A 64,650-nucleotide genomic window follows, 5' to 3' on the forward strand; every position below is an offset into this window, starting at 1 on the left:
GTTCCCTCTGGCTTCCCACAGTGGGGCCTGGGAGGGTTCCCCTGGCCTTAAAAGGGGCCCAAGCCCCATCTCATCCTGGCACGCCCTACTCCACTGCCCTGGCAGCAGCAGGTGTCGCCAATGGAGGGGGGTGCTGGCCCCCAGGATTCCCCCAGCCAAACTGTCTTTGTCACCACGTGGGGCTCACACTTTTCATCCTTCCCCACCTTCCCTAGTCCCTGCCCTAGGTTGGACAGCCCCCTTCAGCTACAGGAAGGCAGGAGGGGTGAGTCCCCTACTCCCTCTTCACTGTGGCCGCAGCACCCTTGCCCTCCGCCTGGGATCTGAGTACATATGATGGAGATGCAGTCACTTATTGTCCAGGTGAGGCCCGTGAGGCCCACGAGCCCTGTGGCCGCCGCCCGAGGTGGGCTGGGGCTGCTCGCCTAACCCTACTTTGCTTCCGCCACTCAGCCATTTCCCCCTCCTCAGATGGGGCACCAATAACAAGGAGCTCACCCTGCCCGCTCCCAACCCCCTCCTGCTCCTCCCTGCCCCTCAAGGTTCCGGTTCTATTTTTCCTCTGTTCACAAACTACCTCTGGACAGTTGTGTTGTTTTTTGTTCAATGTTCCATTCTTCGACATCCATCATTGCTGCTGCTACCAGTGCCAAATGTTCATCCTCATTGCCTCCCGTTCTACCCACGATCCCCTCCCCCAAGATACTCTTTGTGGGGAAGAGGGGCTGGGGCATGGCAGACTGGGTGACCGACTATCCCAGTCCCAGGGAAGATGGGGCCCTGCCCCTAGGATGCTGCAGCAGAGTGAGCAAGGGGGCCCGAATCAACTATAAAGGGTGTAGGGGCCACCTCCTCCCCCTGTTCTGTTGGGGAGGGGTAGCCATGATTTGTCCCAGCCTGGGGCTCCCCCTCTGGTTTCCTATTTGCAGTTACTTGAATTAAAAAAAAAATCCTTCTCTGAAAAAAAAAAGAAAATAGTTCAGCCATCTCTCTACAGGGAATTGGATAACTAAATTATGGTCCGTCCATAAAATTAAATGTGGTTCAGTTCTATCTATCCTGTCATGGTAAGATATCTTAGGATACGTTATTGAGTTTTAAATAATATTGAAGATGACCGGGCGAGGTAGCTCACACTGTAATCCCAGCACTTTGGAAAGCCGAGGCAGGTGGATCACGAGGTCAAGAGTTCGAGACCAGCCTGGCTAACATAGTGAAACCCCATCTGTACTAAAAATACAAAAAATTAGCTGGATACAGTGGTGGGCACCAGTAATCCCAGCTATTCGGGAGGCTGAGGCAGAAGAAACTCTTGGACCTGGGAGGTGGAGGTTGCAGTGAGCCGAGATCAAGCCACTGTACTCTAGCCTGGGTGACAGGCTCTGTCTCAAAAAAAAAAGTTGAAGATAGTATTACAGTATGATCTCAATACAATGTTTATTTCACTGTATGTACTCCTGGGAAAACTAGGAGCATGTACAGCAAACTTAAAAATGAATATCTTGGGGCAGGAGAGAGTACAAGACTTGTGCATTCAAAGTAGTATATATCTGTAATTCAGTAAGATATGTGTTCTCTTAATAACCAGGAGGAAAAAAAACTACTTAAAAAAAACGATTGGCCGGACGCGGTGGCTCACGCCTGTAATTCCAGCACCTTGGGAGGCCGAGGCGGGCGGATCACTTGAGGCCAGGAGTTTGAGACCATCCTGGACAACATGGTGAAACCCTGTCTCTTATAAAAATTCAAAAATTAGCTGGGTGTGGTGGCGCATGCCTGTAATCCCAGCTACTCGGGAGGCTGAGGCATGAGAATCGCTTCAACCCAGGAGGTGGAGGTTGCAGTGAGCTGAGATTGAGCCACTGCACTCCAGCCTAGGTGATAGAGACTCTATCTCAAAAAAAAAAAAAGTTGAAGACAGTATTATAGTATGATCTCAATACAATGTTTATTTCATTGTATATACTCCTGGAAAAACTAGGAGCATGTACAGCAAACTTAACAATGAATATCTTGGGGCAGAAGAGAGTACAAGACTTGTACATTCAGAGTAGAATATATCTATAATTCAGTAAGATATGTGTTCTCTTAAGAACCAGGAGGAAAAAAACTACTTAAAAAAAAAAGATTGGCCAGACGCGGTGGCTCACGCCTGTAATCCCAGCACCTTGGGAGGCCAAGGCGGGCAGATCATGAGGTCAGGAGATCGAGACCATCCTGGCTAACATCGTGAAACCCTGTCTCTAATAAAAATACAAAAATTAGCTGGGTGTGGTGGCTCATGCCTGTAATCTCAGCTACTTGGGAGGCTGAGGCAGGAGAATTGCTTGAACCCAGGAGGTGGAGGTTGCAGTGAGCCAAGATTGCACCACTGCACTCCAACCTGGCAAAGAGCAAGACACCGTCACCAAAAAAAAAAAAAAAAAAAGATTGATAGAAAATCAAATCTTGGCCAGGCACAGTAATCCCAGCACTTTGGGAGGCTAAGGCAGGTGGATCACTTGAGGTCAGGAATTCGAAACCAGCCTGGACAACATGTTGAAACTCCATCTTTACTAAAAATAGAAAAATTAGCCAGGCATGGTGGTGCACACCTATAATTCCAGCTACTCGGGGGGCTGAGACAGAAGAATCACTTGTACCCAGAATGTGGAGGTTACAATGAGCCAAGATTGCGCCACTGCACTCTGGCCTGGGCGACAGAGGGAGACTCCGTCTCAAAAAAAAAAAAAAGAAAAGAAAATCAAATCTTTTATAAAATCACATTAGCCCAAAACAGTGTGAGGACGATGGTCATCTTGTTCTTCTTCCTTAAGCATCCTGTTTACATTCATCATTGCCATATGCCACTAATTACTGTCATATGTGTGGAAAGATTACAGTACATGGAAATACATGAACAAGATCTATGTGAATTGTTTGATTTGACATTTTTCTTTTTCCCAAAAGTATTAGTACTGAAGTCCTTCATAAAAAGTTTGGCGCTATGTCCAGAAAGGGATGTAATACTATTCCACCGAAAGCCATTTGGTTTGTTTCCTCCTTCATTTTTGTTTATAGATGTTTGGAAGACCATGCCATTAGGAGAGTGTAATTTTAGGGCCACATCTGCTCTGTGTTGATATTGAGATAAATCATCCATCATGATTTTCCACTTTGCTTCAACTTTGCAGCTCCAATTTATAGGTGATCTGGCAGTGTGCTAAGAACTTTACAGTTTTAAATCCTATTTAACCTTTGCAAAAAAAAAAAAAAAAATACTTGTTGTGGGCCAGGTGCTGTGGCTCACGTCTGTAATCCTAGCACTTTAGGAAGCTGAGGTGGGCAGATCACTTGAGGTCAGGAGTTTGAGACCAGCCTGGCCAATATGGTGAAACCCTGTTTCTACTAAAAATACAAAAATTAGAGCTGGGTGCTGTGGCTTACGCTTGTAATCCAGCACTTTGGGAGGCCGAGGAGGGCAGATCACCTGAGGTCAGGAGTTCAAGACCAGCCTAGCCAACATGGTGAAACCCTGTCTCTACTAAAAATAGAAAAATTAGCTGGGCGTTGTGGCAGGTGCCTGTAATCCCAGCTACTCGAGAGGCTGAGGCAGGAGAATCACTTGTACCCGGGAGGTGGAGCTTGCAGTGAGCTGAGATTGCGCCACTGTACTCCAGCCTGGGTAACAGCGAGACTCCATCTCAAAAAAAAAAAAAAAGCCCAGGTACGGTGGCTCATGCCTATAATCCCCGCACTTTGGGAGGAGGGTGGATCACCTGAGGCCAGGATTTCGAGACCAGCCTGGCCAACATGGTGAAACCCCGACTCTACCAAAAATACAACAAATTAACTGGGCATGCTGGTGGGTTCCTGTAATCCCAGCTATTTGGGAGGCTGAGGCAGAAGAATGGCTTGAATCTGGGATGCAGAGGTTGCAGTGAGCTGTTATCACACCACTGCACTCCAGCCTGAGCAACAGAGGAAGTCTCTGTCTCAAAAACAAAAAAACAAAAAAAAACTTTTGTGGCAGATGCAAGATTATCCCCTTTTCCAGATGAAGAAGGTAAGGTTACAGAAATTAACGTTTTGAAACTCACACACCTGGAAGTTGGCTAAATTGGTAATTAAACCTAAATCTGTCAGAATCCAGAGCTGGCCCACACAGCCAAAAGGTGGTTACTTTGAAACAACCCATTTGTTGCATGAATGGGTTAATTTTCAGTAACCCATTCATGCAACAATATGAGTAGATTGCTCTGTTGGGTGCACTATGCCAGCTATTGAAAGGATGCACAAGAGATGTCATTGTGGTCTCTGCTCTCTAGGACCATAATGGTCTGATGGAAAATGTGTGTAACAAGATAGATATGAAGAAATACTGCAAGGTTCACATGACTGCCCAGTTCGGTAGAAGCTCAGAGAAAAAGAGGCTTTGTTGAAGTCAGTTGGAGAAGATTTAGCAAAGGTGGCTCTCAAACCAACTGAGCTCTGAAGTGAGCCAAACTGGGCAGACTAGATCCAAAAATGGTATACTGGTCCCAGGTAAATGACATGGTCAAGCCTGGCATGAAGGCAACCTTAGGGTGTAGAATATGATTGGGAGGATGCTGCCCCAGCAGGAGGGAGTGCCCCACATTTTTTTGTCTTGAAAGCTAAGACTGGGGGAATGCCTCACATTTTTGAGAGCCAGGGTCAGACTAGGACTTGAAACTTTATCCTGTCAACAGGGCAAAGGACATCACAGATTCTCCACATTAGCACTATTCTGCTTTTCCCACCATTCTGAGAACCACTTGCCTGAACAATCGTCACTTTTTTTCTTTCTGAGCTTTTTCACAGTTTCTGTACTCAAGTCTTGTGGGCTTTTAAAAAAACAGCCTTGTTGGCTGGGCGTGGTGGCTCACGCCTGTAATCCCAGCACTTTAGGAGGTTCGAGGTGGGTGGATCAACTGAGGTCAGGAGTTCGAGACCAGCCTGGACAACATGTTGAAACCCCGTCTCTACTAAAAATACAAAATTAGCCGGGCGTGGTGGCGCATGCCTGTAATTCCAACTACTCAGGAGGCTGAGGCAGGAGAATCACTTGAACCCGGGAGGTGGAGGTTGCATTGAGCCAAGATCACACCATTGCACTCCAGCCTGGGCAACAAGAGCAAAACTCCATCTCAAAATAAAAAATAATAATAAAATAAAAACAGCCTTGTGAAAAATAATTCACATACAATTCACTCATATAAAATGTTCAATGGTGTTTAGCATTTTACACTATTTTCATGTGTAACATAAACTTTGCCATTTTAACTATTTTAAGTGTACAATTCAGTGGCATTAATTCCATTCAAAATGTTGTACAACCATCACCACTATCTATTTTGAAAACTTTTTTATCACCCCAATAGAAACTCTGTCCCCATTAAACCACTCCCCCGCTTCCATTCAGCCCCTGTAAACTCTAATCTACTTTCTGTCTGTATGCATTCACCTATCCTGGACATTTCATATAAATGGAATCATGTGAGCTGGGCACAGTGGCTCATGCCTGTAATCCCACCACCTTGGGAAGCTGAGGCAGGCAGATCACTTGAGGTCAGGAGTTTGAGATCAGCCTGGCCAACATGGCAAAGCCCCATCTCTAAGAAAAATACAAAAATTATCTGGGCAGGGTGGTGGGCAGCTGTAATCTCAGCTACTTGAGAGGCTGAGGCAGGAGAATCACTTGAACCCAGGAGGCGGAGGTTGCAGTGAGTAAGCTGAGATTGTGCCACTGCACTCCAGCCTGGGTGACAGACGGAGACCTCCGTCTCAAAAAAAAAAAAAAAGGGAATCTTACGATATTTGTCCTTTTTGTGTTTGGCTTCTTTCACTTAATGTAATGTTTTTGAGATTCAGTCATATTCATCCATGTTGTAGCACGTATCAGAACTCAGAACTTCATTTTTTTTTTTTTAGACAGTCTCATGCTGTCACTCAGACTGGAGTGCAGTGGTGCAATCTCGGCTCACTGCAACTTCCGCCTCTTGGGTTCAAGCGATTCTCATGCCTCAGCCACCTGAGTAGTTGGAATTACAGGCACCCACCACCACACCTGGCTAATTGTTGTATTTTTAGTAGAGATGGAGTTTCACCATGTTGACCAGGCTGGTCTTGAACTCCTGACCTCAGGTGATCTCTCTGCCTCAGTCTCCCAAAGTGCTGGGATTAGAGGTGTGAGCCACCATGTCCAGCCCTTCATTCTATTTTATAGCTGAATAATATTCCCTTGTAGGGACAGACCACATTTTGCTTCTCCATCTGTTCATGGACACTTGGGTTGTTTCCATCTTCTGTGAAGAATGCTGCAATGAACATGGTTATACAAGCTGAGTTCCTGCTTTCAGAGTGCTTTTAAAAAGTCACCCATTTGCTATTTTATCACAAATCCCCTTGAGATTTATCCCTAAACCATTATTTAAGTCTTTTTACTTGTCTGACTATCTCATAAATAAAAATGACCATCTGGACATCTCAGAATCCTCTTTACTGAAAAGAGGGAAAATCGGTTGGGATGCTGGTGGTATATATTCCCTCCAGTTGTTCAGGGAAATTCTTTGTCCTGAAGTTATTTTTCCACTGAAAGGAAACCTATCACTGCCAGGAGACACTTAAGGGATGTTAAGTAATGTTTCCCTTAGAGCAATTTATAAGTGTTATGTTTTTCCCCTTGTACAAAAGGCAGATCTAAGAAAAATGTCTAATGCAGCTGGGAAAGATTTTCATTCTTAGGAGGCTGCTGGACATTTAGAGATGAACTTAAGTGGAGCAGAACATTTATATTTATAAATTGTTCCTCCAATGTATTTGACCCAACACTCCACAGTATCCACGTCATTCTGCATCTGTTACGCAGCTGACCTAATGATTCACAGCCAATTACCATCCCAGGACTTCCGTTTCCTCACATAAAATGAAAATAACCTTTAACATGCCCTCCAGCTCCAAAATTATCCTTTCTGAATATGATTCCATGAGGAAGAGGAGGCCTAGTCTCCTTGGATATATCTCCTGTGTGTCCCAAGTTGGTTTAACACCATACATGCCCTTTGAATATTATTAAAATCAGTATGATCTGGCCAAGCATGGTGGGTCATGCGTGTAATCCCAGCACTTTGGGAGGCCAAGGCGGGTGGATCACTTTGCTGCGGGATAATTAAGGAATTAGACAGACTGAGAGGTTGAGGAGGAATTATTTAATTATTTAGGTGCACTGACCAAGTCAGATTAACATCCAAAGGACTGGGCCCTGAACAAGGAATCAAGTTACCTTTCAAGCATTTCGTGGGGCAGGGGGAGATCTGTGCAGGCGGAAGCATATTACAGAAGCGAGAAACAAAGACAGTTATTTAATTGAGACATTCATTACATTATTTCGTACTTTTTAAGGAACAACATGTTTTACAACTTGAGATTATCTGTCTAGTGACCTTGTAGCTGCACAGCTAGAGAAACAGGGTCTTCACAATGCCTGGGAAAGGGAGAGATAAGGCTCACTAGCCACAGAAAGACAGGCAGTTAATTTTAAAGGACTCCAGTTCTTTCTCTTCCTCAAGGGGAATTGGGTTTTCTTATATACAACTGAGTTTTTGTTTAAACATTTTTTGATTTATTTTAATTCCTGTTTCAGCTTGAGCTCAGTTCAAGACCAGCCTGGCAACATGGCAAAACCCCTGTCTCTACCAAAAAAAATTAGCCGGGCGTGGTGGCAGGTACCTGACCTGTATTCCCAGCTTCTTGGAAGGTTGAGCTGGGATTACCTCTTGAGCCCAGAAGGTAGAGGTTGCAGTGAGCTGTGATTGCACCACTGCACTCCAGCCTGGGTGATAGAGCCAGACCTTGTCTCAAAATAAAACAAAATAAAATCAGTATGATCTGAATTACATCATATTAATGGGACCTAACCGTAGAACCTACCCTCTCTTTGATAAATTGATTTTCAAGATGAATATTTTGAAATTTCCAGATTAGTTGGGCATGGTACTGCACACCTGTAGTCCCAAGTACTCAGGAGGCAGAGGTGGAAGGATTGCCTGAGCCCAGGAGGTCAAGGCTACAGTGAACTATGATTTCGCCACTGCACTCCAGCCTGGGTGACAGAGAGAGACACAACTCTAAATAAATAAATAAAATTTGGGCACAGTGGCTCACACCTGTAATCCAGCACTTTGTGAGGCCAAGGCAGGAGGACAGCTTGATCCCAGGAGTTTAAGACCAGCCTAGGCAATATAGCAAGACCCCATCTCTACACACACACTCAATTTTTTTAATTAGCTTGGTGTGTTGGTGCATGCCTATAGTCCCAGCTACTTGGGAGGCTGAGGTGGAGGGATCACTTAAGCCTGGGAAGTTGAGGCTACAGTGAGGTGTGATTGTGCCACTGCACTCCAGCCTGGGCAACAGAGGGAGACCCTGTCTCAAATAAATAAATAAATAAATAAATAAATAAATAAATAAATAAATAATTTCCAGAGGAGGTAGGTCCCCTTTTGCCTCTAATTTTTTCTCTATAAATATTTTTGCTTCATATATTCTTTGTGTAAGTTTATCAGTTTCACAGGTGTGATTTAGCTCCATTTCTTTGTAGGAATTATCAACTTTTCTTTTCTTTTTTTTTTTTTTTTGAGTCTCACTCTGCCACCCAGGCTGGAGTGCAGTGGTGTAATCTCAGCTCATTGCAACCTCTGCCTCCCGGGTTCAAGCGATTCTTCTGCTTCAGCCTCCTGAGTAGCTGGGACTACAGGTATGCGCCACCACGCCCAACTAATTTTTGTAATTTTAGTAGAGATGAAGTTTCACCATATTGGCCAGGCTGGTCTTGAACTCCTGACCTAGTGATCCGCCCACCTTGGCCTCCCAAAGTGCTGGGATTACAGACCCGAGCCACTGTGCCCAGTCTCAAATTTTCTTCTACCAGTTAGCCAGTGATACATTCTCCTTCATTCCCATCAGTATATAAAAATGATATTTCTCTGATCAGAAAACAAAAATCCTCTCTTCTTTTTTTTCTTTTCCTTTTTTTTTTTTTTTTTTTTTTGAGACGGAGTCTCGCTCTGTCGCCCAGGCTGGAGTGCAGTGGCGCGCTCTCGGCTCACTGCAAGCTCCGCCTCCCGGGTTCACGCCATTCTCCTGCCTCAGCCTCTCCGAGTAGCTGGGACTACAGGCGCCTGCCACCACGCCCAGCTAATTTTTTGTATTTTTAGTAGAGACGGGGTTTCACCGTGTTAGCCAAGATGGTCTCGATTTCCTGACCTCGTGATCCGCCCGCCTCAGCCTCCCAAAGTGCTGGGATTACAGGCTTGAGCCACCGCGGCCGGCCTCTTTTCCTTTTAATTACATTTATTTTAATGCTGAATTTACTCCCGTGCCATAAGTTTTTGTTTCTTCAGTTTCTTCCGGGATATCTTTTTCTTCTGGGCAACCTCCTCTTCTGGTTTAGGAACAATCTGTTCCTTTTCCGTAAGGATCATCTCAGCGTGGCAGGGAGAGCTCACGTATGGGTTAATCCGACCATGAGCTCTGTAGGTCCGGCAGCGCATCTTAGGTGCTTTGTTCACTTGGATATGCTCAATGACCAGAGAATCTACATCTAAACCCTTAAGTTCAGCATTACTCTCTGCGTTTTTAAGCATGTGCAGCAAAAATTCAGCACTCTTTTTGGGCCACCGACCTTGTGTCCAGCCCCACTGCTTGGCCTGCACACACCTGCCAACTCCACCATTGTGACGTCGGAATGGTACACACTGTTTCTGTAAAGTGACATCTTCCAAATACTTCGTGGCTTTTCGTATATGCATACCCTTGATAGCCTGAGCAGTTTCACGAGTGTTCTTAAAGTGAACACGAAGATTGGAACCTCTTGATTTGCATGATTTTGTGGGGTTCTCCCGGTCAAGTGAATAGCGAACCATTTTCACAGATTACCTCAGGCTGCTTAGGGAAAGAGAAAGAGCCAAAAATCCTCTCTTTCATCCACCTGCTGCCAACCATGTCCTCCTTCGCTTTACAACAGGGCTTCTCCACATTGACACTTTGACATTTTGGACTGGTTACTTAAATATATGAATTAAAAAAAATTTTTTTTTTCTTTTTGACAGAATCTCCCTCTATCACCCTGGCTGGAGTGCCATGGCGTAATCTCGGCTCACTGAAACCTCCACCTCCGGGTTCAAGTGATTCTCCTGCCTCAGCTTCCCAAGTAGCTGGGATTACAGGTGTGAGCCACCATGCCTGGCATGAATATAAATTTCTCCTCCACTTTGCTGTGGGGGGCTGTCCTATACATTAAAGAATGTTTAGCAGCATCCCTACTATCTATCTACCCGATGCCAGAAGCAACACCCACCCCACCTCAGATGTCTCCAGACATTGCCAAATGTCCCCTAGGAATACAGTCACCACCCTGCCTCCATCCCAGTTGAGAACCACTTCTCTGCAGCAAAACTCCTCAAAAGAATTGGCGGGGCACAGTGGCTCACGCCTGTAATCCCAGCACTTTGGGAGGCCAAGGCAGGCGGATCACCAGGTCAAGAGTTCGAGACCAGCCTGGCCAGCATGGTGAAACCCCGTCTTTACTAAAAATACAAAAATTAGCCAGCCGGGCGGGTGGCGCATGCCTGTAATCCCAGCTACTTGGGAGGCTGAGGCAGGAGAATCACTTGAACCCAGGAGGTGGAGGTTGCAGTGAGCCAAGATCGTGCCACTGCACTCCAGCCTGGGCGAAAGGGCGAGATCTCGTCTCAAAAAAAAAAAAAAAGAATTATTGGCTGGGCAAGGTGGCTTACACCTGTAATCCCAGCACTGTGGGAGGCCAAGGCAGGCAGATTACCTGAGGTCAAGTGTTCAATACTAGCCTGGCCAACATGGTAAAACCCCTTCTGTACTAAAATACACAAAAATTAGCGGGGGCATGGTGGACCATGCCTGTAATCCAGCTACTGGGGAGACTGAGGCAGAAGAATCACTTGAACTTGGGAGGCAGAGGTTGCAGTGAGCCGAGATCATGCTGTTGAACTCTAGCCTGGGCGACAGAGCAAGACTCCGTCTCAAAATAAAAGAATTATCTATCTGCATTGTCTCACATTTGTCTCCTTCTCTTTACCAAAGCGCCACTGAAAATGTTCTTGTTGAGATCATCAATGACTTTCATGTTGCTAAATGCTATGGCTATTTCTCCATAAGATGCAAAAAATTAGCCAGGCATGGTGGCGGGCACCTGTAGTCCCAGCTACTCAGGAGGCTGAGGCAGGAGAATGGCGTGAACCCGGGAGGCGGAACTTGCAGTGAGCTGAGATCATGCCACTGCACTCCAGCCTGGGCAACAGAGGGAAACTCTGTCTCAAAAAAAAAAAAAAAGAAAAAAGAAAAGAAAAAAAGAAAAGAAAAAAGTATAATAGCAAACGTTTACATAGTGCTTCTGGAACAGGAATTAAAAGAAATTAAAGAATGTGTAAGCAAAAACTCAGTTGTATGTAAGAAAACCCAATTCCCCCTGAGGAAGAGAAAAAGGTGGACTCCTTTAAAAATTAACTGCCTGTTTTTCTGTTTGTGGCTAGTGAGCCTTATCTCTCCCTTTCCCAGGCATTGTGAAGACCCTGTTTCTCTAGCTGTGTGGCTGCAACGTCAGTAGATAGATAAACTCAAGTCATAAAACATGTTTTTCCTTGAAAAGTAAGAAATGATGTAATGCATGTCTCAACTGAATAACTGTCTTTGTTTCTCACTTCTGTAATATGCTTCCCCCTGAACAGATCTCCCCCTGCCCCATGAAATGCTTAAAAGGTAACTTGACTCTTTGTTAGGGGCTCAGTCCTTTGGATGTTAATCCGACTGGGTCAGTGCACCTAAATAATTAAATAATAAGTATCCTCCTCAACCCCTTGGTCTGATTCCTAAATTAGTCCGCTACACTGCAAGGGACCCAGAGATCACCTCCAGCCCCTCTTTTAACTCTTAGTGGGTTTTTGAGCTGGATCGAAAACGAACTGACACCAGGCAGATTAACAAGAGAAAAGTGTACAAACTTTGTTTCACATGTACGGGGGGGTCTACACAAAAGACTGAAGTCTGAAGAAGTGGCCAAATAAGATGCTTTATATGTTTTAGACAAAGAACAATATATTTGAGAAGAAATGACAGGACAAAGAAAATCTGGCTGGGGCAGTAAATTTTTCCGGGGAGTCACTAGGAGATAAATGGGGGGAGTGCTAAACTGGTGAAAGTAAAGGTAACTTTGTTAAGTATGTTTATGGAGGTCCATTGTAGCCTTTAGTTTTAAGTCTCTGGAGATAAGGGCTATTTTCTTGCCCTTATATGGAGAGGGTACCTTTTCCAGATAAATCCTCATCACTTGTTACATGCAGGAAAACAGTGGTCAGCTCATTGTTTCTGAAACTTTACTTTCTCTATTTTTTTTTCTTCGGTGATGGAATCTCACTCTGTTACCCAGATTGGAGTGCAGTGACACAATCTCGGCTCACTGCAACCTCCGCCTCCCAGGTTAAAGTGATTCTCATGCCTCGGTCTCCTGAGTAGCATGCACCACCAAGCCCAGCTAATTTTTGTATTTTTAGTACAGACAGGGTTTTACCATGTTGGCCAGGCTGGTCTTGAACTCCTGGGCTCAAGTGATCAGCTTGCCTCGGCTTCCCAAAGTGCTTGAATTACAGGCGTGAGCCACTGCGCCCAGCCTTTCTAATGCTTTTTAACTCGATAATTGATATATCGATTTGGCATATTTGGAGTTTTGGGATTTTTGTTTTATTTATTTATTTATTTTTGAGACAGAGTCTCTCTTTGTCACCCAGGCTGGAGTGCAGTGGTAGGATCATAGCTTACTGCAGCCTCCACTTCCTGGGCTCAAGTGATTCCCCTGCTTCAGCCTCCCTGGTAGCTGGGACTATAGATGAGCACCACCATGTCCGGCTAATTTTTGTGTTTTTTTGTACAGACATGGTCTTGCCATATTGCCTAGGCAGGTCTTGAACTCCTGAGCTCAAGTGATCTGCCTGCCTCGGCCTCCCAAAGTACTGGGATTACAACCACCATGCCCAGCCCAATTTGACATATTTTGGGATGGCACATCCTTCACTCCCTCAGTGCTCACAGTGTGCTAGGTGTTGTCCTAAGTGTCTTAGATATGGTGGTACACCTAGCTGGTTCAACCTCCAGAGCAGCTCTTGAGACGGCCTCCGTCGCCAGATGGTGCAGTGGTGGATCTCTCACTGCAATCCACCTCCAGTTCCAGCCTTTTCCTGCCTCAGCCTCTCCAGTAGTGGGCTACAGACACCCACCACCAGCCTGGTAATTTTTTGTTTTTTAGTAGAGTGGGTTTCTACAAAAAATACAAAAATTACCGGTGTGGTGGCAACCTGTAATCATCAGAGGTGAGGCAGAAGATCATCCAACCTGGGTGATAGACAAATCCATCTCAAAAATAAAATAAAGTAATATATATAAAGTAATATATATATAAAGTAATATATATATAATTATATTTTTCAGTGACGCAATCTCGGCTCACTGCAAGCTCCGCCTCCCTGGTTCATGCCATTCTCCTGCCTCAGCCTCCCAAGTAGCTGGGACTACTGGCGCCCGCCACCATGCCTGGCTAATTTTTTGTATTTGTAGTAGAGAACGGGGTTTCACCGTGTTAGCCAGAATGGTCTCGATCTCCTGACCTCGTGATCTGCCCTCCTCGGCCTCCCAATGTGCTGGGATTACGGGCATGAGCAACCACGCCCGGCACGCCCAGCTAATTTTTGTATTTTTAGTAGAGACGGCGTTTCACCCACCGTGTTGGCCACGATGGTCTCCATCTGCTGACTTCGTGATCTGCCTGCCTCAGCCTCCCAAAGTGCTGGGATTACAGGCGTGAGTCACCACACCCGGTCCTATTTTTTTTTTTTTCCAGATGGGGTCTCCCTGTGTTGCTTAGACTGGCTCAAACTCCTGGGCTCAGGGATCCTCCTGCCTCAGCCTCCTGAGCCACCATACATGGCCTATTTTATTATTTTTATTATATTATACATAATATTATTACAGTTTATGTTGTATATATTATAATATATTTTATATATTATATTGCCTGCCTGGGCAATATGGCAAGAGCAATATAATATATATAAATATAAATAATATATTATATAATATTATAATTATTTATTTATTTATTTATCTGAGACAGAATCTTGCTCTGTTGCCCAGGCTGGAGTGCAGTGGCACAATCTTGGCTCACTGCAACTTCCACCTCCCGGGTTCAGGCAATTCTCCTGCCTCAGCCTCCCAAGTAGCTGGGATTACAGTTGTCTGTCACCACACCCAGCTAATTTTTGTATTTTTAGTAGAGACAGGGCTTTACCATGTTGGCCAGACTCGTCTTGAACTCCTGACATCAGGTGATCCACATGTCTCAGCCTCCCAAAGTGCTGGGATTACAGGCATGAGCCACTGCACCTGGCCTGTTGTTGTTTGTTTTTTTTTTTTTTTGAGATGGAGTCTTGCTCTGTTGCCCAGGCTGGAGTGCGCAGTGGTGCAACCTACCCCTCTCTAACCTATGCCCTGGGGTGGATCACTTCTACCATGCTGCCCTTAATAAGCTTCCCACCATGAATTAATTTAATCTTTACAACAATCCCATTAAATAAGTGCTGTTATATCTCCCCCATTTCACAGAAGGGGTGACTAAGGTTCTGGAAAATTAAGTGACTTTAAAATTAAGATAATAAATGGCAAAAATGAGATTTAAACCCAGGCAGTCTAGTGCCTATTTCTATGCTTTTAATGTCTCCCCAGTGCCATTTATGGAGGACAATGTAAAGAATACCTGTATCAGCCGGGTGCAGTGGCACGCGGATCACGAGGTCAGATCGAGACCATCCTGGCTAATACAGTGAAACCCCGTCTCTACTAAAAATACAAAAAATCACCTGGGCGTGGTGGCCCTCACCTGTAGTCTCAGCTACTTGGAAGGCTGAGGCAGGAGAATTGCTTGAACCTGGGAGGCGGAGGTTGCCGTGAACCAAGATGGCACCACTGCACTCCAGCCTGGGTGACAGAGTGAGACTCTGTCTCCAAAAAAAAAAAAAAAGAATACCTGTATCTTCATCATTTAACTTTTTTAGCTCTTACATTTTGCCACAGTTGAAGCTCCCATAGATCCTTTTCCCATCTCATTCCCCATTCTTGTTTCCTAGATGTAACCTTCAATTTGATTTTGGTGGGCATCTTCTCTGTGAACTTTTAAATACTTTTCCTAAATATGTATGTATACAAAAACAATGTATAATATCCTGTACATTTTCAAACTTTATTTAAATGATATCATAGAGTGATACAATTCTACAACTTGCTTTAGTCGTTCAATATACCTTTTTACATTTATCCATGTTAACATTAATTCATGTGTTAGAGTTCACTTATGTTTTAAATGTTGCATAGCATTTCCTTGCATAAATGTAGCAAAATGTATCCATTCTTCTGATAGTGTATAAACAATATGTTTCAAGGCTTTGGTTTTCTATACATAGAAAGTTCTTGTTATTTTCATTTTGGCCAATGTTTAAAAATTGGAATACTTGTCCAGGCACAGTGGCTCACGCCTGTAATCCCAGCATTTTCGGAGGCGGAGGCGGGTGGATCACCTTGAGGTCAGGAGTTTGAGACCAGCCTGGCCAACATGGTGAAACCCGGTCTCTACCAAAAATACAAAAATTAGCTGGATGTGGTGGCACATGCCTGTAGTCCCAGCTACTTGGGAGGAGGCTGCGGCAGAAGAATCGCTTGAACCCAGGAGGCAGAGGTTGCAGTGAGCCAAGATCGTGCCACTGCACTCCAGCCTGGGTGACAGAGTGAAACTGTTTCAAAAAAAAAAAAAAAGGGATACTTCAAATTTTAAAATCCAGATTTATAACTATGAATTCTTTTGAAAAGTCAAATGATACAGAAAATTCCCAGCTGCCTGGGACTAATATATTGAAATTAAGTTGCAACTGCCCCTGTAGATAGGGCATACTCCAGTTTGTTACAACTTTCCTGCTCCTCCCAATGTGCTGAGTGGTGATGTCAATTGCCATTTATCAAGATGACAATGTTATATATTGTTTTTGGATATATACATATTTAGAAAAAGTATTTAAGGCTAGGCGTGGTGCCTCAGGGCTGTAATCCCAGCACTTTGGGAGGCTGAGGTGGGCGGATCACCTGATGTTGGGAATTCAATTTCCCTGTCATTCCAATTCCAGTTCTTTTCCTCTCTAGTAGAGACAAAGGAGACACATTTTATCCATGGACCCAAAACTCTGGCACCGGTCACGGACTCGGGAAGACAGTCTTCCCTTGGTGTTTAATCACTGTGGGGATGCCTGCCTGATTATTCACCCACACTTCATTGGTGTCCGATCACTGCAGGGATGCCTGCCTTGGTCATTCACCCATATTCCCTTGGTGGCAGGGATTCCTGCTTTGGCTGCTCACCCACACTGCAGCCCAGGGCTGCTCACCACCCCCTTCTCCATGTCTCTACCTTTCTCTTTAAACTCACCTCCTTCACTATGGGCAAACTTCCGCCCTCCATTCCCGCATATTCTCCTTTAGCCTGTGTTCTTAAAAACTTAAACTCTCTTCAACTCTCACCTGACCTAAAACCTAAGCATCTTATTTTCTTCTGCAACACCACTTGGCCCCAATACAAACTTTATAATGGTTCTAAATAGCCAGAAAATGGCACTTTTGATTTCTCCATTTTACAAGACCTGGATGATTTTTGTCGAAAAATGGGCAAATGGTCTGAGATGCCTGACGTCCAGGCATTCTTTTACACATCGGTCCCTCCCTAGTCTCTGTTCCCAATGTGACTTGTCCCAAATCCTCCTTCTTTCCCTCTCGCCTGTCCCTTCAGTCCCAACCCAAAGCGTTGCTGAGTCTTTTGAATCTTCCTTTTCTACAGACCCATCTGACCTCTCCTCCCCAGGCTGCTCCTCACTAGGCCGAGCCAGGTCCCAATTCTTCCTCAGCCTCCGCTCCCCCACCCTATAATCCTTTTATCACCTCCCCTCCTCACACCCGGTCCGGCTTGCAGTTTTGTTCCACAACTAGCCCTCCCCAACCTGCCCAACAATTTCCTCTTAAAAAGGTGGCTGTGGCTAAAGGCATAGTCAAGGTTAGTGCTCCTTTTTCTTTATCCGACCTTTCCCAAATCAGTTAGCGTTTAGGCTTTTTTTCATCAAATATAAAAATCCAGTCCAGTCCATGGCCCATTTGGCAACAACCCTTAGACGCTTTACCGTCCTAGACCCAGAAGGGCCAGAAGGGCCAGAAGGCTGTCTTATTCTCAATATACATTTTATTACCCAACCCACTCCTGACATTAAAAAAAAGCTCCAGAAATTAGATTTTGGCCCTCAAACCCCACAACAGGACTTAATTAACCTCACCTTCAAGGTGTACAATAATAGAGGCAGCCAAGTAGCAACGTATTTCTGAGTTGCAATTCCTTGCCTCCACTGTGAGACAAACCCCAGCCACATCACCAGTACACAAGAACTTCCAAACGCCTGAACCGCAGAGGCCAGGCATTCCTCCAGGACTGCCTGTCATGCGCATCCATGTGAAGAGACCACCAAACAGGCTTTGTGTGAGCAACAAGTCTGTTTATTTCACCTGGGTGCAGGCAGGTTGAGTCCAAAAAGAGAGTCAGCTAAGGGTGGTGGGATTATCATTAGTTCTTATAGGTTTGGGATAGGCGTACAAAGTACATTCTTTTTTTTTTTTTTTTTTTTGAGACGGAGTCTTGCTCTTTCGCCCAGGCTGGAGTGCAGTGGCGCAATCTCGGCTCACTGCAAGCTCCGCCTCCCGGGTTCACGCCATTCTCCTGCCTCAGCCTCTCCGAGTAGCTGGGACTACAGGCGCCCGCCACCACGCCCGGCTAAGTTTTTGTATTTTTTTTAGTAGAGACGGGGTTTCACCGTGGTCTCGATCTCCTGACCTTGTGATCCGCCCGCCTCGGCCTCCCAAAGTGCTGGGATTACAAGCGTGAGCCACCGCGCCCGGCCTCAAAGTACATTCTTAAGGGAGGGGGAGAATATTACAAAGTATCTTCTTAAGGGCAGGGTAGACTATATCCAATCAGTTAGATTGGAAGGAACAAATCACAATGGTGTATTTTCATCAGTTAAGTCTATTTTCATCTCTTTTGTGGATCTTCAGTTGATTCAGGCCATCTGGATGTATACGTGCGGGCCACATGGGATATGATGGCTTAGCTTGGGCTCAGAGACCTGACACCGCCTACCCCAGGATCTTGCTTCAAGTGCTGGAAATCTGGCCATTGGGCCAAGGAATGCCCGCAGCCTGGGATTCCTCCTAAGCCATGTCCCATCTGTGCGGGACCCCACTGGAAATTGGACTGTCCAACCCAGCAGCCACTCCCAGAGCCCCTGGAACTCTGGCCCAAGGCTCTCTGACTGACTCCTTCCCAGATCTTCTCTGCTTAGTGGCTGAAGACTGACACTGCCCGATCACCTCGGAAGCCTACAGGACCATCACAGACGCTTTGGGTAACTCTTACAGTGGAGGGTAAGTCCGTCCCCTTCTTAATCAATACGGAGGCTACTCACTCCACATTACCTTCTTTTCAAGGGCCTGTTTCCCTTGCATCCATAACTGTTGTGGATATTGACGGCCAGGCTTCTAAACCTCTTAAAACTCCCCAACTCTGGTGCCAACTTGGACAACATTCTTTTATGCACTCTTTTTTAGTTATCCCCACCTGTCTAGCTCCCTTATTAGGTTGAGACATTTTAACTAAATTATCTGCTTCCCTGATTATTCCTAGGCTACAGCCACACCTCATTATTGCCCTTTTCCCCAGTTCAAAGACTCCTTCACATCCTCCCCTTGTATCTCCCCACCCTAATCCACAAGTATATGACACCTCTACTCCCTCCTTGGAGACCGATCATGCACCCCTTACCAGCCCATTAAAACCTAATCACCCTTAGCCTGCCATGCTTTATAAGGATTAAAGCCCCGTTATCACTTGCCTGTTACAGCATGGCCTTTTAAAGCCTATAAACTCTCCTTACAATTCCCCCATTTTACCTGTCCAAAAACCAGACAAGTCTTACAGGTTAGTTCAGGATCTGTGCCTTATCCACCAAATTGTCTTGCCTATCCAACCCATGGTGCCAAAGCCATATACTCTCCTATCCTCAATACCTCCCTCCACAACCCCTCCATTAACCCATTATTCTATTCTGGATCTCAAACATGCTTTCTTTACTATTCCTTTGCACACTTCATCACAGCCTCTCTTCACTTTCACTTGGACTGACCCTGACACCCATTAGGCTCAGCAAATTACCTGGGCTGTACTGCCACAAGGCTTCACAGACAGCTCCCATTATTATTTATTTATTTTTTTTTGAGATGGAGTCTTGCTCTGTCCCCCAGGCTGGAGTGCAGTGGTGGGATCTCGGCTCACTGCAAGCTCCGCCTCCCGCGGTTCACGCCATTCTCCTGCCTCAGCCTGCTGAGTAGCTGGGACTACAGGCGCCCGCCAAAACGCCCGGCTAATTTTTTGTATTTTTAGTAGAGACGGGGTTTCACCGTGTTAGCCAGGATGGTCTCGATCTCCTGACCTCGTGATCCACCCGCCTCGGCCTCCCAAAGTGCTGGGATTACAGGCTTGAGCCACCGTGCCCGGCCGGCTCCCATTACTTTAGTCAAGCCCAAATTTCTTCCTCATCCATTACCTATCTTGGCATAATTCTTTGTGAAAACACACGTGCTCTCCCTGCTGATTGTGTCTGGCTAATTTCCCAAACCCCAATCCCTTCTACAAAACAACAACTCCTTTCCTTCCTATGCATTGTTAGGTACTTCCACTTTTGGATACCTAGTTTTACCATCCTGACTAAACCGTTATATAAACTCACAAAAGCAAACCTAGCTGACTCCATAGATCCTAAATCCTTTTGCCACTCCTCTTTCCATTCCTTAAAAACAGCCCTAGAAGCTGCTCCCACACTAGCTCTCCCTAACTCAGCCCAACCCTTTTCATTACACACAGCCAAAGTACAGGGCTGTGTGGTCAAAATTCTTGCACAAGAGTTGGGACTGTGCTCTGTAGCCTTTCTGTCCAAACAACTTGACCTTACTGTTTTAGGCTAGCCCCCACATTATTCCGGATACCACACCTGACCCCCATGACTGTATCTCTCTGATCCACCTGACATTCACTCCATTTCCCCATATTTCCTTCTTTCCTGTTCCTCACCCTGATCACACTTGGTTTATTGATGGCAGTTCCACCAGGCCTAATCGCCACTCACCAGCAAAGGCAGGCTATGCTATAGTATCTTCCACATCTATCATTGAGGCTACTGCTCTGCCCCCCTGCACTACCTCTCAGCAAGCCGAACTAATTGCCTTAACTCAGGCCCTCACTCTTGCAAAAGGACTAGGCATCAATATTTATACTGACTTTAAATATGCCTTCCATATCCTACACCACCATGCTGTTATATGGGCTGCAAGAGGTTTCCTCACTACTCAAGGGTCCTCTGTCATTAATGCCTCTTTAGTAAAAACTCTTCTCAAGGCCGCTTTACTTCCAAAGGAAGCTGGAGTCATTCATTGCGAGGGCCACCAAAAGGCATCAGATCCCAACGCTCAGGGCAACACTTACCCTGACAAGGTAGCTAAAGAAGCAGCTTAGCCTTCCAACTTCTGTCCCTCACAGCCAATTTTTCTCCTTCTCATCTGGTCACTCCCACCTACTCCTCTACTGAAACTTCCACCTATCAATCTCTTCCCACACAAGACAAATGGTCCTTGGACCAAGGAAAATATCTCCTTCCAGCCTCACAGGCCCATTCTATTCTGTCGTCATTTCATAACCTCTTCCATGTAGGTTACAAGCTGCTAGCCCGCCTCTTAGAACCTCTCATTTCCTTTCCGTTGTGGAAATCTATCCTCAAGGAAATCACTTCTCAGTGTTCCATCTGCTATTCTACTACTCCTCAGGGATTGTTCAGGCCCCCTCCCTTCCCTACACAACAAGCTCGGGGATTTGCCCCCGCCCAGGACTGGCAAATTGACTTTACTCACATGCCCCAAGTCAGGAAACTAAAAAACCTCTTGGTCTGGGTGGACGCTTTCACTGGATGGGTAGGGGCCTTTCCCACAGGGTCTGAGAAGGCCACCGTGGTCATTTCTTCCCTTCTGTCAGACGTAATTCCTCGGTTTGGCCTTCCCACCTCTATACAGTCCGATAACGGACTGGCCTTTACTAGTCAAATCACCCAAGCAGTTTCTCAGGCTCTTGGTATTCAGTGAAAACTTCATACCCCTTACTGTCCTCAATCTTCAGGAAAGGTAGAATGAACTAATGGTCTTTTAAAAACACACCTCACCAAGCTCAGCCTCCAACTTAAAAAGGAGGACTCTGTCAAGAATAGAGCCCAAAAACTCACCAACCAAGCAAGTAATTATGCTGAACTCCCTTGAGCACTCTCTAATTGGATGTCCTGGGTCTTCCCAATTCTTAGTTATACCTTTTTTTCTCCTTCTCTTAATTCGGACCTTGTGTCTTTCATTTAGTTTCTGAATTCATACAAAACCGCATCCAGGCCATCACCAATCATTCTATACAACAAATGCTCCTTGTAACAACCCTGCAATATCATCCCTTACCACAAAATCTTCCTTCAGCTTAATCTCTCCCACTCTAGGTTCCCACGCTGCCCCCAATCCCACTTGAAGCAGCCCTAAAAAACATTGCCCATTATCTCTCCATACCATCCCCAAAAATTTTCGCCGCCCCAACACTTTACAACTATTTCATTTTATTCTTCTTATTAACATAAGAAGACAGGAATGTCAGGCCTCTGAGCCCAAGCCTGCACATATACATCCAGATGGCCTGAAGTAACTGAAGAATCACAAAAGAAGTGAAAATGGCCGGTTCCTGCCTTAACTGACCCCTGACCTAGCAACTGATGTTATCTATAGATTATAGAAAGACATTGTGAAACTTCCCGGTCTGTTCTGTTTCACTCTGACCACCGGTGCATGTCACATACCCCCTGCTTGCTCAAACGACTCTCTCACGTGGACCCCCTTAGACTTGTGAGCCCTTAAAAGGGACAGGAATTGCTCACTTGGGGAGCTCGGCTCTTGAGACAGGAGCCTTGCTGATGCTCCCAGCTGAATAAACTCCTTCCTTCTTTAACTCAGTGTCTGAGGAGTTTTGTCTGTGGCTGGTGCTGCTACCATCCCACCTGCACCCAGGTGAAATAAACAGCCTTGTTGCTCACACAAAGCCTGTTTGGTGATCTCTTCACACAGACGCACATGACAGTGGTGGCGGGCGCCTGTAATCCCAGCTACTTGGGAAGCTGAGGCAGGGAGAATTCCTTGAACCCGGGAGGCGGAGGTTGCAGTGAGCTGAGAATTTGCACTCCAGCCTGGACGACAAGAGCAAAACTCCCGACTCAAAAAAAAAAAAAAAAGTTCACAGTGATGATGCCCACCAAAATCAAATAGAAGGTCTCATACATCCAGGAAACTAGAGTAGGGGATGAGATGGGAAAAGGATCTACAGGAGCTTCGACTGTGACAAAATGTAAGAGCTGAAAAAGTTGACTGATGAATATACACCGTGATTTTTTCAGAGCATTTTTTTTGCATCTATTACTGTAAAAATCAAATGAAAACAAAATATAGACCAAAACGACTGTCTCCTTCAAGAAAGGAGCGATAGGCTAGATCTGAGAGGATGATTGTGGAGAATATTCGGACTCTCAACTACCTAAACTGCCTCATTGGCTCAGTTACCTCCCTGGTCCCTGTATACATTTGAGTTTGCGATCCAACATAATTAACCAGTCGATCTGATTCCAAGTCTACCATTTAACAACCTGAGCACAAAATTTAAGCAGGCAGTTTCTTCCCTTGTGGGAAGGGAATGACAACTTCAACTTTATGGATTGTTGTGAACGTCCAATAACTTGTGTAAAACTTTTGTAAAACGTTAAGTGTGCCAGACACATGCTGGTTTATATGCGTATCAGCTAATTCCTGGATCCAGCCTTTATTTCCTCGGATCTAGGGAATAATTTTACATGGTGAAATATGCCCCTCGAACCAAGCAGTTCCTCCAGGGCGGAAGCCTGACTTTGGCAGGAACACAAAACACCTGAGGAGGGGCGCGGCGGCTCCAGCCTGGTGCGCATGCGCGACTGTAAAAGCCGTTAGGTCTGTTCCTGGCGCCCGATTAGAATATTTAATTCCAGTTGGAGCGTTTTTCGTCACCTTACTGTATTTTATTTCTGGTAAATGCCCACACATTTTAACTTCTGAGAGGCACAAATTTCTCTCAGACTCATTCAAATTGACCGAGTAGTCTTACTAAGGTGTCTTTTGTCTCATTGTAAATCCTCGGTAAAATTTGCAGTTTAGGATGATGACGTAATTTTTGCGTAAAAATAACAACTCATTTCACCTGAAAGGGACCACCACAGGAGCAGGGACTCGAGTTTCTTTTTATTCGGGCACTTCAGTAGTTACCTCTTGCTTGGGGGTGGTGCCGCCTGTGGACCTGATGGACCCCGGCGACGCCGCCATTTTAGAGTCTTCCCTAAGGATCCTCTACCGGTTTTTTGAGTCAGTGCTGCCGCCGCTGCCAGCGGCTTTGCAGAGCACGATGAATGTGATAGACCACGTGCGGGACATGGCGGCCGCGGGGCTGCACTCCAACGTGCGGCTCCTCAGCAGCTTGTTACTTACAATGAGTAATAACAACCCGTGAGTTGAGGCGGGGAGCTGCCTGGGGCTGAGGAGAAAGCGGCGGCGGTCTGGGAGCTGGGGCTCAGGGCACGTGGGAACAGGCGGGAAGGAACGGCCGCCGGCGCCAGCGGAGGCTCCGGGGTCTGCGAGGGCGTCCTGGAGCGGAGCAGACCTCGGAGCGCAAGTTGGGTTCACTGGGTGCCGGCCTCAAGTCCCCGCGGGGATGTGGCCAGCGGCGGCTTGGAGACATAGAAGGCAGAGGCTCTGAGGACGACCCAGGCGAGGGTTTCCTGAGGCACCTGTCGCGGAGCAGCGCGACCGTCACATCGCTAGGCTGAATCCTTCCCTCTCGGCTCCTTCCAGAAGAACGTTTTTTTCTCTCGCTGCAGCTCAGGGACCCAGCCTCCTGGTTTTTATGTGCTAGCCCCCCGCATCTGAGATTGGGCCCCCCGTTAAGTGTATCAGTAGGGTCCGCTTTCTCGCCTTGGGAAACCCCTGAAAACGGGGCCGGGCGCGGTGGCTCAGGCTTGTAATACGAGCACTTTGGGAGGCCGAGACGGGAGGATCTCTTGAGCCCAGGAGGTCGAGGCTGCAGTGAGCCGTGGTCGCATCACTGTCCTTTACCGTGGGCGACAGAACGACAGCCTGTCTTAGAAAAAGGAAACGGGAGACTCCATTAATGGGTGGGCGTGGCGGCTTTCTTGTTTCTTTGAAGCACTGGGCTGATTCCATCCTTGAGTGCATGTCCCTCTCCTGCTTAAAATCCTTTATTGGCCGGTCGCAGTGGCTCATGCCTGTAATCCCAGCACTTTGGGAGGCCGAGGCGGGCGGATCACGAGGTCAGGAGATCGAGATCATCCTGGCTAACACGGTGAAACCCCGTCTCTACTAAAAAAATAGAAAAAAAATTAGCAGGGCGTGGTGGCGGGCGCCTGTAGTCGCAGCTACTCCGGAGGCTGAGGCAGGATAATAGCGTGAACCCGGGAGGCGGAGCTTGCAGTGAGCCGAGATAGCGCCACTGCACTCCAGCCTGGGTGACAGATCGAGACTCCGTCTCAAAAAAAAAAAAAAAAAAATCCTTTATTGCACTCATGAAAATTCTTTCCCGTGGCCTCTGAAGGCAAATATCTGCCCTCCACTCTTTGCATCTTCATCTCATTACTCTGTTCACTGCTCTCCAGCCTCCCTGGCTATTCTGTCTGTTATTTGTTTTTGTTTATTTATTTTTATTTTTTTGAGACAGAGCCTCGCTCTGTCGCCCATGCTGGAGTTCAGTGGCGCGATCTTGGCTCACTGCAGCCTCCGCTTCCTGGGTTCAAGCGATTCTCCTGCCTCAGCCAACCAAGTAGCTGGAATTACAGGCGAGCACCGCACGCCCAGCTAATTTTTGTAATTTTAGTAGAAACGGAGTTTCACTATATTGACCAGTCTGGTCTTGAACTTCTGACCTCAGGTGATCCCACCGCCTCAGCCTCCCAAAGTTTCAGGATTACAGGCGTGAACCGTCGCGCCTGGCCTCTTTGTGTTATTTGAATGCACCAAGCGTGTTCTCTTCTCTGGGCCCTTGTACTTGCTGTTCCTGCTGCGACGGTCCTCATCTCAGCGCTGCCTCCTCTTTCAGGTTTTAGCCTGGATATTTCTCCTAAAGAGCCTTCTCTGACTCCCAGGACTCTCGGGTACTCCCACTTTTCTACCGTTTGCATCACCCACCAATTGAAAGCGCAGTGGCTGTGCACAGTAAGCACTCACATGCTTATTGAGTGTGTTGAGGAAGTGAGTACAACCTCAGGGAGGTGAAATACCCTTGTCCAAGTTCACACATCCAATAAATGGAGGAGTACGATGCCTGGACCTGATCTTCTCTGACTGGAGAGTCTCCATTCTGAGCCACCAGTCTGCTACCTCCAAATGGCGTTATAATGGAAACTTCTACTCTGTAGATGTATTAGTGTTTGGCCTGCTATAGAAGCTGGTCTAGGTCAGAAGGGAAAAGTCCTTTAAGTGCTTACGATGCAGCTGCTGCTGCCCATTGGATTTTCATTAGTGCGCTTTGGTGTTTTGTTTTGTTTTGCTTTTCAGACAGAGTCTTGCTTTGTTGCCCAGGGTGGAGTGCAGTGGTGCAATCTCGGCTCGCTACAGCCTCCACCTCCCGGGCTCAAGTGATCCTCCCACCTCAGCCTCCTGAGTAGCAGGGATTACAGATTCGCACCACCAAGCCTGGCTAATTTTTTTTTTTTTTTTTTTAATAGCGATGGGGTTTTATCATGCTGGCCAGGCTTGTCTCAAACTCCTGACCTCAAGTGATCCCCATGACTTAGGCCTCCCAAAGTGCTGGGATTACAGGCGTGAGCCACCGAGCCCGGCCTCATTAATATGCTTTGGACCTTACTAGTGAGACCGGTCATTTTGCCACCATCCACTTCATGTTGACAGGAGCCCTGGTCTCTGTCAGCCTTATGTGTTTATTCTGGAGCCTTTCACTTGGTTCTGAGTGATGTGTGAAAGCATACAGTTTCCACTTTTGGAGATTTAGGCCCTAGTTACTACTCTTAGTTCTTAAAGATGTTACAGGATAGTTTGAAACAGTTTAATTCTCTGGCTAGACGAAGTTTAGCCCATGCTTTTTCATATTAGGTTAGATTGGCAGTTTCCTAGCTTCAGGACATGTTTAAGTTCTGACCTTCATGATGTATACTTTAAAATTTCTTGTGGAATAGGAATAGACATTATTAAATTCAAACAGTGGAGGAGGGGCATGCAGATCAGTATCTTTCCCTGAGTCTTGAACCTCACCCCACCATTTCCTTTCTCCAGAGGCAATAACTATTTTTTCGTGTATCATTAGAGAGATAACTTATGCATGTGTAAGTAGACATGTGTGTTATATGAATATCTGAATGCTTTCTGTGGGTGTAATAATACTTTTGTATCTAAGCATCAAATGGTTATTTCTCACTACATACATAGAATCACAGAGTTTGAAAACTTAAGTCATCTAGACTATACTCTTTTTTTGTTGTTTTTTTCTGTTTTTTGGGGAAACTGAGTCTCGCTCTGTCGCCAGGGCTGGAGTGCAGTGGCGTGATCTCGGCTCACTGCAGCCTCCGCCTCCTGGGTTCAAGCAGTTCTCCCTCAGCCTTCCAAGTAGCTGGGATTACAGGCGCCCACCACCACGCCTGGCTAATTTTCTTATTAGTAGAGATGGGGTTTCTTTTTTTAATTTTTTTTTAATTTTTTTAATTTTTAATTTTTTAATTTTTTTTTTTTTTTTTTTTTGAGACGGAGTCTCGCTCTGTCACCCAGGCTGGAGTGCAGTGGCGCGATCTGGGCTCACTGCAAGCTCCGCCTCCCGGGTTCACGCCATTCTCCTGCCTCAGCCTCTCCGAGTAGCTGGGACTACAGGCGCCCGCCACCACGCCCAGCTAATTTTTTTTGTATTTTTAGTAGAGACGGGGTTTCACTGTGGTCTCGATCTCCTGACCTCGTGATCCACCCGCCTCGGCCTCTCAAAGTGCTGGGATTACAAGCGTGAGCCACCACGCCCGGCCTGAGATGGGGTTTCAACGTGTTGGCCAGGCTGGTCAAACTCCTGACCTCAGGTAATCCTCCCTACTTGGCCTCCCAACGTGCTGGGATTACAGGCATGAGCCACCGCTCCTGGCCGTTTTTTTTTTTTTTTTTTTTTTTTTGAGACGGAGTCTCCCTCTTTCGCCCAGGCCGGACTGCAGTGGCACTATCTTGGCTCACTGCAAGCTCCACCTCCCAGGTTCACGCCATTCTCCTGCCTCAGCCTCCCAAGTAGCTGGGACTACAGGCGCCTGCCACCACACCTGGCTAATTTTTTGTATTTTTAGTAGAGACAGGGTTTCACCGTGTTAGCCAGGATGGTCTCGATCTCCTGACCTTGTGATCCACCTGCCTCAGCTTCCCAAAGTGCTGGGATTACAGGCGTGAGCCACCGCCCCGGCCCCGTTTTTTGTTTTTTTGGGTTTTTTTTTGCCTGAGGCAGAGTCTCTCTCTCTGTCACCCAGGCTGGAGTGCAGTGGTGGGATCTTGGCTCACTGCAACCTCCACCTCCCAGGTTCAAGCGATTCTCCTGCCTCAGCCTCTAAGTAGCTAGGATTATAGGCATAAGCCACCGCACATGGCCACAATAATGCAATTCTGTGGGTTTTAGTGTATTTACAAAATTGTATGATCATCACCATGATCTAACTCCAGAAAGTTTTCATTATCCCAACAAAAAGAAACTCTGTGTCTGTTAGTAATCACTCTCCAATTGTCCCTTCCTCCTGCAAAGGGTATTCATACTAATATATGATAAATCATACTAATCAAATCATACTAATGTATTTTTTTATTTTTTTATTTTTTTTTATTTTTTAAAACCAGAACATTTATTGCATGACTAATTGTTGACATTCTTAAGATGAACTGGATGCTGCAACAGCTGCCCTCTTGGGTTTAGGTGTTGTTCCTTCACGGAGTCCATGCCTGAATCTGCGGTATACAATTTTTAGGTGCCTCATTCGACCAGTTCTGGTGGTATTTCGTCTTTTAGCCTTGGCACTCCAGTTATACTTTCCCTTGCGCTTGGCAGGGTAGCCACATTTGCCACAGGTCGACTTCTGAAGGTGGTAGGCCTTAGAGCCACAGCGGCGGCACAATGTGTGCGTCTTATTGCGACGCTTCCGAAACGGTGACGTTCCCTTCGTCATCTCGCTTCTGCGGCCGAGACCAGAAAGCTGTTTTTTTGTTTTTTTTTTTTAAGAGACAAGATCTCACTATGTTGATCAGACTCTAGGCTCAAGCAGTCTTCCCACCTCAACCTCCCAAAGTGTTGGGATTACAGGTGTGAGCCACTGTGCCTAGCTTGTTGAGAAATTAACTATCTACAGAATTATTCGACTCGGCCAGGTACGGTGGCTCACGCCTGTAATCCCAGCACTTTGGGAGGCTGAGGTGGGTGGATCGTGAGGTCAGGAGTTTGAGACCAGCCATGGCCAACATGGCGAAACCCCGTCTCTACTAGAAATACAAAAATTAGCTGGGCGAGGTGGCAGTCGCCTATAATCCTAGCTACTCGGGAGGCTGAGGCAGGAGAATTGCTTGAACCCTGGAGGCGGGGATTGTAGTGAGCCGAGATTGTGCCACTGCATTCTAGCCTGGGCGACAGAGTAAGACTCCTTCTCAAAAAAAAAAAAAAAAAATTATTCAGCTCATTCTGTTCTTTCATATAAGCAACTATAACTTTGTTTTTCTTGTTTTTGTTTTTGGAGATGGAGTTTGGCTCTTGTTGCCCAGGCTGGAGTGCAATGGCACACTATCTCTGCTCACCACAACCGCTGCCTCCCAGATTCAAGTGATTCTCCTGCCTCAGCCTCCCAAATAGCGGGGATTACAGGCATGTGCCACCACACCGGGCTAATTTTGTATTTTTAGTAGAAACGGGGTTTCTCCATGTTGGTCAGGTCCTGAACTTAGGTGATCCACCTGCCTTGGCCTCCCAAAGGGCTGGGATTACAACAGGCATGAGCCACCATGCCCGGCCTGCTATAGCTTTTACTTGTCAAAGAAAAACAGTAAACTTCTTCCTCTTATTTGGGAAGGAGTGGAATTGGAGGTTGAAAATATGAATTCGTCATTAGGAATGGTGGTCAACTTCTAGGCAGTTATAATTCTTGACTGTAATACTCAAGGTTAAATAAATAGTTTTAAAACATTGGTTCCTTTACACTGTCCTGAAATCCCTGAGACTCAAGGAGGTAATAATTCTAGTGCTAGTGAGGTTTACTTTTTTTTTTTTTTTTGAGACAGGGTTTCATTCCCCGTTGCCCAGGCTGGTGTACAATGGCATGATCTCAGCCCACTGCAACTTCTGTCTCCTGGGCTCAAGCGAGTGTCCTGTCTTAGCCTCCTAAGTAGCTGGGATTACAGGCATGCACCACCATGCCTGGCTAATTTTTGTATTTTCTTTTTTTTTTTGAGACGGAGTTTCACTTGTCACCCAGGCTGGAGTGCAGTGGCATGATCTCGACTCACCGCAACCTCTGCCTCCCAGGTTCAAGTCATTCTCCTGCCTTAGCCTCCCAAGTAGCTGGGATTACAGGCATTCGCCACCGCACCTGGCTAATTTTTGTATTTTTACGAGAGACGGGGTTTCACCTTATTGGCCAGGCTAGTCTCAAACTCCCAACCTTCAGTGATCTGCCTGCCTTGGCCTCCCAAAGTGCTCGGATTACAGGTGCAAGCCACTGAGCTCAGCCTAAATAAACTTTTATCAAGGCCAATCCTCTTGCTATCCCATTGGCTTTCCCGTTCTTTTTTATTCAAGACAGAGTTTCACTCTTGTCGCCCAGGCTGGAGTGTAGTGGTGCAATCTCGGCTCACAGCAACCTCCGCCTCCCGGGTTCAAGTGATTCTCCTGTCTCAACCTCCTGAGTAGCTGGGATTACAGGCATGCGCCACCACGCCCGGCTAATTTTGTATTTTTAGTAGAGACGGCTTCACCATGTTGGTTAGGCTAGTCTTAAACTCCTGACCTCAGGTGATCCGCCTGCCTTGGTGTCCCAAAGTGCTGGGATTATAGGCATGAGCCACCACGCCCAGCCCCCCATTCTCCTTTTATAGTGGCATTTTCTTTGGGTTTTGTTTTTTGTTTTTTGTTTTTTGTTTTTTTTTGAGACAAGATCTCGCTCTGTCGCCAGGCTGGAGTGCGAGTGCAGTGGCGTGATCTCGGCTTACTATAACCTCCACCTCCTGGGTTCAAGCAATTCTGCCTCAGCTTCCCGAGTAGCTGGGACTACAGGCGCCTGCCACCACTCCCAGCTAATTTTTGTAATTTTAGTAGAGCTGGGGTTTCACTGTGTTGGCAAGGATGATCTCGGTCTTGTGATCTCATGATCTGCCCGCCTCGGCCTCCCAAAGTGGTGGGGTTACAGGCGTGAGCCACCGTGCCCGGCCTTTATTTAGTATTTGAAGAGCTTTCAGGTCTTTTCAAACTTCTTTTTGTGCATTATTTTTTTGTTGTTGTTGTTATTGAGATGGAGTCTGGCTCTGTCGCCCAGGCTGGAGTGCAGTGGCATGATCTTGGCTCACTACAAGCCTCCTGGGTTCATGCCAGTCTCCTGCCTCAGCCTCCCAAGTAGCTGGTATTACAGGCGCCTGCCACTGTGCCTAGCTAATTTTTTGTATTTTTTAGTAGAAATGGGGTTTCACCGCGTTAGCCAGGATGGTCTCGATCTCCTGACCTTGAGATCCGCCCCCCTCAGCCTCCCAAAGTGCTGGGATTACAGGCGTGAGCCACCGCGCCCAGCCTGTGCAGCCTATTTTTAAAAACGATTCAAAGTGGTGAGGTTTCTCTATACTTCATCTTAATATGAGAGTATGGATAGATATATATCAGACTGTTAAAAGGGCCTGGTGGCCGGGCATGGTGGCTCACGCCTGTAATCCCAGCACTTTGGAAGGCTATGCAGGTAGATCACTTGAGGTCGGGAGTTTGAGACCAGCCTGGCCAACATGGCGAAACCCCGTTTCTACTAAAAAAACAAAAATTAGCTGGGTGTGGTGGCATGTGCCTGTAATCTCAGCTACTCGGGAGGCTGAGGAAGGAGAATCACTTGAACCCGGGAGATGGAGGTTGCAGTGAGCCGAGATCATGCCACTGCACTCCAGCCTGGGTGACAGAGTGAGAATCTATTTCAAAAAAAAAAAAAAAGTTGGGGGAGCTTGGATTGAAAGGGAGGAAAAGATGTATTACATTTTCTCTTTTGTTTTCTAGTGAGTTATTCTCCCCATCTCAGAAGTACCAGCTTTTGGTGTATCATGCAGATTCTCTCTTTCATGATAAGGAATATCGGAATGCTGTGAGTAAGTATACCATGGCTTTACAGCAGAAGAAAGCGCTAAGTAAAACTTCAAAAGTGAGACCTTCAACTGGAAATTCTGCATCTACTCCACAAAGTCAGGTAATTGGAGATAGAATTGTGATTTTTTTTTTTTTTTTTTTTTTTTGAGAAAGACTCCCAAGAATTTAGAACAGGGGTCCCCAAGCCCCAGTACCTGGTCTGTTAGGAACCAGGCTGCACAGCAGGAGGTAGGTGGAGGGCTAGTGAATATTACTGCCCGAGCTCCGCCTCCTGTCAGATCAGCTACGGCATTAGATTCTTATAGGAATACAAACCCTATTGTGAACTACACATGCTAGGATCTAGGTTGTGTGTTCCTTATTATAATCTGACTAATGCCTGATCTGAGGTGGAACAGTTTCATCCTGAAACCACCCCCTCACCCACCATCTGTGGAAAAATTGTCTTTCATGAAACTGGTCCCTGGTGCCAAAAAGGTTGGGGACCACTGATTTAGATGATAGCTGATTAGATGTAGAAGATGAGGCCAGGCACAGTGGCTCACACCTGTAATCCAAGCACTTCCAGAGGCGGAGGTAGGAGGACTTGAGGTCAGGAGTTTGAGACTAGCCTTGGCAACATAGTGAGACCCCTGTCTTTACAAAACTGGGCATGGTGGTACACACCTTTAGTCCTAGCTACTCAGAAGGCCAAGGTGGGAGGATCGCTTGAGACTAGGAGTCTAAGACTGCAGTAAATCATGTTTGCACCACTGCACTGCAGCCTAAGCAACAGAGAGAGACCCTGTCTCAAAAAAAAAACAAAAACAAAAACAAAAAAAGAATTGCTGGGTCATATGATAACTCTATGTTTAACGTTTTGAAGAACTGTCATATTGTTGGAATAATGTTTCAAATAGATATTTCCATTGTCTTTTAGTGTCTTCCATCTGAAATTGAAGTGAAATACAAAATGGCTGAATGTTATACAATGCTAAAACAAGATAAAGATGCCATTGCTATACTTGATGGGATCCCTTCAAGACAAAGAACTCCCAAAGTAAGTTGAATGTTTATGTTTTTCTCCTCAGCTGTCCTAACCCTGCTCCCTCCCTCCATGTTTTCTCATGCATTAAGGAGTCCATGTGAACATTTTACCCATGATTCTAATTCTCATTTTCTTCCTCTTCATGGAGTGGAGGCGGGGGACCCTGAAAATCCAGCTGATGAAAATGATAGCTGGAGAATACTACACATGCCTTTTTTTTTTTTTTTTTTTGAGACGGAGTCTTGCTCTGTCGCCCAGGCTAGAGTGCAGTGGCGCAGTCTTGGCTCACTGCAAGCTCTGCCTCCCAGGTTCACGCCATTCTCCTGCCTCAGCCTCTCCGAGTAGCTGGGACTACAGGTGCCCACCACCACGCCCGGCTAATTTTTTGTATTTTTAGTAGAGACAGGGTTTCACCGTGGTCTCGATCTCCTGACCTCGTGATCCACCCCCCTCGGCCTCCCAAAGTGCTGGGATTACAAGCGTGAGCCACCGCGCCCGGCCGTACACATGCTTATTCTTTGTTTTTTCTTTTTTTTATGTTTAACTTAATATTTTTTGAGACAGAGTCTCACTGTCACCCAGGCTACAGTGCAGTGTTGTGATCCTGGCTCACTGCAGCTTCAACCTCCCAGGCTTAAGCAGTCCTCCCAACTCAGCCTCCCAAATAGCTGGGATTACAGTTGCATGCTGCCACACCCAGCTATTTTTTTTTTTTTTTTGAGTTGGAGTTTCGCTCTTGTTGCCCAGGCTGGAGTGCAATAGCATGGGGGCTCGCTGCAACCTCCGTCTCCCAAGTACAAGTGATTCTCCTGCCTCAACCTCCCGAGTAGCTGGGATTATAGGCGCCTGCCATCACGCCAGGCTAATTTTTTTGTATTTTTAGTAGAGATGGGGTTTTGCCATGTTGGCCAGGCTGGTCTTGAACTCCTGAACTCAGGTGATCTGCCCACCTTGGCCTCCCAAAGTGTTGGGATTACAGGCGGGAGCCACCACACCTGGCCAGTTTTATTTTTGGTAGAGACAGGGTTCCACTGTGTTGCCCAGGCTGGTCTCAAACTCCTGGGCTCAAACTGTCCTCCCACTTTGGCCTCCCAAAGTGCTGGGATTACAGGTGTGAGACGCCACTCCAAGCCTATTTTTTTTGTTTTGTTTTTTTGTTTTGAGACAGAGTCTTGCTCTGTCATCCAGGCTGCAGTGCAGTGGTGCGATCTCGGCTCACTGCAACCACCACCTCCCGAGTTCAAGTGATTCTCCTGCCTCAGCCTCCTGAGTAGCTGGGACTACAGGCACCCACCACCACGCCCGGCTAATTTTTGTGTTTTTGGTAGAGACGGTGTTTCACCATATTGGCCAGGCTGGTCTTGAACTCCTGACTTTGTGATTCATCTGCCGCAGCCTCCCAAAGTGCTAGGATTACAGGCGTGAGCCACCATGCCCAGCTATTTTTTTTTTTTTTTTTTTTTTTTGAGAGGAAGTTTTGCTCTCGGTGCCCAGGCTGGAGTGCAATGGCGCAATCTCAGCTCAGTGCAACCTCTGCCTCCTGGGTTCAAGCAATTCTCCTGCCTCAATCTCCCAAATAGCTGGGATTACAGGCATGCACCACCATGTCCAACTAATTTTGTAATTATAGTAGAGACGGGGTTTCTCCATGTTGGTCAGGCTGGTCTTGAACTCACGACCTCAGGTGATCCACCCACTTTGGCCTCCCAGAGTGCTGGGATTACAGGCGTGAGCCACTGTGCCCGGCCTTTTTTTTTTTTTTTTTTTTTAATAGAGATAGTCTCCACTATTTGCCCAGGTTGGTCCCAAACTTCTGGGCTCAAGTTGTCCTCCCACCTTAGCCTCCCAAATTGCTGGGATTACAGGCAGGAGCCACTGCACCTGGCCTCTTCATGTTTGTTTTTGTTTTTAAGTGAAAGTGAATTTATTAATAAAATAAAGGAATAAGGAATGGCTACTCCATAGACAGAGAAGCCTTTGATATTTCTTGTTATAGGAAATAATGATTTATTTGCAAAACACTTGCAGGTGGCAAAAATACTTTTTTAGAACTTCATTTTTTGCCTTCCATAGGTGTACACATTTGGTAATGGGGGTGGTTTTATTCCTTTGTTTTCGAAATTAATACCGTAAGATTCTTTTATCCTTATTTATATGTAGAATATGTCTTTGTGTTTGATTTGGCAGCATATTATAGTGAAGAAAACACCTTTAACTAAAATCAAAAGATCTGGTGTCAGCTGGGCACAGTGGCTCATGCCTGTAATCCCAGCACTTTGGGAGGCCGAGGTGGGTGAATCACCTGAGGTCAGGAGTTCAAGACCAGCTTGACCAACATGGAGAAACCCTGTCTCTACTAAAAATATAAAATTAACCGGGTGTGGTGGCGCGTGCCTGTAATCTCAGCTACTCCGGAGGCCGAGGCAGGAGAATCGCTTGAACCCAGGAGGCAGAGGTTGCGGTGAGCTGACATGGTGCCATTGCACTCCAGCCTGGGCAAGAAGAGTGAAACTCCATCTCAAAAAAGAAAAAAAAAGGCTGGGCGCGGTGGCTAACGCTTGTAATCCCAGCACTTTGGGAGGCCGAGGCGGGCGGATCATGAGGTCAGGAGATCGAGACCACGGTGAAACCCTGTCTCTACTAAAAATACAAAAAATTAGCCGGGCATGGTGGCGGGCGCCTGTAGTCCCAGCTACTCGGAGAGGCTGAGGCAGGAGAATGGCGTGAACCTGGGAGGCGGAGCTTGCAGTGAAAAAGATCTGGTGTCTAGTTTGAGTTTAGGGGCATACAAGCTGTGTGCAGTGTGAACTTGGGCAAGTTACCAATTTGTGAGCTTTACTACTTTTTTATTTATAAAATGAGAAGAATAGTATTTTTTCTGTTACTTTTATAAATACCAAATAAATTCATGAATGTGAGAATATATCAGTATTTAATATTCTAATAATACTGTCATGTCTCCTGCCTTGCTCATTTTATTGAAAAACTGTTTTTTGTGGCCGGGCGCGGTGGCTCACGCTTGTAATCCCAGCACTTTAGGAGGCCGAGGCGGGCGGATCACGAGGTCAGAAGATCGAGACCACAGTGAAACCCCGTCTCTACTAAAAATACAAAAAATTAGCCGGGCTTGGTGGCAGGCGCCTGTAATCCCAGTTACTTGGGAGGCTGAGGCAGGAGAATGGCATGAACCCGGGAGGTGGAGCTTGCAGTGAGCCGAGATTGCGCCACTGCACTGCAGCCTGGGCGACAGAGCGAGACTCCGTCTCAAAAAAAAAAAAAAAAAAAAAAAAAGAAAAACTGTTTTTTGCAACTTGTGCTTAACAATAAGGAATTTTATAGGTAAAATGACGTGTGCATCCTCCTGCCTTTAAAAGATACGAAATCTAAGCAGTAGGGGCCTGGTGTATTTTAGTTAGTGCTGCTTCATCCAAGTCTTGCTGAACTTTAACAAAACTTGATGAGAACATGTTTAAGCACCTCCTCATATTAAGGTATTACTTACTATTTTCTGAGTTTTTGAAGCTATTTCTTCAGTATGATGGTGCCTGCTATTAAAAATACTTGAAAGTTTATTATGAATTAACCTCTCTCATAATAAGCCTGGATGCTGTATACTAAATCCTGTTCTGGTAACCTGTGAAAGTCTTCTCTTACTCCAAGAATAATCTTTTTGCACAGATTAAGAATGTCTGCTGCAATACTCAAGGTATCTTCCTTTCGTAAGAAGCCTTTTTTTTTTTTTGAGGTGGAGTCTTCCTGTGTCGCCAGGCGGGAGTGCAGTGGCACAATCTTGGCTCACTGCAACCTCCACCTCCCGGATTCAAGCGATTCTCCTACCTCAGCCTCCCGAGTAGCTGGGACTACAGGCGTGCGCCACCACGCCCGGCTACTTTTTTGCATTTTAGTAGAGACGGGGTTTCACCATGTTGGCCAGGATGGTCTCGATCTGACCTTAGGTGATCTGCCTGCCTTGGCCTCCCAAAGTGCTGGGATTACAGGCATGAGCCACCACGCCCGGCCAAGAAGCCATTTTAATTATAAACTTTGAAGGATACTGTTCCTTACTTTATTAGAAATATACCATAATCTCCTTCGTAATGACCTGTGGATATTTGTAGGACATTTTTTTTTTGGAAATAGTAATGGCAAAGCATCTCAGCTTTATAGCATCCACTGCTTGATTTTCATTGCCATCATTCTTAGAGCAACTGTATGAGTCTGCATTTGTCAGCAGTACGTATCCTTCATTCTGTAGTGCTCTTACGGCTAGGAGCAAAGATGTGTGCCTCAAACATAAACCTATAACATTTACAGTTTTTCTTTCTTGTCCGTTAGGGAGTTAACTGGCTTCTCAGTCTGTGTAAAGGACAAGGAAGTGAGTCAAAATATGTATAAATTAATGTCTGTTAATGTATGGTAAACATCGCCACATATTCCCTCACATTTTAAAGGAAAATTCCAGTGTTAGATTATTAAATCTTGGTAGATCTTCACCTTTTAAGAGTAAACATACCAACATAGAATTTCGTACTCAGTTTTTAGAAAATGATGACTGCTTGTGTTTGTAACTGGTGGCATGTGGCTTTATGATGTTCTTAAGTGAGGATCTATTTTTAAAAGAGTTGACTTTTTTTTTTTTTTGAGATGGAGTCTGTCTCTGTTGCCCAGACTGGAGTACAATGGCATGATCTCAGCTCACTGCAACCTCCGCCTCCTGGGTTCAAGCGATTCTCCTGTCTCAGCCCCCTGAGTAGCTGGGACTACAGGCGCATGCCGCTGCACCTGGCTAATTTTTTGTATTTTAGTAGAGACGGGGTTTCACCATGTTGGCCAGGCTGGTCTCGATCTCCTGACCTCGTGATCCACCCGCCTCGGCCTCCCAAAGTGCTGGGATTAGAGGTGTGAGCCACCGCGCCCGGCCAATAATTGACTTTTTCATTAGGTATTACTCAAAACTCATTCTTTTAAAGTGACAGTCGAGTAGCTTAAAGGAAATTTTGTTATTTGTTGAGACAGATAGTCCATCAGTCATACATAGTTTGTTAATATAACCAGCAGTCAAGAAAGGATCTTAAATTTAACTTTTTATTCTTTACAAGTATTGACATCAATCCTGGAGTTTTCCTTTAACTATTTTTCTTTGCATTTTCAAAATAGTAGCCTAATATGGAAAATCTGAGGCCAAGTAAAAAATAATTTTTAGTATTTCATTATTCTGTTGTTTGAATTAGTGTGAATTAATGCTATATTAGATTGTTTTATATAATGTAGGTCTATAATTGGAACAGATGTTCTTTATCTTTAGAGCCACTCTTTCTAGTAAATATCTGGCATACCAAGCCACAGATAATCGAGGAGATTGGGGGTTGACCTTTTTTCCTTTGTGCCCTCACATTGACTGCTTCCTTAGGTTAATGATCTAGCAAATTACTGTTGTGTTTAAAATCTACTAATTTTGCCAGACACGGTGGCTCACGCCTGTAATCCCAGCACTTTGGGAGGCTGAGGTGGGTGGATCACCTGAGGTCAGGAGTTCGAGACCAGCCTGGCCAACATGATGAAACCCCGTCTCTACTAAAAGTACAAAAAAAAAAAAATTAGCTGGGCATGGTGGCGGGTGCCTGTAATCCCAGCTACTTAGGAGGCTGAGGCAGGAGAATCACTTGAACCCAGGAGGCAGAGGTTGCAGTGAGCCGAGATCACGCCATCGCACTCTAGCCTGGGTGACAAACATGAAACTCCGTCTCAAAAAGAAAAAAAAGGCCGGGCGCAGTGGCTCACGCTTGGCGGGGGGGATCACAAGGTCAGAGTCCGACCAGGTGAACCTGTCTCTAAAAAAAAAAAAAAATTAGCAAGCTTGTGGGGGGCCTGTATCCCACTTGGAGAGGCTGAGGCAGAGGAGACTGGGTCGGGTTGGAATGAGTGATTGCCCACTATCCACCTGGTGACAGAGGATCTGTCTCAAAAAAAAAAAAAAAAAAAAAATCTAATTTTAAATTGGAATATTGTGTTTATCTGTGTACTATTAGGAAGGTCTTTTATCACTTGCCTATAACTTCTACATTCTTTGGAACTTTTAGTTTTTTTTTTTGAGATGGAGTCTCGCTCTGTCTCCCAGTGTGGAGTGCAGTGGCGCAATCTCGGCTCACTGTAAGCTCCGCCTTCCGGGTTCACGTCATTCTCCTACCTCAGCCTCCCGAGTAGCTGGGACTACAGGCACCTGCCACCACGCCCAGCTAATTTTTTGCATTTTTTAGTAGAGACGGAGTTTCACCATGTTAGCCAGGATGGTCTCGATCTCCTGATCTCGTGATCCACCCACCTCAGCCTCCCAAAGTGCTGGGATTACAGGCATGTGCCACTGCGCCCGGCCAGAACTTTTAGATTTTCTCAAGTTTCCCAGTTGCATGTTAGGTAGGGTTATTTTAATTTAGCTTTACAAAGTTACATATTTAAATTATGCTAAAATGCAGCTGTCTGCACTCACTGGATTTGAATAGTGTAGCTGATTTTTGTAGCATTACTTTAGTGAGTTAGTACCTACAGGCCAAAGCCTTAAGTGTTAGAAAGGCTAGAGTCTAGCCACAAGTCGAATTGTCAGAAAAAAGCCAAATATTATACTTCTTTATCTGTCTTTCTGTATCATTTCCTTTTTTAGGAAAAACTGATCTGATACTTCTTAACTAGCTATGTCAAGAGTTTCTCACTTTCTTATGTGAGATAGTTCATCTTCTGTTTTAAGATCAAGAAAGAATCAAGTTAACTAGCATTCTCTACCATTTCTTAAATGAATGTTATTCCAGTTTCCAGAGGGCAGCATCTTTTGTTCAGATATTACTGGGCCTTGTGGGAAGGTAATGTGACTTTCCTCTTAGGGGTGGGAGGAGCTAGGGAAAGGAAGGGTAGTAATTTCTTTCTTTTTTTTTTTGAGATGGAGTCTCGCTCTGTAGCCCAGGCTGGAGTGCAGTGGCATGATCTTGGCTCACTGCAAGCTCCGCCTCCCGGGTTCACATCATTCTCCTGCCTCAGCCTCCCAAGTAGCTGGGACTACAGGCGCCTGCCACCACACCCGGCTAATTTTTTGTATTTTTAGTAGAGATGGGGTTTCACCGTGTTAGCCAGGATGGTCTCGATCCCCTGACCTCGTGATCCGCCCGCCTCAGCTTCCCAGAGTGCTGGGATTACAGGTGTGAGCCACCGTGCCCGGCCGATTTCTTCTTTCTTTTGAAGAATGGGGTCAGTCTCCCTTTATTTGCACAGGGTTGTGGGTAGATTTTCCAGTAAAAAGTAAATAACTGGTAATGAAAATTAGGACTTTTTCATAGTGAGAGATTTTCTTTGCAATATACACTTATTTTACTATCTGTTATTTGTGTTTATACAGATAAACATGATGCTGGCAAACCTGTACAAGAAGGCTGGTCAGGAGCGCCCTTCAGTCACCAGCTATAAGGAGGTGCTAAGGCAGTGCCCATTAGCCCTTGATGCCATTCTAGGTAAAGATATTTTCTGCCTGTTTTCATGGCATGTTTACTGTCAAAGATAGTAGTTGTCAGTCTTGCCTGTATATTAGAATAACTTTATTTTTTTAAAAGTTCCCCTCCAGAGAGTGATTTAGTAGGATTCCTGTTGTCACATATTCAATCAAGAAATACTTAATTATGGTTTTTGGCCGGGCATGGTGGCTTACACCTGTAATTCTAGCACTTTGGGAGGTTGAGGTGGGTGGATTGCCTGAGCTCAGGAGGTCGAGACCAGCCTGGGCAACATGGCACAACCCCGTCTCTACTAAAAATACAAAAATTAGCCAGGCATGGTGGCGCGTGCCTGTAGTCCCAGCTCCTTGGGAGGCTGGGACGTGAGTATCGCTTGAACTCAGGAGGCAGAGGTTGCAGTGAGCTGAGATTGTGCCACTGCATTCCAGCCCAGGGGGACAGAGCAAGACTCTGTCTCAAAAAGAAAAGAAATACTAAATTATGGTTTTTGTGTCATGCATCGCTCAGAATAGGGAAACGGTTGCCTTTTAGCCAAGGGAAAATGTAGCCCATTGCTCCTTGCATGTGGAAGAGAGATATCGTGCCTTACTTTCTTTCTTCTGCTTTCTGTTGTTTAGGCTTGTTGTCCCTTTCTGTAAAAGGGGCAGAGGTGGCATCCATGACAATGAATGTGATCCAAACCGTGCCTAACTTGGACTGGCTCTCTGTGTGGATCAAAGCGTATGCTTTTGTGCACACTGGTGACAACTCAAGAGCAATCAATACCATCTGGTGAGAGCTACAAAGTTAATTCAGTGTTCTTGAGGCCCTTTGCTGGTCTGGAAGTCTGATGTATCTGAAGTAGCAAAAAGAAAAATGAGATGCTTCTCTCTTGGTGCTGCAGCCATCTCTCGGATGTGTTAGTCTTTTATACGGAATGGTCCCAAATGTAATCATGTAATCATCTCTGTTGGGGACCTGTAAAAATATAAATCTGACTGAGTTTAGCTCTGTGCCTGCACAGGTAGTAACCCTTGCAAAGCAAAGCAGGCTACCTTGGTGTGTCATTCTTTTTTTTTTTTTTTTTTTTTTTTTTTGAGACAAGGTCTCTCTCTCTCTCTCACCCAGGCTAGAGTGCAGTGGTGCAGTCACAGCTCAGTGTAGCCTTGACCTGTCAATCTCCCGGGCTCAAACCATCCTCCTGCTCAGCCTCCTGAGTATCTGGGACTACAGGCGCATGCCACCACACCCAGCTAATTTTTGTATGTTTTTGTAGAGATGGGATTTCACCATGTTGCCCAAGCTGGTCTTGAATTCCTGGGCTCAAGTGATTCTCCCACGTGGGCCTCCCAAAGTGCTGGGATTATAGACGTGAGCCACCACGCCTGGCCTTGATGTATCATTCTTCAGTCTGGAAGAAAATCATTTTGCACTCACCAGAAGCTTAGTTTATTGCAGCATCTAACCTAGCTTGCCTTCTTAGGACTAGGGATTTTCTTTATATTCAGATAAAGTTCAAGGACAAGGAGAGGTTTGGGCTTGTGTTATGCAAAGTCATTTACTTGAGTAATAAATTGGTGTCACTTGTGAATGACATTACCTTTAACACCATGTAGCATATGTTGTGTTCTGAAGAACTGCAATCACAAAGTTATTTGTTGGTACTGAGAGATTTCTGCTTTATTCTGTGTTTTTGCTATCCTGTCCTATATAACTTTTTTAAAGTCATAAGCTTAGAGTTTTTTATTACGAAGAATTTTATATTTATGCAAAAGAAAATAGTATCTGTGTGACCAATCATCCAGATTCAACAACTAAGAGGATTTATAATAGATTTAAAGGTTCAGTGTTTAATAAATATCTTAAAGTTCACTAGAGAAAAAATCCTTATTGCGAGATAACGTGGACCTACTGGGAAGCTTAGCAGATCTGTACTTCAGAGCTGGAGACAATAAAAACTCTGTCCTCAAGTTTGAACAGGCACAGATGTTGGATCCTTATCTGATAAAAGGTAAGTAATTCTTGGGGCAGGAAGACAGTGGCTGTTGTGGGGGGGATCAGAGATAATAGGGAGAATATGCAGCATGAATACTCGATACCAAGTTTCATAGAAATGGTGTATAAAACTTACAGTAGTCTTTTACTTTTTTTAGATCGTGACACATGTCTCTAACGCTTAGGTAATACCATTTGAGCAGTTGTTTTTGCTTGGATTCAAGTGTCTTCTCCCCACAGATCATTATTTGGCTTTTTTTCTTTTGAGGGGGTCATAGCTCCTCCTTATGACTTATAAATTTATGATGTGCCTGACTAAGAATTTGGATGGCATCTCTAAAACCATAATATCCTTTTAGGGAATCTTGTTTTGCCTTGTTCTTAGTATAATTTAAAAGGAGTAAGAAAGGGATAAGGTGATTAAAGGCAGTAATTAGGTGTGAACAACAGAAAAATCACTGATCTTAAAAAAGATTGCAGGTGAAGGGTAATCTTCACAGGGACCTCCAAGAGATGGCACCTGGGACACTGGCAGTGAGTGCTCAGGAATAGTGGGAAATAAGGTCAGATAGATATGCTGTCTATTCGTAAAGGCCCCAAAAAGGCCATCATTAATACAGGGCCTTGTGACAATAAACAGTCTTATGAGCTCTTAACCCAGGGGAATGGTGGAGCTGGGAAGGGGCCATCCCAAGCATTTAGATGAGGAAGCAGATCTAGAAGGATGGATTTGTTTGCACAAGATCTCCCCTCGCCTCAAGTGCTTATTCCTCTTCTCCAAGCTGCCTGCACCCATGATGAAAATGATGTTTTAGAAATACTAGTCTGGCAGCAGCTGGCAGCTTGCAATCTCAGACCCAGGCCCAGGGGCTAGCAGGAGCATTGCAGTAATCTTGGCTTGAGAGGAATTTTCACGGGAATCTGAAGGGATAGCAAGGGATGGAAGAGAATGGTGGCAAGAGATGGGTAACAGTGAGCATAGGTCACTTTTTATAGAATGTGGGTGAGAATAAAGCGGGGGCTGCAGAGAGGCAGTGATTTTTTATTTGTTTGAGACAGAGTTTCACTCTTGTCGCCCAGGCAGGAGTGCAGTGGCACAATCTCTGCTCACTGCAACCTCTGCCTCCTGGTTAAAGTGACTCTCCCACCTCAGCCTCCCGAGTAGCTGGGATTATAGGCGCCCGCCACCACACCCAACTAATTTTTGTATTTTTTTTAGAAGAGACGGGGGTTTCACCATATTAGCCAGGCTGGTCTGCAACTCCTGACCTTAGGTAATCCACCCGCCTCAGTCTCCCTGAGTGTTGGGATTACAGGTCTCAGCCACTGCACCCAGCCTGAGGCAGTGACCTTTAATGAACTGCATTCTGGATAGAACTACGAGCTTTTTTCTGGAATAGGCCGACTTTTTCTGAGACTGGTTGGCTTTTCAGCAGCGTATTTCTGATGGTCTAGAACTCTTGGAAGAGAGACCTTAGTTGATGCCTTTTTTGGGCCTTTTCTGGTTGGGTTAGGGTAGCTGTGTATCACGCCACAGGATAGAAGGACAAACACTTCCTGAAAATAGCAGGCTTTCAAATTGTGAGGTAGGTTGTTCTGCTCCTTTGGTATTTTTTTTTTTTTTTTTTTTTTTTTTTGTGTGTGAGACAGAGTCTCACAGGCTGGAGTGCACTGGTGTGATCTCGGCTCACTGCAACCTCCACCTCCTGGTTTAAGCAATTTTCTGCCTTAGCCTCTTGAGTAGCTGGGATTACAGGTGTGTGCCACCATGCCTGGCTAGTTTTTGTATTTTTAGTAGAGATGGGGTTTCACCGTCTTGGCCAGGCTGGTCTTGAACGCCTACCTCGGCCTCCCAAAGTGCCGGGATTATAGGCGTGAGTCACCGTGCCTGGCCTCCTTTGGTTTTTGATTTTGTTTTTGTTGTTAGAGACAGGGTCTCACTCTGTCACTCAAGTGGGAGTGGTGCAAACAGCTCACTGCAGCCTTGACCTCCTGGGCTCAAGCAATCCTCCTGTCTTAGCCTCCTGAGTAGCTGGGACCACAGGCATGTGTGCCACTGTGCTTGGCTAATTTTTTTTCTTTTTATTTTATTTTATTTTTTAGACATAGGCTTACTCTATCGCCCAGGCTGGAGTGCAGTGGTGCAATCTTGACTCACTGCAACCTCTGCCCTCTGAGTTCAAGCAATTCTCCTGCCTCAGCCTCCCGAGTAGCTGGTATTACAGGCGCCTGCCACTGTGCCTGGCTAATTTTTTGTATTTTTAGTAGAGATGGGGTTTCACCGTCTTGGCCAAGCTGGTCTTGAACTCCTGACCTCGTGATCCACCTGCCTCAGCCTCCCAAAGTGCTGGGATTACAGGCATGAGCCACCGCACCTAGCCCTTTTTTCTTTTCTTTTTTTTTTTTTTTTTTTTTTTTTTTTTTTTTTGAGACGGAGTCTTGCTTTATAGCCAAGGCTAGAGTGCAGTGGCGCAATCTCAGCTCACTGCAACCTCTGCCTCCCTGGTTCAGGCGATTCTCCTGCCTCAACCTCCTGAGTAGCTGGGATTACAGGGCGCCCGCACCCACGCCCGGCTAATTTTTTGTATTTTTAGTAGAGACGGGGTTTCACCGTGTTAGCCAGGATGGTCTCGATCTCCTGACCTCGTGATCCGCCCGCCTCGGCCTCCCAAAGTGCTGGGATTACAAGCGTGAGCCACCGCACCCGGCCACGCCCAGCTAATTTTTGTATTTTTAGTAGAGAGACGGTTTCACCTGTTAGTCAGCCTGGTCTCGAACTCCTGACCTCGTAATCTGCCCACCTTGGCCTCCCAAAGTGCTGGGTTTACAGGCATGAGCCATCGCACCCGGCCACTTGGCTGATATTTTTAAATTTCTTTAGAGACAGGGTCTCATCTTATTGCCCAGGCTGGTCTTAAACTCTTGGGCCCAGGTGATCCTCCTGCCTCCGCCACCCAGAGTGCCAGGATTACAGGTGTGAGCCACCATGCCCAGCTGGGTTTTGCATTTCATTTTTTTTTTTTTTTTGAGACGGAGTCTCAGTCTGTCGCCCAGGCAGTGCAGTGGTGTGATCTCGGCTCACTGCCACCTCTGTCTCCCTGGTTCAAGTGATCCTCCTGCCTCAGCCTCCCAAGTAGCTGGGATTACAGGCACGTGCCACTATGCCCGGCTAATTTTTTGTATTTTCAGTAGAGACGAGGTTTCACTGTGTTAGCCAGGATGGTCTTGATTTCCTGACCTCGTGATCCGCCTGCCTTAGCCTCTTGAAGTGCTGGGATTACAGGTGTGAGCCACTGCACCCGGCCTGGGTTTTGCATTTTAATAGTCACTTTGTAGGAAACTGGAAGTAGTAGTGGGAGGAGCCTGTGATGGTGGAAAGGGCTTAGTCCCTGCAGGAGCTGGGGCCTCAGCATGGGGTCTGATGTTGGGTGCTACTCCTGTGTGTGGGACCCCTGCTTCTTTGCTTAAAACACCTCTTCTCACTCTGTCCTTCTCTTCTAGGAATGGATGTATATGGCTACCTACTGGCACGAGAAGGGCGGCTGGAGGATGTTGAGAACCTTGGATGCCGCCTTTTCAATATCTCTGATCAGCATGCAGAACCGTGGGTGGTTTCTGGGTATGATTATGCATTCTCTTTTCTCCCTAGTTGTCAGTAGATTAAGAGATTGTGGTTCCTCCTGAAGAGAATATAAATTGAAAGTGCAGGTTTAAGAGGTAATCACCTGGCCAGGCATGGTGGCTCATGCCTGTAATCTCAACACTTTGGGAGACTGAGACAGGTGGATCGCTTGAACCCAGGAGGCAGAGGTTGCAGTGAGCCAAGATCGTGCCACTGCACTCCAGGTGGGCGGCAGAGTGAGATTTTGTCTCAAAAATAAATAAATAAATAAATAAATAAAAATAAAAAGAGGTAATTACTTGAGGCCAGGAGTTTGAGACCAGCCTGGGCAATGTAGCAAGACCCTGTCTCTATAAATATATACATATATATATGTATATGTATATTTTTTAAAAGGATAATCAGCCCTGGATTCAAATCATGGTTTATGACTCTGGATGCATTATTTACCTATCTAGGTCTGTATTCTCATTTGGAAAATGGGCTAATAACCTCTCCTTCTAGGATTAAGCATTAACTGAGTTGGTGAATGCATTGTGCTTAGTACTGAGCCATCAGTGATGGGACCAGAAGATGCTCCTTTGTTATTAACCTGGCTTTACAAATTCTCTGAATGCCTCTCTGCTAATAACTAATATCCAGATCATAGTTTTTTTCATAATTTTTCCCTTCCATATCAAGATTTCCCCTTAAAAATAAATAGTGGATTTTTTGGTTTGTTTTGCTTTTCTGCTAATATCTTAGGTTAAAACTGTAAGTGTTGTTTGGAATAAGGATTATGTTCAGGGCCTTCAATATGATTTTTGGATCAAGTTTCTTTGTAGTCTTCTCTTGGATAACTTCTGGGGTTTTTTTGTTTTTTTTTTTTCTCCAGCTGTCACAGCTTTTATAGCAAACGCTACTCCCGGGCCCTCTATTTAGGAGCCAAGGCCATTCAGCTGAACAGTAATAGTGTTCAAGCTTTGCTACTTAAGGGAGCAGCACTTAGGAACATGGGCAGAGTCCAAGAAGCAATAATCCACTTTCGGGAGGCCATACGGCTCGCACCTTGTCGCTTAGATTGTTATGAAGGTAAGATAGAAAACATAGGTGAATGGTGTGAATCCGTGGGTGTGGCAACAGCCCTCAGATGGAAGGTTTCATTAGGCCAGCACTTCCCAAACTCTGTTAGAATAATCTGGGGAAGTTGGCCGGACGTGGTGGCTCACACCTGTAGTCTCAGCACTTTGGGAGGCCGAGACGGGCAGATCATGAGGTCAAGAGATTGAGACCATCCTGGCCAACGTGGTGAAACCCCGTCTCTACTAAAAATACAAAAATTAGCTGGGAATGGTGGCTCACACCTGTAGTCCCAGCTACTTGGGAGGCTGAGGCAGGATAATCACTTGAACCTGGGAGACGGAGGTTGTAGTGAGCCGAAATTGCGCCACTGCACTCCAGCCTGGCGACAGAGCGAGACTCCCATCTATTAAAAAAAAAAAAAAACCATCATCCGGGGAAGCTTTTCAGTACCCTGACATTGGGTCTCTCCAGTGTAGATGGAAATATATGGAATTGGGAATAGACATTGACATTTTTGGAGGTCACCAGGTGTTACCAATGTGCAGACAGGTTTGGGAACCACTGCACTAGGCATTTTACATTTATTTAGGGCTTTCACTGGATTTGTCACCCCATACTTTCAGAATCCATTTTTTCTGATTCTTTTTCTTCTGGTTTTTGGTGAGGGGATAGTTGGGATGGGGTTTTTTTTTTTGTCCTCCCACCCCTCGCCCCCATCCAATGTGGCGTACTTATTAATATGAATCTCTCTGTGTCAGGCACCATGCAAGATCACTTAGTTTGCCTATTTTTTTTTTCCTCTTATTCCTCTTTTTTTTTTTTTTTTTTTTTGAGACGGAGTCTCACTTTGTTGCCCAGGCTGGAGTGCAGTGGCACGATCTCGGCTCACTGCAAGCTCCACCTCCCGGGTTAATGCCATTCTCCTGCCTCAACCTCCCCAGTAGCTGGGATTACACCTGGCTAATTTTTTGTATTTTTAGTAGAGACAGGGTTTCGCTGTGCTAGCCAGGACGGTCTCAATCTCCTGACCTCGTGATCCACCCGCCTTGGCATCTCAAAGTGCTGGGATTACAGGCATGAGCCACCGTGCCCCCGGGCCCTGTTTTTTTTTTTGTTTGTTTGTTTGTTTGTTTTTTGAGACAGAGTCTCACCCTGTCACCCAGGCTGGAGTGCAATGGCATGATCTTGGCTCATTGCAACCCCTACCTTCCGAGTTCAAACGATTCTCCTGCCTCAGCCTCCCGAGTAGCTGGGATTACAGGTGCCCACCACCACGCCCAGCTAATTTTTGTATTTTTTAGTGAGATGGAATTTCACCATGTTGGCCAGGCTTGTCTCGAACTCCTGACCTTGTGAGCTGCCTGCCTTGGCCTCCCAGAGTGCTGGGATTACAGGCATGAGCCACCACAACTGGCCTATTTTTTTTATTTTTATTTGAGATAGTGTCTCACTCTGTCGCCCAGGCTGGAGTGCAGTGGTGCAATCTCAGCTCACTGCAACCTCCACTTGCCGGGTTTAAGTGATTCTCCTGCCTCAGCCTCCTGAGTAGGTGGGATTACAGGCGTGCACCACCACACCCAGCTCATTTTTGTATTTTTAGTAGAGATGGGATTTTGCCGTGTTAGCCAGGCTGGTCCCGAACTCCTGGGCTCAAGTGATCTGCCCAGTTCAGCCTCCTAAAGTGCTGAGATTACAGGCATGAACCACTGTACATGGCCTGTTAGGCCTATTCTTTTTCGTGGCCATCTTACCTTGGGCCAGAGTTAGTACTCGTGGGATAACTCCACATCCATATGATAGTGTTGGCTGTGGGAATGGGTCTGTTCATTGTGACCTCCAGAGTGGGCACAATCAGGGTCCAACTTTGTTTTGTTATGTAATATTTTAAGTTCATGTGAATTGACCCTGGGAGTTCAAAGGAGCTGTGCCAGTTTCAGCAACGTTTGGTGACTCAGTCACAGACATTAAAATAGATCTTACAAGATGCAGTTCCTCCAAAACATATTTTTATAAGCATTTAAAAATAAACCCAGGAGTCTAGGAGTGATTTGCTCTTAACAGGAAGATGAGTTCAAATTTGAGAAATAAAATTTGGATGTTGGGAAAGAGAACAAATCTGCTTATATAGCCAGAGAGCTGTGCCCCTGGATTTGTTGGGGGGATAGAGGATTGTCTTTGTTCTGAAAGAAGCTCCAGCGAACCAACCATTGATTTCAGATTAACTTCTTGATCCTGAAACTGTAACTTCCCTGTCTTCCCAGCTGCTGTTATCATGTTAATTCCATTATACTGCATGCCTGTTTCACCAGAGCTCAGGGATGCGGTTGAATAGCCTGTCCTATAATATTTGGACAGTGGATGTTTCCCAGTTGGCCAGTGAGGCTTCCCTTTGATGTTTCTTACAGTTTCCAGTTGGAGCTTCCTTCTTTTGCTGGTAGAGGTTTAGGTTAGGCAAGTGCATTCTGTTTTCTTCTGAAGTTCTAGTAGGGCTTTATCAGGGAAGTAAAACTATTCAGTAAGTAATTGCAAACAACTGTATGTGGAATCCAATATGTTGCCCTTAAGAGTTCGGTAATTGGCCAGGTATGGTGGCTCATGCCTGTAATCCTAGCACTTTGGGGAGGCCAAGGCGGGTGGATCACCTGAGGTCAGGAGTTTGAGACCAGCCTGGCCAACATGGTGAAATACCATCTCTACTAAAAATAGAAAAAAATTTAGCCAGGCATGGTGGCGCACGCCTGTAGTCCCACCTACTCGGGAGGCTGAGGCAGGAGAATCGCTTGAACCCAGGAGACATGGGTTGCAGTGAGCTGTCACCACTGCCCTCCAGCCTGGGTGACAGAGCAAGACTCCATTTCAAAAAAAAAAAAAAGTTAGAATTAGGTAATTTCTGGTTAAGTAACCATAGTGTGTGGAAGGGTGTGCATGAATGTTATAAATGCTGCTAGGGTGGAGGAGTATGCAGAGAAAATCTGCCAAGTCTTGTGTGGGTTTGGGGTTTTAAGCTGTTTTTTTGTTTTGATGAGTGCTTTGTGCCAAAAAGTTATTCCTCTGTCCTCCTCAACTTATTGGCATGAAGAGTTGAGAGTTGACTCTTCTCAAGGTGGCCTCCTCATAGGGCGTCTCGCTGTGGGTGTGGAAAGAGGCAAGGGCTGCCAGTTGCAGTCTGTTTGGTGCATCTGATAAAGTACTGTTCATCTCGTTTAGGGAAGCCCTCAGCAAGTGCCTTTTGAGACAGCTGTTATATTTCAAATAAAAGAGTCTTTCTCCCTAGGTTGCTTGACAATAGGTCCTTTATTTGTCAAACTGGAAATTCACTTTAAGACTCTAGGAGCCAGGCCAGGCACGGTGGCTCACGCCTGTAATCCTAATACTTTGGGAGGCTGAGCTGGGCGGATCACCTGAGGTCAGGAGTTCGAGAGCAGCCTGACCAACATGGAGAAACCCCGTCTCTACTAAAAATACAAAACTAGCCGGGTGTGGTGGTGCATGCCTGTAATCCCAGCTATTCGGGAGGCTGAGGGAGGAGAATCGCTTGAACCTGGGAGGCGGAGATTGCGGTGAGCCGAGATGGCACCATTGCACTCCAGCCTGGGCAACAAGAGCGAAACTCCGTCTCAAAAAAATAAATAAAATAGAGACCCTAGGAGTCTTCTATCTTAAACCTGGCCCTAGGTGACCGAATGCAGCTGGAGAATAACTGCTTGTTAAGAGGCAGCAAAACCTTGGGTTTTGTTGGGAACATCATCTGTCACTACTTTGATCTCTTGGCCATATGACAGACTAATCATTAGTGTCGCATTTATTCTTCCAGTGGTCAGATGGGTTGCTCACGTGCTGCAGGTTCCTTACATGTGCTTTTTTCCTTCCCTAAACTGAAGGTGCCTTTGAAGGCAGTCTTTTTCCACATCCATCAAGTGCTCTGGGGAAGAGCACTTCTTAGCTATTCCATCAACACACTTGCCAGTCTAATCTCACCGTCAGTTTCCCCTGGCCTGCCCTTTGTCTGAAACTTTGAAGGTTAGCAATTTGGAGAGCTGTCAGAGTGGAAGCATGGGTTGGAATGGTAATGGCATTGAATGTCTTCATGTGTTTTACTTTTTTCAGGTCTTATCGAATGTTACTTAGCCTCCAACAGTATTCGAGAAGCAATGGTAATGGCTAACAACGTTTATAAAACTCTGGGAGCAAATGCACAGACCCTTACCCTTTTAGCCACCGTTTGTCTTGAAGATCCAGTGACACAGGAGAAAGCCAAAACATTATTAGATAAAGCCCTGACCCAAAGGCCAGATTACATTAAGGCTGTGGTGAAAAAAGCAGAACTACTTAGTAAGTGTGTCTTATTTTCTGCCCTGTTCATCATTAATTTTTATAAAACCTGACCTCACCCCCTTGTCCCAGCTAGTTACAGATGACTAGACAGGTGTGTGCCTTTTGCAGCAGGTCTGAGCCTGCTTGGATTGGTTTATATTTAGCCCAACCAAATGTAGCTGGCTTAGACCTGCTTGGCTTGGCTCCAACCACCTATAATTGGTTGGTATCTGTTCGGCTCACTGGTTTTTTTTGTTTTGTTTTGTTTTTTGAGGCGGCATCTCGCTCAGTCACCCAGGCTGGAGTGCAGTGGCACGATCTCAGCTCAGTGCAACCTCTGCCTCCTGGGTTCAAGCAATTCTTCTGCCTCAGCCTCCTGAGTAGCGCAGACTACAGGCATGCACCACCACGCCCAGCTAATTTTTGTATTTTTTTTTTTTTTTTTTTATTGGCTAGGCCGGTTTCGAAATCCTGACCTCATGATCCACCCGCCTCGGCCTCCCAAAGTGGTGGGATTACAGGCGTGAGCCACCGCCCCCAGCCTCAGCTCACTATTATCTGGTTTGAGTTGTCCTGAATTAGTTGGAGCTGAATATAACTAACTGATTTTAGCCATTTTGAACTGTTTGGAGCTATCTGGATGATTTTATGACTTCCCGTTTGGCGCTGTTTTTTTTTTTTTTAGTCCTGATTTATGATGAACTCATAATTTGGTTCATTGAATTTGGGCTAGTTGGCAAATAAAAGCAGTTTGGCTTTTTAAACTTAAGAGCCCATTTAAAACATTATAATTCAAACTGCAAATTTCTTAACTGAATAGGGCTTCAGGTGTGCTTGCCCTCGCTTTGTGTTGCATCAGTGTTCTCTTGAGGATGTCTGCAAAGAGATTGTCAGAACGGTAGTTGTGGTTTTTTTGTATGTGACTTAAGATGGGAATGTATTTTCAAAATGTTCAAGTAGGACAGTGAGGGTCTTTTTTATTCCCCCAGGCAGAGAACAGAAATATGAAGATGGAATTGCTTTGCTGAGGAACGCACTGGCTAATCAGAGTGACTGTGTCCTGCATCGGATCCTAGGAGATTTCCTTGTAGCTGTCAATGAGTATCAGGAGGCAATGGACCAGTATAGTATAGCACTAAGGTAGGCACTAGCCTCCCTTGGGGGAAGGCCACTGAGGAGGGTAGAGGAGGCAGTGAGCTGCGTCACAGGAGTTATGGAAAGACACACACACTTTGTGTCCATGGTTGAAAGCAGAATAATAATAGTAATGGTAGAAGAGTTATTTGTGAATTCATGACTTCTAAAAATTTTTTCTTAAAATATATTAACATTAGAGAACTGTTTCACTCATAACCATCCCACACCACTATAACATCTGTGTTCATTTGTATAGCTCATCTTCTGTCCTTGCCCACACATACATATTTTTATAGGGTTGTACCTAGTATATATTTTATATTCTTCTTTTTCAAATCAAAGTATTGTAAGTACTTTCCCATGTTTCTATCTACTGTAATTGTTAAGAACTTGAGGTCTGAAGTTTTGAATACTACCTTCACCACCTGTGATCTTGGGCAAGTTACTAACACATTTCCTTGTCTATATCTAGCTACCTTATTAGATATTAAATGATCGAATGAGGGTTAAATGATTATTTCATGTAAAGCTCTTAGCCCTGTGCCTGGTACATAGTAAATACTAAATAAATAGTGGTATTCTTACTGTTTAATACAGAAGTGGTTTCTTTGAGGGTTGTCTGTGTGTCTGTAAGGTTATGGTGAAGGGCTGTCTTTAATAGAGTCTGATCACATTCAATTGTTCAGCACACAGTTGAGCACCACTTGTGTGCCTAGCATCTCAGTGACGACTGGAGATACTATGTTTCGGGAGCTGTCAGTCTCAGACATGCAGACTGACCATACCACGTGCTAAGGGCTTTCATAGTAGTCTGTAGAAGGGAAGGTGGGAGTCCAGAGGGCAGGAGCTCTGGGTATGGGTGAGAGCTTCAGATTACAGGATGTGGAAGGCTTCACCCAGGAGACAAGGAGATGTTACAGATCGGTCCGCATTTATATTGGTAGAAACGGTGCCAACGTGGGTTTTAACTGCTTTTTAGAATCCCAGAAGCAAGTCAGAAAATAAAATATCAGACTTCCATTAGAGGTGGGGTTTGCTAGGGGTGGGATGCCTGCTGGCTTGGGTGATGGTCACCAAGGCAAGAGGAAAGATTGCTTAGGAGGCAAATAAATGAATGTTCTAGAGGCTCTGAACTTTGAGGGTGGGGGTGGCATATGTACTGACACTCAGCTGCTAAATGTGAATGCTTGGGTAGGGGTAGCCTTGGGTCCTGGGGTCTGACCTAGGTGTTTACAAGTCTGTTCCATGGTACAGCGTGATGTTTTTGGTTGGCTCCTGAAATGCTGCTATGTTTAATTACATCATAAGAACATGGGACACCTATACTCAGAGAAATTCCTATTTTTTGTAACCCTGTAGCTCAAAAACCCAACTTTCTGGGAATTACATTTGAATTTACCTGGTAATGTTTGTTTGCCACTTTTTCATTTGTGTTATCTGGTAGCCGCCTCTAGCAGAATGCTAGAGGTAATAGGTATGAAAAAGTTTAAGAAATTTGTGGAGAAAAACTCAAATTGAGAACTCTAAAAATTAGGAAGATACTCCTTTTTGCGCTTCTGGTGGTAGACTCCCTCAACCCAGCCTTGGAAGCCTGAGTTGTTTGGAGAGGCCAGGCTTTAGCACATTCTCTGGGACTGTGTGGTCATTTCACTGCCGGGCCAGGGAGATGACGAATCAGCCAGCAAGAGCAAGGCAGAGATTCAGGCCTCTCCTTTGTTTTGTTGTCCCCTAGTTTGGACCCCAATGACCAGAAGTCTCTAGAGGGGATGCAGAAGATGGAGAAGGAGGAGAGTCCCACGGATGCCACTCAGGAGGAGGATGTGGACGACATGGAAGGGAGTGGGGAAGAAGGGGACCTGGAGGGCAGCGACAGTGAGGCGGCCCAGTGGGCTGACCAGGAGCAGTGGTTCGGCATGCAGTGAGGGGGCGGCAGCTCCATGGCCGCACTGGCCTGCCCTGCTCTGAGCACTTCCGTGGACTGAAGGAACCGTAGGAGCCTGCTCTCAGGAGGACAATGATTCAGCATGTGATTGCAGCAGGGGTCTCTGCCCCCTCACTCCCGATTCCTAGTCGTGACTTCATTTCTAAAACAGAGCCTGACCAACCTTCCATGTATCTCCATCCTCCCCTGCTCCAGCCAGGGAGGACTGAGGGAGTGCCCCGAGACCCACACACATGTTGGGGCTTCTGGGCCAAGAGTACTTTTTATGTAACTAATTTCTAAATCCAAAAGCTCAAGGAATAGACAGTGTTCTGTGACATGGATGGGTTTGAAGGAGTTACCCACCATCCCAGCACGATAGTGTCATCTCCCAAGTTGGATGGCAGCACGATCTGGCCCTAGGGAGCTTCCTGTTCCCAGAAGTCATTGTCCTGGGCTATCCAGATGTCCCTAGTAAATCTTGCTTCCTTCTGCAATGTTAGTAATGCCTTAAGCTGACAGTTGCTATTTTGCAGAACAGTTTTCCTCTTTGCTTAGCTAGTAACTTGCCTCTGAGCCTGGGCTGATCTGAGAAACAGGTGTGATGAGAGCATGAACCAGAGGTGCACCTGGGGCAGTTCCCTAATAAAACTGGTTTGTACAGTCATGGTGTTGGGGTGATCAGAATGGAAGCCCTTTTTAAAATAGAGTCTTAGTATTTTTGTCTTATTCGGAAGGCATTGATTCAGCCCCAGAAGTATTTGCCAGAAATAGACTTTCTTCCCCTAGTGTTGGGAGCCCAGGAGGGTTGGAAAGCTCAGGAACCCTGAGCTGGTTCATCTGTTTGCATATTGGTTAGGTAAATTTCCCTGGAGCCTGAGAGTCTTTGGCCAGATTTCAGCTGAGTCTTCCTGGCTCTTTTGCTGCAGCTGTGAGATTGGGGTCTGGTTCCAGCAGTCTGTTACTGGTCAGCCTGAGTGTCACACCCTGAGCTCTGGGGCTGGGAGTTTCTTCCCACACCCTCTCCCTTGTGTCTTAAGTTGCGATGGCTCTGAGTATACAATTAATCGGAGGTGAGGGGTGGGTGTCACAGCTAATCCCAAATTCAAAAATTAGTCCAAGGTGCTGCAAAATATAAATTTGATTTCAGTAGAAAGTCGTATCCTAAAATGTAAAAACTGTAAGTGTACAGTAGTTAATGAGCTCAGAACATCTGATAACTGCAATTTAAAATGGGCAACAAGTTTCTATGAGTCTTTCAGTCTAAGACCCAAAACCTGCACAACATCACTTGATCTGAGCCACTTCTAAAGAGACATAAAAGGCTGGGCATGCTCACACCTGTAATCCCAGCACTTTGGGAGGCCGAGGTGGGTGGATCACTTGAGGCCAGGAATTTGAGACCAGCCTGGCCAACATGACGAAACCCCCGCTCTGTTAAAAATACAAAAATTAGCCGGGCATGGTGGTACACACCTATAATCCCAGCTACTCAATACTCGGGAGGCTGAGGCAGGAGAATCACTTGAACCCAGGAGGTGGAGGTTGCAGTGAGCCAGGATCTGCACTGCACTCCAGCCTGGGCGACAGAGACAGTGTTTAAAAAAAAATAAAGCCCCCCAGATAGTTGGGGTCACACCAGGTGAGTGTGCAGCCAGTAGAAGAAGCTGCTTGCCCCTTGGCCTAAGCATGCTCTCCCGGATGCAGCCTCACTTCATGGGCTTCCTCAGCTCCATGACCTGTCATTACTGTGATGAGAGAGGAGAGGCGACGCCTCTTTACCTTTCCCTTGACTCCAGGAGGAAGCCCAGCCCCACTGCGCAATCTCATCTCTGCATGGCAGGCTCACCACCGCACTCACATCCACTGGATCAGGGTCCCAGAGCCCAGGCCCCATGCATTGCCCTCAGCTGTCACCCTCCCACCGTCAGCTTCCTTGGCATGCCCCTCAGCCCTGCTGAGAGCCCCTGTGCTCTCCAGGCTCCTCCAGCCCAGCATTTCCCAGGACGGATCCTCATTCCCTGCATCTGCAGCCCCAGGGTGACAGCCAGGTTGGAAGAGGCGGCGGAAGCTGTGAAACCACCTCACACGAGATTGAGAAAACACTCGGTCGACCTCAAAGAGTGGTGCTCAGACGGTGCTGAAGCTGTCGCTTGGCACTGCCACCGTCACTTTCACAAACCCAAAACCTCAAGGGCAGGGAGCTCCAGGAGGCAGGGACAGAACCAGGTTGCTCAGCCCTGTGGCTCTCCTGCCGAGCCACCTGCCAGGAGACGAGGCACCTAACTAAGGACAGCCCCCAAATGCCCAGTCACTACGAGTTCTTTTTGGGTTCTGGAGTCCCACACAGCCAGTATGGGGGTGTTTTAAACTGAGTCATTTCTCCACCTTCCAGATTGTTCAGAGACCACCTGGGTCTAAAAAGATCCCCCTCCTGCTCGGAACCCATGGGCTGCTGGGGCAGTTAGCTATGCAGCCCCTGCTGCCTCCCGGGGTGAGGACTAAATAAGTCCGTGCGGCATTTCAGCGCGTCACCCTTTGCGACATCCTCACGGGGAATGCCAGCTGGCCAGGCCTCCCTGGGGAGCTGGGGGTGGTTCTGTCCTTTGGAGCCCTCTCGTCTCTGAAGGACCCTCAGCCAAGCAGGGAGGCAGGCTATGGAGTCGGGGTGAGCCTTGCCCTTCAGCGGGACCTCCCATTTTTCACTTTTCAGCCCCTGCTGGGCTCCAGGGACCTGGTAGGTATGTACCCTACTCATGGCTGATGGCAGGAGCTCTCCCTGCAGCCACAGCTTGGGGGCCACACTCCTGCCTCTGAATTCCAAAAAATGAGGCTGTGTTTTGCCCAAATCTGCAATCCCCAAACTAGAGCATGCATCTCAGCGATGCAGGTTCCCAGGCCCAGCACCAAACTTTTATTGGAATCCAGAGGCCTGGCCCAGGCCCAGTGGTCTGCAGCTTTCACTCCCCACTCTGACTTCCTATTCTATGCAGGTGTTCCCTGGAAAAGTATTGAGAAACCTGCAAGAGGGGAGCTCAAAGTTCCCAAAAGCTGCAGGCCTGACCCCAGAGGGCCCTTGGGAGTTAACTCTGCAGCTGCCCGTGGGTGGGAGGAACCGGCCTCCAAAGGCCTCACCTGTGGCTTCCTGCGTTCCCAGCCCTACACTGGCTTACCTGTGGCAAGCCAGGGCCTGCATGGAGCTGCTTCCCAGAGCTCAGGTGAGCTGTTCCCGTGAGCAGCTCTCTGGGGTTGTGCTCAGGCCTGTGTTCCCTGCTGACGACAGGCAGTGAGTCCAGACTCCACATGCACCTCACCTCGTCCTCCAGGCACGGCTGTGGCCAGGTCACCGGGAAGCCCTGCGCTGGGAGGGGCCGTTGAGGTAAGTGCCTTACTAAGGTTTTCCACTTTCTGCAGGAGCCTCCCTGCCCCAGGGCAGCAGGAGGGGCCTCACTTGCCACCTCCCCTCTTGGGGTGCAGTGCAGGTCTGCCGTCTAGACGCCTCCAGGCCTGGGCAAACTCAGCACCCCTGCCCCTGCCGCACCTGGGCCACCACCAGCCTGGTCCAGGGTGTGGGGTTTTCCCAGATTGGTGTGGAAGGTCATTGGCAGCACAGCACACAGCACCAGCAAGGTCAGGAACAAACCAAGAAGCCCACAGTGCAGCCTCCACAGCAGCCATGAAAAGAAAACATGAATTTTAAAGTAACAGTGCCACTGTGCACTGCTGTTGGGAATGTAAGGTGGCGCAGCCACTGTGGAGAACAGTCTGGCGATTCAGAAATTCAAACAGTACTACTCTAGGATCCAGTGTTCCACCTCCGAGTGTACACCCGAAGAAGTGAAAGCTGGAATGCCAAAAGATTGCACGTCCATGTCCACGCAGCACCGTCCACAGTAGCAAAAGGTGGAAACAACCCACGTGTCCTTAGATGAGTAGATAAATAAACCAAGGTGCTTCTTTTGGTACAATGGAATATTACTCAGCCTCGTAAAGGCAAGTGACACATGCTACAACATGGAGGAAATTTGAGGACGTTATTCTAAGTGGTGGAAGTCAATTACAAAAGGACAAATGCTGTATGACTCCATGAATCTGAGGTGTGCCTGGCACAGTCAGATTCATAAAGACAGAAGGTAGATTAGAGGCTGCCAGGAGCTCGGGGGAAGCAATGACTTAGTTTCTTTTTTTTTCTTTTTTTTTTTCTTTTTTTTTTTTTTTGAGACGGAGTCTCGCTCTGTCGCCCAGGCTGGAGTGCAGTGGCACGATCTCGGCTCATTGCAAGCTCCGCCTCCCAGGTTCACGCCATTCTCCTGCCTCAGCCTCCCGAGTAGCTGGGTCTACAGGCGCCCGCCACTATGCCCGGCTAATTTTTTGTATTTTTAGTAGAGACGGGGTTTCACCGTTTTAGCCAGGATCGTCTTGATCTCCTGACCTCATGATCCGCCCGCCTCGGCCTCCCAAAGTGCTGGGATTACAGACGTGGGCCACCGCGCCCGGCTAGGAATGACTTAGTTTCTAATGGGGACAGAGTTTCTGCTTAGAATGTTTAACAAGTTCTGGATATGGTGCGGATGGTTGCACATTTTATGTTATATATGTTTTATGACAATTAAAAAAGAAATGACCTGTAAGCCTGCCATCTGGATAACCCCAGTGAACACATCTTAATTTATGTGAAATATGGTGTGTATTTGTAATATATATGTGTTACATAAAATTACACGACATGGTTTAAAAAATTCAGGCCAGGTGCAGTGGCTCACATCTGTAATCCCAGCACTTTGGGAGGCCGAGGTGGGCAGATCATTTGTGCTCAGCAGTTCAAGGCCACCCTGGGCAACACAGACCCCATGTCTACAAAAAAATTTTTTTTTTTTTTTTTTTTTTTTGAGACAGAGTCTCGCTGTCGCCCAGGCTGGAGTGCAATGGTGCGATCTCGGCTCACTGCAGGCTCCGCCCCCCGGGGTTCACGCCATTCTCCTGCCTCAGCCTCCGGAGTAGCTGGGACTACAGGCGCCCGCCACCTCGCCCGGCTAATTTTTTGGATTTTTAGTAGAGACGGGGTTTCACTGTGTTAGCCAGGATGGTCTCGATCTCCTGACCTCGTGATCCGCCCGCCTCGGCCTCCCAAAGTGCTGGGATTACAGGCGTGAGCCACCGCACCCGGCTCAAAAAAATTTTTTTAATTAGCTGGGCATGGTGGTGTGTCCCTATGGCCCCACCTTCAATGCACATGGGAGCTACTCAGGAGGCTGAGGTGGGAGGATCGCTTGAGCCCAGAAGGTGGAGGTTGCAATGAGCTGTGGTTGCATCACTGTACTCCAGCCTGGGTAACACAGTGACACCCTCTCCAAAAAAAAAAAAATTTGAACCATGAAAGGCATAAAATTAGAAATACATCCACTTCCCAATCCAATGAATTTATTGTCTCTCCCCAAAATAAGTTTCTGGTTCTACTTTTGTAAAAATAGTTTTGTGCTTTTCCTTAACTATATATATTATAAAAATATTCTGCCAGGCACAGTGGCTCATGCCTGTAATCCCAGCACTTTGGGAGGCCAAGGCAGGTGGGTCACCTGAGGTCAGGAGATCAAGACCATCCTGGCTAACACGGTGAAACCCCGTCTCTACTAAAAATACAAAAATTAGCCAGGCGTGGGTGGTGGGCACCTGTAGTTTCAGCTACTTGGGAGGGTGGGGCAGGAGAATCGTTTGAACCTAGGAGGTGGAGGTTGCAGTGAACCGAGATCGTGCCACTTCACTTCAGCTGGGGCGACAGAGACCCCGTATGAAAAAAAAAATACAAGGCTGTGCTGTGCATAGAGACATTCCATGCAGCGTCAGTGCACCCCTTAATCATCAGTACTGCAGAATCCATTCTGCAGAAGGAGCAATTTCCGCAACCCTTCTGCTACTGGTGGACACTTGTTTTCCAGTCTTGAACATAATTATTTCAGTCTGTGCTGTCATGAACATATTTTGCCATAATATTCCAAGGATACGCAGAAGTCAAGCTCCTTGCAGTGAAATTCCTGGGTCTCAGATTGTGTGCATTGACATGTCTCATGGGTGCTGCCCGATTACCCTCCAACAATAACAGGTTCGAGTGCCTGTTTGCCTGCCCCTCATCAGCACCACTATCATTAAGTGCTTTCATTTGGTTTTTATTGTTTTTACCAACCTCAGATTTGATCAGTACTCCCTTGCTTTTATTTGCCTTAGCTGTTATTCTTTTCTCTTTCTTCCTTTTTTTTTTTTTTTTTTTTGTGAGACCGAGTTTCACTCTCCATCTGGCACATGATTACAGGCATGTGCCACCATGCTCGGCTGATTTTTTATTTTTAGTAGAGACAGGGTTTCTCCATGTTGGTCAGGCTGGTCTCGAACTCCTGACCTCAGGTGATCCGCCTGCCTTGGCCTCCCAAAGTGCTGGGATTATAGGCGTGAACCACTGCACCTGGCTTTTTTTTTTTTTTCTTAAGACAGTCTTGCTCTGTCGCCCTGGCTGGAGTACAGTGGCACAATCTTGGCTCACTGCAACCTCCGCCTCCTGGGTTCAAGTGATTTTCCTGCCTCAGCCTCCTGAATAGCTGGGATTACAGGCATGTGCCACCGCGCCTGGCTAATTTTTGTATTTTTACTAGAGACAGGGTTTCACCATGTTGGCCGGGCTGGTTTCAAACTCCTGGCCTCAGGTGATCCACCTGCCTTGGGCCTCCCAAAGCACTGGGATTACAGGTGTGAGCCGCCGCACCTGGCCCCTAGCTGCTATTTCTTTTTTTTTTTTTTTTTTTGAGTCGGAGTCTCACTCTGTTGCCCAGGCTGGAGTGCAGTGGCGCTATCTCAGCTCACTGCAACCTCCACCTGCCGGGTTCAAGCAATTCTCCTGCCTCAGCCTCCCGAGTAGCTGGGATTACAGGCATGGGCCACCACACCCGCCTAATTTTTATATTTTTAGTAGAGACAGGGTTTCACCATATTGGTCAGGGTGGTCTCGAACTCCTGACCTCATGATCTGGCCGCCTTGGCCTCCCAAAGTGCTAGGATTACAGGTGTGAGCCATGGCACCCGGCCCCAGCTGCTGTTTTGTGAGTGCTCCTCTGAGACAGCCCACGAGGCACGGCCTTTACCTACATTACCACATCTCAGCCTCACACACCCTGAAGTTGGAGAGGTAGAATTGGCCGCTTTCACAGATGAGTGCACTGAGTCTCAGATGGACACATTAGCTCTTTTCGTCTGTTCAGAGCCTCCTGCCCTGGAGCTTCAGTATGGTCTTAATGGATCTCTCCGCAATTGTATCATATATTCTGTTCCAGAGAAAACAGCCACACTAAGCCCGCCTCACCGTCTGTTGCTGCAGGCCTCAGCCTTGCTGTGTCTAAAGGCTGCAGACAGTCTGGCAAGGACAGCACGTCACGACACAGCTCTCGCTGGCCACTTAAATCTTCCAGTGTCACTCTCTTTATAAACAACCCTCTGGTGACCTCCTTTGTGCTATTTTTTTTCCTTCTTTGGGTAAATTCTCAGCAGGGGGATTTTGGAGTGAGAGTATAATCTTTTTTGGAACTTTCAAGGGGCCTGGCTGGCTTGTCCTCTCTGCGTGGCAAACACATATGCCCAGGTTGGCCCGGCAGCCTCCCTGTCTACCCAGGGAGCCCCTCCGTGGGCTTCAGGTTAGGGGCAAACCAGGAGCTCTGCAGTCTCTGAGCGTCTACCCCGCTTCCTCTTGCTGGAGCTAGGAGCTTGTGCTCTCTGCGGTCCTCTCAGGCCTCCCCCTTAGCTTTCTCCGGGCTGTGGGATTTGGGGTCCCTCCCGCTTGCCTGGCTCTGCAGTTGGGGTGTTTCCTGGACTGAGGTCAGTTCCTCCCCTGTTGAGGGCTGAGGGAGACTGTGCTTGATGGGGTTTTGTGTGTGTCGGGGTGGGGGTGCTGGCTGCTTGTATCATCCCTGAGTCCCCCTCCTTCAGTGCCGCCTCAGAGGTACCCACTCTCCCCACTAGGAGGCCTGAGGCCTCGGGGAGGGCCTCTTTCCACCCTCGGAAAGCCTCTGCCTCATGGCCTGTCACTGGCTGTGTGGCTGTGGGCAGCTCCCTTGGGTTCTCTGTGCCTCCGTGTTCCTTTGGTATAGGACTCAGAGATTTGGGTCTCCCACTCTGTCGTCAGGTGGGGGCATAACATGAAAGGGGCCTTGTAGCAGGGATGGCAGCACTTGGAGCCCTCGGAGGGGTGTATGGGTGGGGAGCAGCCTCTGAGGGCTAAACCTTGGTCCTTGTCAGGCCAGCGTCCCTGAGGATGGTAACCTTGCCTTCTGCCCCGTGGGCTAGGACCCCTTTGGCACTAGATCAGTGGATTTGACCTGAACCCCTAAGTGCTGGGCCTGGTCTTGTGTAAGCAAGAGGCCCAGGGAAGTTATTTTTTCCATGTTTGGGTCATCCTCTACCCATGACCTAGTCAGCTGGCCCCTCGGCCCCTGGGCCCGTCTTCCCTATCAGTCTCCATGGGGCAACAGAGGTTTGGTCTAGGAATTGAGTAGGAACCACAGCCAGCAGGGGTCTGTCCTTCAGACAAGGTGGCTCCCAGACTGAAGCCCCAGCCTTGAGGGGCCCAAACGAGCTGACCCCAGGACCCCTGCAGGCCCAGGCCACTCCCCACATCTGTGCTGCTGCTGTTTGGTGAAGCCTACTAGTGTGACAGGAAGGGACAGAGGTGACCCCGTGTACATCCCCCTACTGGAGCTTGTTCCAGAATGCTGGGCAGATACACAAGCCACGCAGTGACCTGGGGGCAGCTTCTGTCCTCCCAGGGGAGGCCAGGGAGGGGCCCTCTCTGAGTCAAGGCTGTGTGGAGACCCCTGAGCGGGTCTGGGAGAGTGGTCCCCGTGCATAATGAACCTCCAGTGAGCCCAGACCAAGAGCCTGCCTGGGGCCTGGCAGGGATTTCTTGATTATTTTAATAAAAATCGGACATGGGTGAAATACAGCATACATACAGAAGCATGTGAAAGCATAGTAGAAGTGTTTACAAAACCACAGGAAAAATGTGTACACCACCACCCCGTTCACAAAATAGAACATTTCCAGGACCCCCACATGCCTGTATACCAGGCTGATCCCAGCTGGCCCTACTCCCTCCTCTAGCCCCACTCCTGCCAGAAGTACCCATGAGTGAATTTTGTTTTATTATTTCCTTTATTTTGTGACCCTGAAAGTCTTTTGAAGCTTGAGTAAATAGCAACCTCATTTTTCTTATCTGTAAAATAATACCATTATTCCCTTGTTTCATTTTTATTTTTACCACATTTTTATCCTAAACAACACTTTTTTTTTTCTTTTGTGGCAGAATCTTGCTCTGTCACCCAGGCTGGAGTACGGTGGTGTGATCTTGGCTCACTGCAACCTCTGCCTGCCAGATTCAAGCAATTCTCCTGCCTCAGCCTCCCAAGTAGCTGGGATTACAGGTGCCCACCCCACCATGCCCAGATAATTTTTTTTTTTTTTTTTTTTTGAGATGGAGTCTTGCTCTGTCGCCCAGGCTGGAGTGCAGTGGTGCAATCTCGGCTCACTGCAAGCTCTGCCTCCCGGGTTCATGCCATTCTCCTGCCTCAGCCTCCCGAGTAGCTGGGACTACAAGCGCCCGCCACCATGCCCGTCTAATTTTTTGTAGTTTTCATAGTGATGGGGTTTCACCGTGTTAGCCAGGATGGTCTCGATCTCCTGACCTCGTGATCCGCCCGCCTCAGCCTCCCAAAGTGCTGGGATTACAGGCATGAGCCACTGTGCCCGGCCTTTTTTTTTTTTTTGAGCCAGAGTCTCAGTCTCCCGCCCAGGTTGGAGTGTGCAGTGGCACGATTTTGGCTCACTGCAACCTCTGCCTCCTGGGTTCAAGCAATCCTCCCACCTCAGCCTCCCAAGTAGCTGGGATCACAGGTGTGCACCACCATGCCCGGCTAATTTTTTTTTGTATTTTTAGTAGAGACAGGGTTCTACAATGTTGGCAGGGCTGGTCTCAAACTCCTGACCTCATGATCCGCCCACCTTGGCTTCCCGAAGTGCTGGGATTACAGGCATGAGCCACCATGCCCGGCAATTATTTATTTATTTGCTTCTTTTGAACTTTGAATATTGTATGTTGTTCCATGATATCATTTATTTATTTATTTATTTATTTATTTATTTATTTATTTATGAGATGGAGTCTAGCTTTGTCACCCAAGCTGGAGTACAGTAGGACAATCTCGGCTCACTGCAAACGCCACCTCCTGGGTTCAAGTGATTCTTCTGCCTCAACCTCACAAGTAGCTGGGATTACAGGCATATGCCACCACACCAGTCTAATTTTTGTATTGTTAGTAGAGATGGGGTTTCACCACGCTGGGCAGGCTGGTCTCAAATTCCTGGCCTTAAGTGATCTGTCCACCTCAACCTCCC

The 64,650-nt window shown here is 46.7% G+C and overlaps 3 protein-coding genes and 1 pseudogene across 5 annotated transcripts; 2 read left to right on the forward strand and 2 right to left on the reverse strand.

The window, feature by feature from the left end:
* Positions 1-9,340: 9,340 nt before the first annotated feature.
* On the reverse strand, positions 9,341-9,959 carry LOC116477944 (large ribosomal subunit protein uL22-like). The gene has a single exon (XM_032761912.2). It carries the CDS (start codon positions 9,921-9,923, stop codon positions 9,369-9,371), a length of 555 nt encoding a protein of 184 aa, XP_032617803.1. The 5' UTR covers positions 9,924-9,959; the 3' UTR covers positions 9,341-9,368.
* Positions 9,960-23,596: 13,637 nt separating this feature from the next.
* On the forward strand, positions 23,597-54,889 carry ANAPC7 (anaphase promoting complex subunit 7). 3 transcript variants are annotated; one of them, XM_032168710.2, is made up of 11 exons: positions 23,597-23,817; positions 31,583-31,769; positions 32,589-32,708; positions 40,081-40,192; positions 40,810-40,963; positions 42,040-42,182; positions 45,668-45,785; positions 46,663-46,859; positions 50,958-51,182; positions 52,154-52,304; positions 54,034-54,889. In XM_032168710.2, the coding sequence occupies exons 1-11, from the start codon at positions 23,615-23,617 to the stop codon at positions 54,221-54,223; spliced, it is 1,800 nt and encodes a 599-aa protein (XP_032024601.1). In that variant the 5' UTR covers positions 23,597-23,614; the 3' UTR covers positions 54,224-54,889. The 3 variants fall into 3 exon arrangements, with proteins under 3 accessions (XP_032024601.1, XP_058281386.1, XP_058281385.1); XM_058425403.1 differs by lacking the exon at positions 23,597-23,817 and adding an exon at positions 25,128-25,475; XM_058425402.1 differs by lacking the exon at positions 23,597-23,817 and adding an exon at positions 29,095-29,207 and having other exon boundaries at positions 31,587-31,769.
* On the reverse strand, positions 28,166-28,529 carry LOC116477946 (large ribosomal subunit protein eL37-like). The gene has a single exon (XM_032761913.2). The coding sequence runs from the start codon at positions 28,515-28,517 to the stop codon at positions 28,224-28,226; it is 294 nt and encodes a 97-aa protein (XP_032617804.1). The 5' UTR covers positions 28,518-28,529; the 3' UTR covers positions 28,166-28,223.
* Positions 54,890-55,579: 690 nt separating the features above from the next.
* On the forward strand, positions 55,580-57,512 carry LOC116479450 (uncharacterized; annotated as a pseudogene).
* Positions 57,513-64,650: the final 7,138 nt, after the last annotated feature.

Source organism: Hylobates moloch, unplaced genomic scaffold (assembly GCF_009828535.3).
Source record: "Hylobates moloch isolate HMO894 unplaced genomic scaffold, HMol_V3 SCAFFOLD_12, whole genome shotgun sequence".
Classification (NCBI taxonomy): Eukaryota; Metazoa; Chordata; class Mammalia; order Primates; family Hylobatidae; genus Hylobates; species Hylobates moloch.

Coding starts and splice junctions, on each gene's coding strand:
- LOC116477944 (XM_032761912.2), bottom strand. CDS start 9,923: ATGGTTCGCTATTCACTTGACCGGGAGAACCCCACAAAATCATGCAAA.
- LOC116477946 (XM_032761913.2), bottom strand. CDS start 28,517: ATGACGAAGGGAACGTCACCGTTTCGGAAGCGTCGCAATAAGACGCAC.
- ANAPC7 (XM_032168710.2), top strand. CDS start 23,615: ATGGACCCCGGCGACGCCGCCATTTTAGAGTCTTCCCTAAGGATCCTC. Junction 45,786..46,662: donor GAACCGTGGGTGGTTTCTGG/GTATGATTATGC, acceptor TTTTTTCTCCAG/CTGTCACAGCTTTTATAGCA. Junction 46,860..50,957: donor TCGCTTAGATTGTTATGAAG/GTAAGATAGAAA, acceptor TACTTTTTTCAG/GTCTTATCGAATGTTACTTA.